Raw genomic sequence first — 72,089 nt, 5'->3', positions numbered from 1 at the left:
GTCCACATCGCAAATGATGTGAGCATTGCTAATTTCGAGGGAACCAGGAGAACGTCGTGACTTCTTGAGATACCTTATCAGAGAAGATAAATCCAAATGTCAGTAATCCTGATAGCTCCTCTGGTAATTTGTGTTCCATCACCATTCCCATTTGAGAGTACAAAGTTCGTACCATGGAACTACAATGCCACAACCCACACAAGTGGAAGCAAAGAAGAAATGGGAGATAGATCCAAAAAGGTTGCATCATGTGAAGAGTCTGAGGGAGAAGACTTTGGGGATTATAATACCAGTTTCGACAAGCATGATGACCTCAACCTCTGGGCGGGTAAAAAGGCCAATCAAACAATGAATCAAGCATGAGAGGGTTTCATCAATACCCCCAATGCTTATAAAATAGGTTTTTGAAACATTACTATAAATAATACATTTCATGACAAATCTTTTACCTCATCCAATTAAAATGGAGGTCAAATGACCCTGAACGCTTCATTTTTTATATAAAAATAAATACATCTTATCTCTCAGTTTTTTAGAAAACCGATAGAAAATGCAGCTCAGGGTTTGACCTTTGATTCCCAGCTCCTACAATTCCAGGATTTATTTAGAACCAAAATGGAGCCCTTAATTTACAAATCATCTTTTCCCTTATTAATATTTTATTTAATTAAATTGAACCCAAATTTTACCTCAGTTGTGTTCACTCAATTTTTTCTAAAAACCCAAATATAAACTCTAAACAGTATTTTATTCTGACATCAGAATGTTAAGTCTTATTTACTTTTCATTATTTCTTATAAACTTTTTGCGCAACGAACGAAATAAACACCATTATTCATCTTCTCCACCTAACAAACTAAAACACCATTCTTCATCTTCTCCAAGGAGGAAGGAAGCTCGAATAAAGAAACTCGAACCTCAAACCAAAACATTTCTATGAACCTCTCATCACATTTTTGGTATTTAAAACTTTCTCCGTGACTGCATTAGTAATGTTGTTGTTGTTGTCGTCGTTGTTGTTGTTATGGTTTTTGAGACTTAGGGTATAATGTCTTGTTGTTTTCAGGTATTTGTAATTGTAGTTGTTTAGTGTTATTTTTGTTTTATTGACATGTAATATTTATTTTTGTTGGTTGTGTATGCTTTTTATTTTATTTTCAAAAGTTGTATGTGATTATGAATCATAGTTGGATAAAAGCCAATAGATTAAGTAAAGAGCATGAAAATGGAGTGATTCAATTTCTTGAATTCACGGAAGTAAAACTCTCCTGGTAATAATGGGATTTCTTTGTCCTTTTAAAAATTGCTGAAATATGTGAAAACATCCAAAGGATGATACATGCAATCGTTTAGGTTGTGATGAAATTATTCAAAATTACAAGAAATGGGTATGGCATGGCGAAGTGACAAAAAAAGAACTGTGTCATATAGAGTTCAAGTTGATGAGTTTATGAATGACACTCTAGAAGATATGATTCATGATATTGGAGTAGATACTTTTAAGAAAGCCCATGTGGAAGATACTTTGCAAAGTGACATAGAAGAGTCGTTATATCCGGGATGCAAAATTTTTACAAGATTGTCAAATATGTTAATACTATTTAATATTACGGAAAAATATGGGTGTACGGATAAAAGTTTCACTTAATTGCTTGAATTATTGAAAAAATGCTTCAAGAAGGAAACATGTTGTCGAACCGTAGTTATGAGGATAAGAAGATATTGTCTTCAATGGTTTTCTAATATGTCAAAATACATGCATGTTATAATAATTGCATATTGTACAAAAAAAGAGTATGAAAACTTGAAGGAGTGCTCGAGGTGTGGGGAGTCACGCTACAAGCAGAAAGACAATGACAATACTACGGAAAACACCTATCATAACAATTGGAAAAGGGATACCACCACACTGAACCAACCGTTATGAGGTAAGGTGTGGTTGTATGTATGATGCTTTCCACCACAGTCATGCGACCGTGATTGCATCTATGTAACGTTCTACCTACCACGACGATTACTTTAAACCACCATCATTATATTGTTTAATGCATAATATATAACAATGATTGTACTAAATAACTGTTGTGATATATACACCTGAGTTTATTATAGATTATGTGGAATTCTTATTTCGCCAATGCTCACTAAACAATCTTATATACATGATCAGAGGTGGTGTAGATCTTGTTAAAAATTTGAATCCCATACACAAGAACTTGGAACCTTGAAAACATGGTTTCAATGTTCTCATCTTCTTTCATTTGGAACAACTCATATTGCTGAACCAGAAGATTTGCTTTAGCTTCTCGAACTTGTTGATTGCCTTCATAGGTAGTATATAAAGATTTAAAAATTGTTTTGGCAGTAGATTTGTTAATGATCTTTATGTACTCAAAATTAGGAAAGGCATCAACAAGAATGCCTCTCACTCTATGATTTTTTCTATAGATCTTTTGCTGATCAGGTGTGAGAGTTTTCCTATCAGCCATCATTCCAACACCGTTGACTTGAATGACAATGCCATCTTTCAAGATATCCCACAACTCATCATCAAGACTTATGATGTGAGTGTACATCTTGCTCTTCCACCATTTAAGTTCAGTAGAGTCTCCACTTAATGTTGAAGGTCTAGCAATATACTTATTCTTATCAGATGTACTTTGATCATGGTTATTATTACCACGAGGAGTACCCCCACTGGGACTACCAGCACTAGTTACTTCAGGACCATTAGGCATGATGGAAGATGTATTTTTCTCAGAATCTTTTATGCATCACTGTTAAATGTTTCAGCACAGACCTTGCTCTGATGCCAATTGAAGGTGAGAAAAACACAAGATGGGGGTTGAATTGTGTTGGATTTTCTTACACTTTTTTAAACTTCATCTTCTGACTGGTTTATATCAGAATCTGAACCTTCAGTTTAGAGTTTGAATCAGAGTTTGAACCTTCAATTTTTAGTTCCTGGCTCTGATTCACTCAAAGGCTGAACTTCATTATTTCTTTATCAGATTCTGAACCAGAATCTGACTCAGATAAAAACAAATGATAGCAGCGGTATATAGTTCATAAGCAAGTAAAGTAAAGGAACAAGAGACACAAACAATTATCTTGGTTCCTCTCACAACTTGAGTGTAGTCCAGTCTCTTTGCACTTCCGAGGATTTTCCTTTATAACCAGATCTGAGTACAAATACTTAAGGTCACCAGAAAGAGACTTTATTTGCTTACACACTCAAGTATAAGACTTCCTTGCTCAAATACACAAGTTTGAGACTTCCTTGCACAAGCCCACAAGCTCAAGACTTCCTTGCTCAAACACACATGTTTGAGACTTCCTTGCTATAGCACACAAGCTAAAGACTTAAAATGCTCAAGCATACAAGCAAGAGACTTTTAAATCTATAACAAACTGTTAAGAGATTTGGGTAATAACTTACACTTGATATACAATCAGAGATGTAAGCAAAATACAACTTAGAAAGACTCTAAGACTTCAGAACTTCTAAAATATATACAAGTGTTTAAAATGTTCTAAGTCTAACAATATTGACATAGTAGCTTCCCTTTGATTGTCAAGTTTCAGAGTCTGTAGCAGATTTGTATAAGCGCTTAGTTATATTCTTCTTTAGCCTTTCTTCTCCTTAAATAGAGAAAAGAGAAAAGAGACGTTGGAGACTTTCACCAAAAGGTTGGTTAACATTTGTACTTGATTAGACACATCAACAAAGCACCTTTATGCAAGAGGAATGATCTGTTGAGGCTCAGGCATCAAGGAAGAGATTTTTTCTTTAAGTCTTCATGTGATTAAAAAGTTCTGAGTCTGTCATAGTTGCCTTAGTTGAAGAGCTTTTGCTTCAGAGGTAGGACTTACTTCAGACTCCACTCTTCATAGGCTCATCACATAAGAGTCCTCTTATTTGGATTCTAAAGCTTCAGAGTCTTGGTCATCAAAGGCTGACTTTCTTCAGAGTTGACTTCTTTAGAGTCTAGATCTTCATTAGAGGCAGAGTCTTCAGAAGTAGTCTTCAGAGCTAGAGTCTGATCTTCAGATTCAGATTCAGATTCAGATTCCTTAAGCATTTATCAAATTTTTCTTTAAATACTTTGTGATCATCAGAACCCAAGGGATATGCTATTAATCAATTTTGTTCCAACAAACAATCTTGTACTGGCATCTAGAGCGTACTTTGGGGTAATTGATGAGATTTTGGAGATTGATCATGTTAGTTTTAAAATGCCTTTATTTAACTGCAAGTGAATTTACAGTAACACTAGTGTAGAAACCGATGAATTAGGATCCACATGGGTTGATCTTCAAAAGGAAACTTATATGAGGAATGTAACACCCCTTTTTCTACCCCAAAATACTTAACATATAATCAGAGTAAATAAGCACGCATATAAACAAAAGGGCGTCACATCGACGTTTTCAAAAACTAAGAGCTTTCAAAAACCAACATCATTCATCATCAATATACAATACACCTGGTCATTTAAAATAACACATTTCAATTATCATGAATATTCAAGCATATGTGTTCGCAGCGGAAAATAACGAATATCCATGCATTTCATCAAATGATCCATGTCCCATACCATGATCATCTCTCAATAATCTCTTCAACCAAACATGTTCACAATTAATAACATAAGACGTATCCAAATCAGATATGAGTTCCATACTACCAATCTACCCAGTGTTACATGACCAGAGCATTGACTCACTACTTAGTCTCTAAACGAAGTACCACAGCTCTCCAGCTAATCTCGAGTGAGCTACCGTCCACTTACTTCAGCGATACTACTCCTGAGTATCTGTGCGATACCCATGTAAAGGTAACATTCAAATTGAAAGGGTGAGAATTCAAATCATTATGAAGAAGTATTAATCAAGCACAATGATTAAATCAATAATTAAAGGAATTCATCACACTTCATATAACCATGTAAATAATATTCATCAACATCTATTTCACATGTTTCAAGCATACATAAAAACGCAAGGAGTACAATATTAAAATCCAATATTATATTCTCAAATATACACATAACTACAATTATCACATAATCACATATTCAATCAAGTTATGTATCCAAACATCATCAAATTCAATTACCATATCTCATACACACATCACAATCACATCAATGCAAACATTTGATTATCACATAACTCTAAACATCATCAAATTCAATTACCATATCTCATACACACATCACAATCACATCAATGCAAACATTCCATTATCACATAACTCTAGTGTGACTCAATGCATGACATGTGACTCTATGCATGTGGTACCATAATGTGAACCCAACGTTTCACCGCTTTTCGATTCAATATCTAGAATCCAAGCCACTATGTCTATTTTCAATTAAGGATCAACGTCTGCTACGCCTATTTCCAATTAAGGATCAACGTCTATTTTCCACGCCTGTTTCCAATTAAGGATCAACGTCTGCTACGCCTATTTCCAATTAAGGATCAACGTCTATTTACCACGCCTGTTTCCAATTAAGGATCAACGTCTGCTACGCCTGTTTCCAATTAAGGATCAACGTCTATTTACCACGTCTATTTCCAATTAAGGATCACCGTTTACTACCTCGCCTATTTCCAATTAAGGATCAACGAGTGCTACATCTACCTTGCCTATTTCCAGTTAAGGATCAATGAGTGCTACATCTACCTCGCCTATTTCCAATTAAGGATCAACGAGTGCTACATCTACCTTGCCTATTTCCAATTAAGGATCAACGAGTGCTACATGTGAACCCACAGTTTCACCATAATTCAACTCTATGAATTATCCACCAATGGTACATATACACATTCATAACAATATATCATTCACAATCCACCAATGGCACATAAACACATTCATAACAATATATCATTCACAATCCACCAATGGTACATATACACATTCATAACAATATATCATTCACAATCCACCAATGGCAAATAAACACATTCATAACAATATATCATTCACAATCCACCAATGGTACATATACACATTCATAACAATATATCATTCACAATCCACCAATGATACATATACACATTCAAAACAATATATCATTCACAATCCACCAATGGTACATATACATATTCATAACAATATATCTTTCACAATCCACCAATGGTACATATACACATTCATAACAAATACACCATTCACATAATATGCAATTAAGATCATCTCTACCATCTTAACATTCATAACAAATACACCATTCACATAATATGCAATTAAGATCATCTCTACCATCTTAACATTCATAACAAATACATCATTCACATAATATCTATTAGAGTCACCTTTAGAATTCTTTAAACCCCAACCCAAAATGATTCACGAGTTAAAAGTTATGAATAAAACCGTGCACGAAAGCGTTACTAAAAAGTTGTTGTTTTCTAAATTTTCCAACATAATTTTCATCTTCTTCAACCCCAAAAATGTCCATGAAATAATCTCCAAAATTATTTTATTCCTGAAACAAAGTTATAGCCTTTTATTTCAGCTATCCAACGCTTCAAACGGCACTCAATTTGGACTTACGGATCAAAAGTTATGACCAAAACGATTTCGACAATAAAACATAAAAAGGGCCGCGATTGTGACGGACAGCATGCAGAATTTTCTGCGGTTTTCATCGTTGGAGGACTTTCGGACCTCCGATTTCGATTCCGTAAAAAACCACACGTTCAGAAAATTATAGCTCACACAATACTCTAAATATATAACAATAATTTATAGTTTTAACACAATCAATCACCACAATCGAGCATACTCATCAAAACCTAACAATTCCAAACAACCATACAAAATTAGGGATTTTAACCTAAACATACATCTACCCATTGACCCAATCATACTAACCCATAATAATAAAGATTCCCCCCTTACCTCTTCAATTTTCTGGAAACCCTAGCTCCTCTCTTGTTCTTCCCTTCTTCTCCTCACTTTTCCTCTTCTCTTTCTCTATTGTTGTCAAATGATCAAGTGAATCCTAATTCTCACTCTCCTCCTCTTATATACTAGTATTCTATTTGGGGTTAAAGAGTGATAACCCTAATTTAATTAATAGGCCCAATAAGACCTAATATTTAAATATCTTTATTTTAATTCAAATAAATTAAACCAACTCAATATACACCAAGTTAATTAATATAATTAATTAATTATATCTCATATCAACTAAATAATTAGTTACCACACCAAATTAATTAATATCATCAATTATTATACTACCTAACAACCAATTAATTAATTACCACTCCAAATAAATAAAATAAAATATAATAATAATAATATAATAATTAAATACTAAAATTGGGTTGTTACAAGCAAACCATTCATCATGGCATCCCATGAAAAAAAGTTTTTTATGTCACTGATCCTTCTAACACTTGATGGTCAATTATTCTACAAGGAAAACATATTCCTGATAGTGATGAAAATCAAGATTTAAATTTTGAGACCCCTTTTTTTGCAATACTTGTATGTCTCTCATCTGAAGGAAATGATTCAGATGATGTGCATGTTATTCGTCATGATCACCTAGAGGGAAATGAGAAAACTAGTAAATAAATATTTTATATCACTGAGTAATATATATTTATTCATTTTACTTTTGTATTCTATTTACTAATATTTATTATTTTTCCAATATGTAGAGATGTTGAAGGATATCATATGTTGCATGATTTTATAAGTAAAAGTCAGAAAATAAAATAAAAACTAAAGTAAGTGTTATATGACGTATGTTGTTGATATTGAAGTTTGAATGTTGTTGAGGTTATTGAGATTGAATTTTGACTATTGTTGTTGTTGTTGTTGAGATCAAAAGTTTAAAGATTTAATGTTGTTGTCGTTGATTATCCTAATTGGTTCCAAATGTTGTTTAAATTATAGGTGATTAACGATCGGTTACAAATCACAGGAGAAATTTTTTGGACAGACTTCAAGAATTTGCATTTTGGTTTTTCTGTTAGTTGGTTAATCATTTATTTTAGTTTTGTTCTAAAATTATAAGGTGTGTACCATTTTAGCTTTGCAATTGGTGTAAACAATTAATATTTTTGGTACAATGTTTATATTTGAGAAATTGGCAAAAGGTAATGGGCAAAAAAGGTTATGTAATACAAGTTAAAACGAAAATATATATAGAAAAATAAAAATAAAAAAATAAAAATGTTTTCCCATCCATTATTATTTTAAACTGAGGTAATAATATTGCTCTATTACCTCAGGTTTTCTTAAAACCAAGAAAAAATATGGGGCGTACTATAATACCCTAACCTCGAAACTTATATAACAAACATTATACGCTCATTAAAGTGTTACCAACTTCAGAACATCTCAACTTTACTCAAATAGCAGTGGGAAATAAAATTAAAATACTCAACAAAATCATGTTTGTCCTCAACTTCAAAATAACATCATAAAACTCCTCAAACATATTAATTTGACTTCAACAATTAAAACAAGTGTCTCAACCTCGATGTTACATGATCAGAGCATAGCCACTAAATAAACAACGAAACTAAACGAAAATAACTTCAAAAGTCATCTTTCACTCATAGCAACAACTTCTAATCCTGACTGTCTGCAAGATATTCATGGTAGACAACATCAAGGAAAAGAGGGTGATAATTCACATCAATAAATTATGTATAGTTAGTTTTAGTATAAATTAATCAACTCAAAGAAATAAAATAAAATAAACTTACTTTGTTGCGAAAGGGAATCTGAATGTCTTATCCTTGACCGGGGCGAGTGACGGTGTTCTCGACCAACCCCAGGCTTCTATCAAAAAGGCGCAAGAATAAAACAAACAAGTATCCTTTTGTGCATTTTTACACAAAGAACTATATAGATGGGACAAAACAATTGAAGTCTAACTATATGTTCATATTTTCTTTATGTTTCTTAACAATGGCCACTACATAGTATTTGACGTATTACCAGTAGTTTCAAGAAATAAAAAATTACCAAATAGAATTATAATATAACACTGAGCTTTAAGTATTTTTTTCATACTCGATTGAATCTTCGGTTAATGTTAAGATTGAATAGTATTGGTTAAGATATTTTAGATTAATACCTTGACCCCTAGATGTGTCTTCACACAAAGGGGCACCCAACAATTCTTTGCATATTCTGTTATCTTGGTTAACTCATTAACAGTATTACCTTCGATAGGTAGACCCAACAACATGTACGCATCCTCTAGTATGACATTGCATTCACCGAACGGAAGGTAAAATGTGTGTGTCTCGGGTCTCCACCTTTTTACCAAAGCAAGGATGAACTTGTAATCGACAGAGTATGAGACTATGTTGAGTAAATGACCAAAACCGTCTTCTCGTAAATATGGTTCTATCAATGGGTCGTGTGCTACATATTCATATACACGATATCAAAATCTCATTGGATCCTAACAAACTCTGGAATATTGTTGATAGTTCCTCGATGTTCATCACTCATGGTTTATAGAGACATTTGTTAGAATGTTTTTAAGTGTTTATTGCTGATAAAGTGGATATATTGAGTGTTTGTTGTTGATAAAGTGGATAGATTGAGTGTGTTTGATGGAAATGCTGAGTAACATAGCCATATTTATAGCATTCATGTTAATGTATGTGCCATACCCAATAGTGTATGAGTTGTTTTTTAAGAGCATTCGTCAGTCAAATGGAGCCTCCTAGGCACATGCATGCAGAGATTTGTTGCAGGGGACACAAGCTATGAAGCTATGACTCATGCATGCAAAGATTCATGGCAGGTGAGTAGGCTACGGTCATGCATGCAAACAAAGGACAAGACACTCACTATGGCGCATGGGTTAAGAAAAAAGAGCATGCGCCATACCCTATGGCGCGTGAGTTTCTTTTTGGTAACTCTATGTGCTCCCTATTTAAGTGCATGCTCTTTCGTTTCAGAACCAACTCACACTATAATATTAAAACCAGTACACTAAAATACATTTCATTTCACATAAATGGCTCCTTCACCATAATACATAATCAATGTTCACATCAATGGTGAGATATTTGAATGTGACTTTTCCGGTTTTAATTTTCGTAATACTGAAGTTACTCGGTTTATAATAAATAGACGATCAAATTTTTCACATTTGAAAGAGAGAATAGAAAAGAAATTGTAGTGTAGTCCGGTGGCACAAATCGTAAAAATCTAGTTTTTTTACCGACAACCAAGTGAAGTTTTATCAGCTAAAGATCTGAGATGAAAAAGATGTTCAAAATATGTTTCTCAGTCATGAACATTCGAGTTCAACGATATTGAGTTATATATTTTACAACAAAAAAATCAGTTGTGTCATATCGTTGATTTGTCACAAGTGTTTTGCGAAACTCACGACGAAGAACAAGTCGAAGTCAATGTTGTTGACGAGGAAGAAGAAGAATATGTGATATTGGTTGATCAAATTGTGAGCGATGACATTGTCGACCCCGAGCAAGAGCCATTATCTACTGGTCATGTGTATTGTCCGCCTCAACGCATAACAAACTTGAACTTGGATGCAGATGAACCATCGTCGAATATATTTTACTATTTGTATATGCAAACAGAAGGATCATTAAAAATGGGAGACAAATTTCACACAAAAGAATATTGTGTCAAAACTATTAAAAAGTATCACATGGAAATATCAGTTGATTATAAGGTTGATCGAACTAATATGACGAAGTACAAGATCTTGTTTCGTAATGAGTTTTGCATGTGCCGGTTGACAGCATCTTATCAGAAGAGAGGTGATTCTTTGGAGATAGGTTTTATGGGTCCAACTCACACTTGCATAATCACCAATCCGATGCAGGATCATCGCAAACTCAACTCTCAGTTAAAATGCGATAAAATTTTGTCTGTTATTAGCGACATTCTGTCGTTGAAGGTGAGTACAATAATCTTGTATATTGTTACACTATACAATTATACTCCCTCGTATAATTGATAATGTCTTAAGAATTGATTATACTTAAAAATAAAATTTATAGCTTTTAAATTTAAAAATAATTTTTATACTAAATTTTTTTGTTCAACTAATTCTTATATAAATATACACAAACATAAGTCAATTATAATAAATTCAACTATGTTAAAATCAATTTTACAAAATTAAATTTGTCTAACTCAATTATATCAACCATCAATTCAAACACCGACAAATTTTTTTTTTGCAGTTTTTGTAAGTGCGAAACCATAGACACATTTCTAAATAAAATGCCAAATATGGTCTCTATTTCTGGCGACATGAATAGGGTCTTGTGACCATTATTGAATGAATCATGAATATAGTCTCTTTTTCTTTGTATGAATGAACCTTCGAGGATAGACAGTGGAATAGTATAAAAACGTGGCACAAAACTGCTCTAATTGCGCTGCTGTCTTTTTAACGTTTTACTTTACATTTTTTGGTGCCTCTTTCATAGTACTGTCCTCTAAATTGACCAAAATTTTAACTTTGGTGACATATAGTACTATGCTTACCAAAGACATGACATAACTAACCAACACTTTCATCCTCGCAATTTCTTTCTTTCTTCCTATGTTTCTTTCAATCCTAACAATTCAATTCAAGTCTTCGTCAACTTCATATCATTTGTTGCAATGTTTTATTTGACAAATTCTTTCTCTTTTCCATGAAATTGCTACGTCTCTTTGTGGGTTTAACGTGATAACTCATAAATTAATTAAAAACAAAAGTAGATAATACAGTATATTACAAAATATAGATTCTTCTCAATTTTTATGCAAAATATATTACACTTTTAATTATTTTTTAAATGATGTTCATATTACATTATCTTCCTCTTTTATATATATATATATATATATATATATATATATATATATATATATATATATATATATATATATATATATATATATATATTTTCTAGTAATATAGTGGTCATAATTTCACCATTTAAAGAAAAATAAGTAGGATATCATGGTTTTAAACTCACTCACATGTAATCAAACTCTAATTAAAAGTGAATATATTAAACACTTACATCCTTTCTTCGACAAAATATATAAGAAAAGATGGATAAATCTAATAAACCCAATAAAACACACTCAAACCAATCCAAAAAATTGAGTTGGGTCCGTTATTGGGTAAACATGATTTTTCAAAATGAAAATTCATTTAAAATAATTGAGTTATGGGTAAAGTCACACCCAACCCACAAAACTCATGGGTTATTGAATAATTATTTTTTGATTTTTTTTTTTAATTTGATGAGTGATAACTTTGATGTCTTTAACCTTAATTGCTTCAATTACAACCTGTTGAACGTATTTTATTTTGTAAGTAATGATTTTAACTTATTTAAGATGTCTCGCTTTGGTTATTTTGATGATAATTCTTGAAAGTTGCAAGTATTTTATGCAATTTTAGGTATTACCGTAATGTAACTTTGATTTTTTTAAATATATTTATGATGAATTTTATCGTGCATTTATACATTTGATGTTTAAAAAATAGCGGTAATATGTTAAATTATTTATTAAGAAAAAATGTGACACATAATTTATAATTATATAAGGAATAAAAAAAGGAGAAAAAATTGGATAACACATTATCCCATCCAACCCACAAATTTGTGGTTTTACCCAAACTGATCCAATGATGTTATGAGTGATTATTTTACTCCATCCAAACCGTTGTACCTTATGTGGATTGGGTCATGGTTTTGCCTAAATTCAACCCAAGCTGACTCATGTACATTCCTATTACATTTTCCCTTCTTCTTAGCGGCTCGTCTTTCCCTTATATGTGAAGCTCACCCAAGTTATTGAAGGTTTAAGGGGGGCCTAATTCCAATATTTTCGGCGAATATGGACCTAAGTTGAAGTCCTTTATCTATACCTGGAAGTCTCGAAGGAAGTTGTCAGTGTTGTTTTGATCAAAGAGCCAGGACCCAGTATACTTCATATTGAAGGCTCTCGTCGGACCAGAAATACGCTACCAGAAGAATGATTAAAAGGTGTTTCCTCTCACACTCCATAATAGTTCAAACACATTTACCCTTCAAACAAGTACTTCACTGAATAGATTTGGTCGGGCGATTGATGAAATGGTCCAACTTCCATAAAAGGAATAGGCCGTGATGAAAAAAAGGGCATGCCTAGAAAATAGAACAAACATCATACAAAATCATCATGCACTAGTAGACCAAACAAAAATGGTGCAACAAAACATCCTTGAATTTACAAAGTAAAGTATAAATACAATTTATATAGTTCTAATTGATCCATATCATTCTTGAAAGCAACGCCTTCCAGACCCTCAGCCGAAAGATATAGTAGTTGTTTATCCAAGTCGGCCAACTTATCTTGGAAAATATTTACTCTACTCTAATGGGCCTATTTTTCCTCCTCAAACTCTGTTTCGGCGACCAAGATAGAAAAAGACGAAGTTTCCAAAGAAAGATCCATCTCTTGGGAAGCTTTATTTTCCTCTTCAAGTGTGGCCTTAAGATCAGCCATCCAACCTCCAAATTCTAAGGAGTTCCATGCAAGCTTACCTAATCCAGAATGAGAGAGATTTGATCTAGCCCCCAACGAAGCTGAGACGATTCTCCTTGGAGGTGAAGAACTTCCAACTTGACAAGGTCGTGCAGTGTGTGTAGAGATTCAACCTTATAAGGAAGAGTACTCTGGGCCAAGAGCTCTCTGCATCCATCTGCGAATAGAATCGTGATGGAGACTACTCGTAGTATCTAGAATACAAACTCTTCCAATAAGCTTGGCTTTCCTGTCTCAGAAAGCTTGCGAACATAAGCATAATCGTCAGTAGACACACACACCTTTATCTCTGAGACAACGCAAGGAATATGATTGTTGAAGACATGAGGAAGCTGAAGAGGATAGTTCTTGTCAATATCATTCAGCTGAATGGAAAAGGTTCGCCTAGAAAGCTTTAATCTTTTAGGTGGGATTCCCCATGGACAAGCTTTTTGCCATGATTCCTCTTAGTCCCAGCTAAAGCGGTGGGCCTATCATTGTTCTTCTTACTTCACTACTCAAAGGACGGATGAGCCACTCCTAAGGACACTAGGGTTCTTGTGTCAACCAATTAAGCTCCACCTTTTTCACAGGCATTGTGGGCATCTTCACCGGCAGGTTGAGATGGAAGCGGGGAACCGTCCTCTCCCCCGCTTTTGATATAATTTGAAGTAAAAGGAGGTTGGGGAGGTAAGTGTAATGTAATTTAACATTATTCAAATAAAATAGAGTCAGATTAGGTACCAAAAAGTTTCTTTGTATCCTCAACGAAACTCGCATTCGTAAAGTCCTGACAACTTATCACACAGTCAAAAAATGAAATTAAAGTCGCCTTCATAGCCTTCTCATCGGTGGTAAGAGATATGTACAAGAAGGAGTAAGAACTAACTTTCTCCTCAAAGTGGTCTGAGAGCGAAAACCTCTAGTCTTTATTCGTGCAAGTAGTAGACCCCAAAGTAGAAGTTGAGAAATCACATAATTTTGAGTGAGCCATGGAGAAATATGAGTCATTAGAAAATAATGAAGCTTGAGGGAAAATCTCACTATAAACTTGAAAAACCTTGTCATCCTTCTAGCAGAGGGAAACTAACCTATGGACATGCCCTTTCTTTGAAGAGTGAGGGTTAAGTGAAAAAAGATTAAACAATATATTTTCGAGGCGGAACCCATTTGCCCTTTTATGTTTATACTAGTATTGGAACACTCTTACAAAAGCTCGGGCAACTGGGTGAAGTTAGAATGGGGAAAAACAAAGGTGACCCAACACCTCATTTTCAAAAGAGACCAGAGGCGACCGAACACCTAGCTTTTGAAAGATGCAATCGTAGAAAGGATAGAAAACCCGTCTAACTTGCTACAAATTTGTTTGTCATTAGGAATGGTGGAAATAGACCAATCAGAAGATGAACCTGCCTCAAAGGTAGTCTTCTTTACGGCGTCCTCCTGAATATAGGAAAAAATTATTCTCATGAAGATAGCAAACCAACGGTCCATATCAAAAGTAGAGAGAAAATATAAGGGTGGTGGATTAAATATTCCTTGGAAATAAAAGTGATTCAGATGCACTCGGGCATACTATGTGGGGAAACCACACCCTAACTTTCCAAACTATAGCAATGCGCCTATGGGGAATGGTGAAACGTCTAAATGATGATAAAGCGTTTAATGCACTTGTTCTCTCATTACTTTTTAAATTTCTCCATAACCTTCTTACTTTTCACTATGATCGGACGAGATAGTCAGATATCGGACACAACTTTAAAAGACTTCTCGGCTAGTAAAAATGTTCGATAAGCTTTTTGGTCAACTATTCCAGGTCTGCCAAAGACCCATTATAAGAGTCTAACCACTCATAGCTCAATCGATATTATCCAACGAATATAGTCAGCACACGTGAGGTTCAAGATTCATTTTTATGATCTCCATTTTTCACTATATTTATCTTAGATTTTATAACTAACTTGAGCGTTGGAGGGTTAACATTGCAGATCCACCTCACGCCACTGTACCAGATGTCAGTATCACTGATTCTAGAGTCTTACATCATTAATCAATATCAATTATAATTTTTGTACGCAACAGGAAAAATGTGTATTTTAACACTGTAAAAAAATATAGTATAATATAAATATCTATAAAAAAAATATAATATATTGTGTATAAGACAGAAAGAAGTGTATATTTTTATAAAAATATATGATAGTATAACATGAGAATCTCTTAGGAGAAGGGTGTAATTTATTCTATAATTTCATACAAATTAAAAAATATGATAATAGAAAGAAAGATTATGCTTATTAACTAGTGTTGTATTTTCATTATAATAAATATCAACATGAAAATAATGATTCATATTGTACTTATTGATTAAATGATACAATTGTTAAAAAAAATACATAGGAAATTATAAGTAACAAATTTACGGATATATTTTCTACAAATATGATAATTATTATTGAAGAGAAATTATTTGGATACTCGTCATATATAATTATACATACAAAAGTGAAATATATTAAATGAAAAGAATGCATATAATATTGATTAAATGAAATATTTTAAAAAAATGAATAATTAAGTTGAAAAATTATATTGGCGGCCTTCAAAGTTTGACACTTATTTCGCATACATTCACTTTTACATTTGAGTTGACAAATTTCTATATATATTATGTTGATCTTTGTAATAATTTGGTCACTTTTATCTTTTCTTTTTGTTTGTTTAAAGCAGTCTCTTATTGAAAACAAATAGTCAATATTTGCTACATAGTAATAATTTAAATGATTTTTTTGTTACAAATTAAATGGCTAGTGACTTAAAGGATTGATTTGTAACAAAAATAATAAAGAGGGTAAAAGTGTTACAAAAGCCAAACATGATGATATGCAAAAGCAGTGTAGCTTCTGCAAACATATAGCGATCGTGGAGTGTGACTCAAAAAATTAACCTAAAAAAATCGTCTAATTTGGTTATGTTATAAACGTAAGGTGTTTGACATGGAACGCGGGCGGTTTGGCATAGAACATCTCACGTTTTTTGTGGGAGGTTTAGCATAGAACACCTCCCGTTTTTTGTGGAAGCACTTTTATTAGAGAATTTCTTAATACATCATGTTGTTTCATGGTTTTAAGAATTAATTATAGAAAAAATTATTGGATCGAGTTGTTTATTAGATCGTCCTCTTTAAGACATTTTTCGATCCTGTTCAAAGTTATGCAAAGCAGTCGAACTCTTGCGTCGCCTCCATGATAAAATAACTCAGTTCTATACTATACGATTATTACTTACACGATAGATAATCAGTCTAGAAATACACCCTCTGATGGTACAAAGAACATTCGAATATGGTATAAATATCACTCGTAGTATCTGATATAACGACCAGTCATAATAATCTCTCAAATCAAGAGAAATTCCAATAATTCTCCAAAAAGAATTCAATAATGGTCATTTGACCACTCAAAATGATTTCTCAAACAAAGAGAAATTCGATAAATTCTCTAAAGAGAATCCAAAAATTATACTTGATAATTTGTCAATTCAAATGAGGAGAAATTAACATAATTCTCTAATAAAATTCAAGAAAATACTCGAAAAATTTAACGAGTAGAAAGAAAAGGGAAGAAGTTGGTGCTTCGACAATTCGAAAGATGCGGAGTTATGAGAGTGAAGAAAGAAAAACTCAAAATAAGTTTTTGTGTGTTTTGGAATGAAATAATGAATTTTCTTATATAATGAAGTGGAAAAGGAAATATATCTCGCCTAAGCAATGTGAGACTAAGAAATATTTTTCAACTAACACACAATGTGGGACTTGACTTAAGGAACTTTTTCATATTCATCTCCCTATATTTGAATATTGACATAATGTTCCAACAATCCCCCACTTGAATTTAAAAAAAAATGTTACATAATTATCGTCAAATGTTTCTAAGATTGTGCATAAACAAAGGTATCTACGACTTGAACCTTTGCGTAGCAAGTAGGATTCTGATTCAACAAGAGTGACACAGTTGTCTTGAACTCTATCTCAGACATCGAATCCGCACACAACTTTTTCTTAAGGTGTATTCTAACATCCATTCTGTTTACTATTAAGTTATAAATAACATCCATTTAAATAAGTACCATAATGGATGCAATTCAACTGTTTGGAGAAAAAGTATCGAAGAAATCTATATTTTCTCTTTGCCTAAAACCTTTGGCTACAAGGCGAGCCTTGTACTTATCAATTGTTCCATCAGGTTTTAGTTTCTTTTTCAAAACACGTTTACAAACGATTGGTTTACAACCATGAGGCAAGTCTACTAAGTGCAAGGTCATGTTAGATTCCAGAGAATCTATCTTATTATAAATAGCTTCTTGCCACAAATCTGTATCCAGAGAAGATAAGGCTTCTTGAAGATTTATTGGATCTTCTTCTACATTATAAGCCTCATAATCGGGTTCATAGTCTTTAAAAACTCTTACTATTTTACTTTGTCAAAGTTCTATTTCTACTTCGTTGTTGCTTTCAGTGCTTCTTATCACGGGAATATGGTTCGATTTAGTGCCCCCATTATTTTCCAATTTGAATAGAATTTTGTATTCATAGAACTCAACACCATTTTATTATATGATCACTTTATAATTTAGGTCATAACACCTATATGCTTTACTGTTTGTTGCATACCTAATGAATAAATATTCATAGTCTCTATTAATGAGTTTGACTCGCTTCGGATCTAGAATTCTGACAGAAGCCAGGCAGTTCCAAGTTCATAAATAAGACAAGGTTGGTTGTCTTTTATTTAACATATCATAATGAAAGATCTTACTTTTTGACTTGGGAACTCTATTCAGGACATAGCAAGCAGTCAATAAAATTTCCCCCCACCAGTGAGATGCAACACCAGAATTCAACATAATAGCAAGAGCTAGTTCAGTAAGAGTTATATTCTTTCTATCTGCTTTACCATTCATTTCAGGAGATTATGATGCATTCGTTTCATGTACAATTCAATGTTGTTTATAAAATTCATTAAATAAACTAAAATAATATCTAGTTCCATATCACTACGAAGTCTCTTAATCTTATTAAATTAAATTCCAATTTCATTCGCAAAAGTCTTAAACATAGTAGTTTTAAAAAAATATAATTTTTAGTGATTGCGTACAAATCTACCCCAATAGACTGACATAACCATGCCTTATTTAGAAGAAAAGCAGAAACAATATTCTTAATAATATCAGGAGTATGCATGAGATCCTTCAAGATTAAAGTCTTTTCAAAGGTGGACTTTGTTCCATTTCTCCAATACCAACAACATCAGTGGTGTGGGTAACTCCCAACAACACTTTCTTATTCGTGTATGTTTTAAACATTGTATGATCATAATAGACATGAAGAGAGGAGGCAATGTTTAACCACCAGCCATAAGAATCATCAATCACGTTGATTTTAGTGATCAAAATAATAAATTGCTCATCAGTCAGATTAACATGTGCATTAGGGGCAACACGAGGTTCAAGCATGATCTTACATTTTTTAATCATATGACCTAGTTTTCTACAATTGAATTAAGAGAAAACATTAGTGTCATTTCGTTATGGTGGTGGTTGTTGCTTATCAATTGGAGTAATTGGGACCCTTGAAGGGTTCTCATTGTTAATTCGGTTCACAACATTGCGGTTCTGATTCTTTAATTATTTGCCAAATAGCTTCGGAACTACACCGAATTTCTTTTTGTTGTTTGAAACAACCAATCCTTTTTCTCTTTGATCATGGTTTTAAGATTCTTATTCAGGCGAAATAATCAGACTCTCAATTAAAAATTCTTTTATTTTGCAACAAAGCATAATTTTAAAAAAAAAATCAAACTATGGGGCAGTTTGTCAATAATAAAGGAAATTTAAAATGGTTCATCTAAACACATACCTTTTGGGATGATATCATAAGCAATCTTTTAAAGTTTGTGACATTGAGTCTCCACGGATCTTTCATCTATACCATCTGATACTTGGGAGAGTGACTACATGCATACTCCTTTGCTCCATCTTCTTCGTGTCACGCTTATTTTTCGGAGCATCCCAAACGTATTTTACAGTATCGTAACTACTGTAATAATCACATATCTCTATGAGTCCATTCAGAATATGATTTTGTAATCATTCTCTTTTCATAAGGTGATTTCTTTTCTGAGCTGTAAATGTTCACTTTAATATGTGTAGCATATTCAACTTCAATACTATTAAGTGTTCCATCTAAATCCACATTTTTGTACCGTTAGTTTATTTCATAGCCATGGTAGTTTGAATCCTCTTAAAATTGTTGTTTCACGGTTTTAAAAATTATCCACGAAAGAAATTATTGGGTCGAGTCGTGTACTAGGTCGCTCTCTTTAAGATGTTTCACGGCACTGTCCAAAGTTATGCAAAGCATTCAAACTACCTGCCGCCTCCAGGATAAAACAACTCAGTTCTATATTGTATGATTACTACTTACACGATAGATGATCAGTCTATAAATACACCCTCTGATGGTACAAAGACCATTTGAATATGGTATAAATATCACTCGTAGTATCTGGTATAACGACCAATCATAATAATCTCTCAAACCAAGAGAAATTCCAATAATTCTCCAAAGAAAATTCAATAATGGTCATTTGACCACTCAAAATGATTTCTCAAACAAAGAGAAATTTGAATAATTCTCTAAAGAGAATCCAAAAATTACACTTGATCATTTATCAACTCAAACAAGGAGAAATTAACATAATTCTTTGAAGAGAATTTAAGAAAATACTCGGAAAATTCAATGAGTAGAAATAAATGGGGAGAGATTAGCGCTTCGACAATTCGAAAGACGCAAAGTTATGAGAGTGAAGAAAGAAAAACTCAAAATAAGTGTTTGGTGTGTTTTAGAATGAAGCAAGGAATTCCTTATATAATAAAGTGAGGAATGAAATATATCTCACCTAAGCAGTGTGGGACTAGAATTTTTTTTTCAACTAACACACAATATGGGACTTGACTTAAGAAACTTTTTCAAATTCATCTCCCTATATTTAATGTTCCAACATATCATAAATGGTGGAAAACACCCTATGAAAATTCTAAAATGTTTTTCAGATTCTAAAAATATATTTTCGAACGCACCTCAAAATACATCAAATAAATGTGTAAGTGAACCACACCTTCATTTTGTAAAAAAAATTAGTTCGGAAATATATTTCTGAAATTCAAAAATAAATTTCTTAAATATGTTGTGTAGAGAATCTGATGATTCAAATGTAGTTTGGTACATCTATTAATAGTGCTTTATTTATTGAGATTAATCGTGGTTGCTTTCTCTAATTTTTTATATTCCAACTTCCATATCTTCAGGAATGGATCATTACAGGCTTGCATGCACAAAGTGTCAGTAGGTGCATCGGAGTGCAGAACAATCTGGCCAGAATAGTGGCCGTTGAGAGTGTGAGTCCCTCAAGCATTATTTGGGACAAGTTCAATTTTGTTTTTGTTGCCCTTTTAGAGGTTCTTTTGCAACCACATCCTTTAGGGTTTATTAATAAAAAGTTCAGATGTTATGGGAATTCTTATCGTGTTATTAAGATTTTTTTGTAATCACTTTTATGGTATTGGCCTTTCATGTCGCCTTGACTGAATAAATTTCTTGTTGTGTGAGTCCCTTAAGAGTTGCTTGAAATACTCTTTGTGAGGATCTTTCAATGAAGGTATAGCATTTGTATTTCCTCTGAGGGCGGCAAGGATCCTTCAGTAAAGATCTATCATCCTTAATTACCCCTGAAGCGCCACAAAAAATACAGAGTCGCCACCGGATTTTATTTATTCCAAAGGAAAGGGAAAATAGCAATAAAACCCCAAACGAGAGAAACGGTCTCGCAACCAAGAGAGGATTCGGAAGTCGGTTATGCAAGAGGAAGGTATTAACACCCCTCACATCCATGGTACTCCATGGGAACCACTTACTCGTATCAAATGCGTATGGATGTTTATTTATCTGTAAGTTGCTTGCTATTGGGAATGAGATGAGAGAATAAGATAGGGGAGAAAATAAGTTTTAAGTTAGTGTGCTCGCCAAGGATTTGGGCCCTCGTGCCTACGTATCCCCATACGTGCAATAGGGCAGTCAGAGCTTCGTAGTTCGGCTCAAAAATGGAGTATTTGTTTGGTTATTTTTATTGAACAATATTGATGTTCGCGTGCTACTGTTCACTTGCTTGTATACTCTGTCATGGGAGCGGAAAGTATTTGCTTGTTTGCGGTAAAGTGGATACGCTTGGTTCGCACTCTAGCAGTTAAACATTACTTGCTCGCACATGGAGGCTTAAGCTTCGTTCATGGTAGAACGGAAGTAACATGTCCTTATTGAAAGGTTTTGAAGAGAGTGTGCTAAGGCAAAAGATGATTTGATTTGTTAGGGTCGATTTTATGCACGGAGACAAGCATTAGACCCTTGGCTAGATACAGTCAACGGTCCAATAAATCGGGAGTTGAGGGGACAATATTGTCCTAACCACTCTTTTTCGTCAATAAAGAGATTTGAATTGTGAAAGAATTTGGCAAGTTTAATCGTTGGAACTTAGAGGGAGACAAGTCTCTAACCCTTGAATAAGTACGGTCAACAATCAAAGTACTCGGGAATTGAGAGAATAATGAAGTCCTAACTATTCTTTTTCTTCCTCATAGCACCTAGATCTAACTTGTTTTGAATCATTAGATGTTTTAAGGGGGAAAGTCAAGTGTCGGGTCCTCAGGCTAGGTACGGCCGACAACCCAATTACTTGAATGTTGTGTACAAACACGTACACCCCAATTGCATTCCAATTTGTTATGAAAATGGTTTTGAAAAAGGAACTTGACGTTGAATCAAGTGTTTGAATTTATTATGAAAATAGTGAGTGAAGAATGGAGGTGAGATAGAATAAGGTTGAGAAGATAATGGAAAATAGATGATAGAATGGATCATGGAGTGGATGGAGAATACTCGATGTTGGATCAAGCATTTACGTTGCAATGGTGTGAGTTTTATTCGGAAAACAACTTGACGTTGAATCAAGTACCTTTTGTTTCTTTGGAAATGCTTTGTTTATCGTTTTGTATTTTATCTTGGTTATTAACATGCATAGTAAACTAGCTAGAAAGCAATAAATCTAAGCTATTACATGACTAGGGGGGATATTTAACCCACAATGGGGGGATGGATCCACACAATACCATGGAAAGGGAATGAAAGGAAAATACAATTTATAAACTACTAAACTATGTACCATGCCTAAGGCATACAAGTGACATGGTACTTCAAACAATACAAAGCTATTGAATGAGAATAAAGTGGTTAAGAGCATGGCTAGTTAGGAGTAAGCTTGCATCTCCAAGTCGACACGTGGACATAAAACAACAAACGAGTTAGCGTGAGATAAAATCGAATGAATGAAAATGATGCAAGAATGCTCAATGGTTAGAATCGATTCGAAAGGTAATGGATTAATCAATGAAAAAACAATCAAAGATCTATCCTATGATCATGGCATATGAAATTGGACATACAATGTATTCATCACCTAAATTGAAATGGTATTTTCAATTTATAATGCGATCACAAACCAACAAATCGATCAAATGGACAATTAAAGTGATTATTAATTCTAAGGTTAATATCTACCTAAACATGAATTGAGATCCAACTAACATGGAAAATTCACAATCCAAATCAAAAGTTCATCTAATGAACATGGCCATGACAATCACCATACAAAAGTCTAATTGAGTGAAAGTTAACCTAATTCTAATCATGATAAAATCAACATCGAACCATATTAATCTAATCATGAATTAAATCAACAAAAAAAGATTAACCAAAAGCTAATGGTCAATTATCCTAATCATGGTATGATCAAACTACTAATGAATTAAGTCTAAGAATTCTAAAATCAAGATTAACCTAATATCTAACCAAATTATCTTAATTCCTAATTAAACCTAAGTCATCAAAACTATGCTAATCCTAATTAATTCCTAATATTTCTAAAAACTAAGAATAATCCTAATCTACATCAAGATCCACTAAACGACACTGAGATTAACAAAATTATTCAGAATAAATTAATTAAAGATTAAGCAGATTAATGGGGGTTTAAGAAGTAAACGTGAACATGGGCCATAGGTGAGATGTTTGAATGGGGGGGGGGGGGGGGGGGGGTAACGAAACGTACTTGGGCCTTCCCAAGGCCCAAGCTTCTTGGTTGAGTTCAACACCAAGCCGGATTCAGCCCTGAATCGTTGCCCCATCTAAAGAGGATTCTTAGGTCGAACATCGACAACGCCAGAGAAATCCTCCCTCAACGGCGCGTAACCCTCGCACGCACAACCCAGAAAAACTCACTGAAACAAGACAAGAAATAGGTTTCTTCCACGACGGAGAGGTCGAGAATGACGATGGGTTCATAAGGTATCTCAACACCGAAACTGAAATTGCGCACGAAATAGAGAAGATTGAAAGGGGAAGAACCTTGGATTTGCGTTGTTGATGTTTTTGATTCGTGATGGAGATCGTGTGATGAACGGTGAAGTGTTTTATTTCGAGTTCGTTGAAGTCGATTTGTCATTGATGATGGAGAGTGAAGCATGGTCCGTGCGCTATTGATTGAAGTTGAAGATGAAGACTTGCTCAAGCTTGTGTGTCGCGATGAATCGGTATGCGTCGTCGGCTTCTCGTCGAAGGTGAGGTAACCAACAAGCTTCCGTTTCTTTCAATTTTCTACTCCGATTTCTGTTACGTGTTTCTTCCACCTCTTCTATCTTATTCGTTTTTTCTGATCTTTTTTGTGGTTCTTCGAAGGTTGGTTAAGAAGTTGTGTGTGGTGAAGAAATTGGTTCGAGATTGGTGTCTGTTAGGAGTGAGGTTGAAGTTTTTGTTCTGGAAAATTCATAGTTGAATGGTGGTTAAGGTTAGTTGGTGAAGTTTTGTAGGTGATGTTGGTTGAAGGTGAGGTTGAAGAGTTATGATTTGAGGGTCCTGCTTCAATGAGGGTAAAAAAGAGGGTGATTAGAGGAGGGTTGGTTGAAGGATAGAATGAGGGAGATTCCTTGTGAGTTCTTATGTTATGAGGAGGCTTTGGTCCTCTTTTTGGGAGTGATTCTGTTGAGGTTGGTTTGTCGTGTGTTCAAGATGATGGAGTGTGAATGGCCTCTGTTCAATCTGGTATTGGGGTTGGTTAATCGTTGAAGCTAGACGAAGATTTTGAAGGTCAAGTGAAGGATAAAAAGTTCAATTCGGTTCTGTTATGGGAAGAGGTAGAGTTTTGGTTAGAATTTCAGTTAGAGGGTGTTCAGAATCGGATGGAGAAGTTATGGTTAGAATCTTGATTTCATTCTCTCCTCTTTTCAGTTTCTATAAATGGCTTTTATAACTGAATTCTGGACGTTTTTGTGATGTGTTGTTAGGTTTGAAAAGTTTGTTAAAAGGGGTTCTGTTTGAAAAAACAGTTGGTAGTTGGAAATTGGTTATGCCAGTTGGAGGTTGTTAAGTCGGTTAGATTTTCGTTTGGAGGTTGTTGCGAATCGGGTGAAGGCTTGTGGTAGAAGTTGGATTAAGTTTGGTCTTCTGTTATATGGAGAGAGGCTGGAGGATAGAATGAAGTTTTTTCGGTTATTCCGTAAGTGGAAGGAATTCAGTTGGGAGGTTTTGAATTTAGTTTTTGAAATTCTAAATTGATTCCATTATGCTGGTTTTTATGCAGGTGTTGGTTTTTGTGCAGTTCATTGGCTGAACCGATTACGTTCGGAGTGTGTGGAGGGTTCAACTATATGGTTTGGGGAGAAGCCGTTTCAGGTAACTCTCAATCCTTCTGTGAGATTCTTGTTGGTGTAAGCCCTAGAGGCCAATACTTTTGGTACTTGTATCGAATTATTTATTAATAATAAAAGGCATTTTCTTTATTATGGTTGATTAATAAAGTCCCTAGAATAGATAGTCCGTTTAATGTATTAAGTGTGACTTAATCATGAGAACACATTAAACATAAGGGCATTGTTCTTAAAGTATCCGTAGTCGAGCTTTAATGTGAAGTGGGATAACATTAAAGCATTAAGACTATTATGTTTGTAGACTGATGATCACATCTCATGGATCATGGATAAAGAGTTATCAAGTCTTAAACATAGGTATGAATATTAGGAGTAATATTTATACCGGATTGACCCGCTATGAGAATACTATATAGAAAGTTATGCAAAGTGTCATAAGTTATTCTCATGGTGATAATAGTGTATACCACTCTTCGACCTGAAACCACTATGGATCCTAGATGTAGAGTCGAGTGCTTTATTGTTGATCCAACGTTGTCCGTAACTGGATAACCATAAAGACAGTTGATGGGTACTCCACGAAGCATGCTGAGGGACATGAGTGTCCTAGATGGAATTTGCCAATCCTGCGTAACAGGATAAATGTCTATGGGCCCAATATTGAACTGGACAAGGGTGACACGGTCTATACCTTGTGTTCAATATAGACATAAGGGCAAAGGGGTAATTATACACATAATTATTATCACAGGAGGTTTTTTGTCAGATCACATGACATTTTCGTGACTTGGGTAGCAGTGATGTGTTGCTAGATACCGCTCACTGTTTATTATGTTAAATGCGTGATTTAATATAATTGCCAACGCCGCGAAAACCTATAGGGTCACACACAAAGGACGGATTGATGAGAGATAGAATAATTAAGGAACATCGTAAGGTACGGTGTACTTAAGTAGAATACGAAATATGGTAAGGTACCAAATACTTAAGTGATTTTGGCATTTTATGAGATATGAGCCAAAATGCACTTAAGTGGGCTTTTTGGCTTGAAGCCCACACAAGTGGTTCTATAAATAGAACCTCTTGGGTAGAAGCATTGTAACTCACTAAGACAGAAAACACAACTGAAGAGTTGGAATTTCGTATCTCTCTCTCACTCAAAGCCTTCATTCATAACAGCTAGCACTGCGATTTAAGGAATCCGTTCGTGTGGACTGAGTAGAGACATTGTCATCGTTCAACGTTCGTGATCGCCCCGTGGATCTGTATCAAGGGTTTTGATCATTATCAGAAATCTGCACCAAAGGTTTGAATCGCCACAAGAGGTAACGATTCTATCATTGATCATGCCCATTCGTAAGGATCACTAAATGGAGAAAATTTTAAATTCCGCTGCGCCTTGGATGGCAATTCTCCTTCAGTGGTATCAGAGTCACTTACGAAACCATGAATCTGATATTTGTTTTTGTTCTGTAATAATATGATTAAAGACAGAATGAATCAAAGGTTAAATTGAGATCGATCAAGTTACATATATGTGATATATGTAATCCTGATGCAAAATACATTATATATGATATAGTGTTCTCATTTCTTTCATTCAAACCCTCAATGATTGTTTTCCTTTGAGCGATCAATGGTCGTTTGCTTCTTGATCCGACATTAGTATGGTGAAGCAATGACGTGCTGATCAATCATACTGAATTAACAATCGAGATGTGTTTGACGGTCTGAAATTGGTGCATCAGGGTTAGTGACGGCACAAGGGTTGTGTTGTCAGAGAGTTATGCGATTGGGGCTTGACTGCACAAGAGTTGTGCGTTCTAAACACTTTTCCGAACAGTGTTAATCGTTTAACGCGTATGGTTAACCAGTTAACACAATACAAAATAATTTTTTTTTAATTTTCAAACAGTGTTAACCGGTTAACGCATTTGGTTAACCGGTTAACGCAAGGCGGAAAACAGTTTTCCAAGAAATTTTTCAACAGTGTTAACCGGTTAACGCAAGGCAGAAAAGAATTTTCTAAAAGTTTTCAAACAGTGTTAACCGGTTAACGCATATGGTTAACCGGTTAACGCAAGAAAAAATTCACCCGTTCGGCTAGAAAAAGTGCTTTGAAGTATCAAGTGTTGATACGAAAAACGACGTCAATTTTAAATGAATTGTTCATTAAAATTTTCGAGCAGGGGCGCTGCCCCTTCGACCCCGCAAGGGGCGCTGCCCCCTTGACCCCTGTCCGCTGAACGGGGCAGCGGAACACCCGTTCCCACTGTCCGGGCAGCGGACCCCCGGCTAACTCTGTGTAGTGTGATCGGTCGTCGAAATTTAATTTGATTTTAATTAATTAAAGGAATTAATAATAATAATAATAATAATAATAATAAAGTGTTTATTATTGTCTTGTGGTGATCGGTTATGGCCTTAGTTTTCCTTTGTTTTGTTTTAGGTTTTTAAAATACGACCTGCGTGTCGTGCCTCTCTCTTAATCTCCCAAATGTAACTTCTTTTCTCATCTCACTCCCTCGTATGTAAAACGAGTTTCTTTCATGTAATGTAATGATATGAAGAAAGCAAAGAAGTCAGTGCCAAAGGAGGAATACCTTGAAGATCTTGCTTGAAGAAGCTTAGATCGTTGTAGGTTAGCTTAGGTTCTCTCATTGACTTGGGAGAACAATTGCGCTAGGGGCCATAACTGTTTCATTATGTATGTATGTATGTTGATGCATGTGAATGTATGTTGATGCATGTGAGAGACGGTTTATATGATAAACAAGCCGGTGAGATCAGAAAAATTGCAATTCCCTCAAATTAAATATTAAGTTTATGCTTTCCAAGTTTTAACACTCATCAAGACTAGAATGGATAATGTAGGTTTTGCCTACGCGAGGTGCATGATCTATATATTAGTAAGGTGCGATGGGATAATTGTAATATCCAACTGTTAAAACAATGGGTCAAACTTAACTAAACAAATTATGAGAATATTATATATGTTTGCTTTCCAAGTTTTAGCACTCATCAAGACTGGTATCGAATAATGTAGGTTTCGCCTACGCGAGGTGCATGTTTTGTATTAGTTAAGGTGCGATGGGATAATTGTAATATCCAACTGCTAAAACGATGAGTCAAACTTGATTATAATTTTCTTATATATGTTTAGAAGCAAGAGTTGGGAATAATCCATATGATGGATTGGAATAAGGAGTTATTCACCCAATTGAAATTTTCGAGAGTTGTATGAGATACAATTGGAAGGAGTTCCTACCTAAATAACCTAGTTTTGTGTAATCCGCCTACGCGGACTTAGAACGAAGTGAAATATGGATCTCGACCCACTAGAAAATCTTCCAACGGGATTTTCCGAATCAAATGATGAGGGTCATTTGTTTTGAATAAAATAGTGGGAGCATATTTAATTAAAGGCCTAATTAAATATGTCAATGATACTTATATTTTCATTAATCCTTATGTAGATTACCATGACAGCAAACACCTCTAACAACATCCTGCGATCAATCCTTGATAAGAAAAATTGTCTGGGACAAATTTTCTGGATTGGCACCGAAACCTGAGGATTGTCCTCAAACATGATAAAAAGTTGTATGTCTTGGAGACACCTGTTCCTGAAGAGGAACCTCCTAGTTCTGCACCTAAGGCAGAAAGAGATGCTTATAAGAAGCATGTCGATGATGCCAATGAAACTGCTTGTCTCATGCCGGCTACCATGAACTCAGAATTGCAAAAGCAACATGAGAACATGTCAGCATTGGATATGATCGAACACCTGAAGTTGCTCTATCAAGAGCAAGCAAGGCATGAGAGGTTTGAAGTTTTAAAAGCCCTTTTTCAAAGCAAGTTAGCTGAGGGAGCCCCTGTAGGTCCCCATGTACTCAAGATGATTGGGTATGTGGAAAACCTTGAGAGATTGGGTTTTCCCCTCGAAAAGGAACTTGCAACTGATTTGATCTTGCAATTGTTGCCAGATAGTTTCAGTCAATTTGTCCTAAATTTCAATATGATTGATATGGACAAATCTCTTCCTGAACTGCTCGCCATGTTAAGAACTGCCGAGCAGAATCTGAAGTCAAAAGGGAAGTCCATTTTGATGATCGGAAATGGAAAGAGACAGAACAAAAGGCCCACTAAGCAGAGTGATAAGGGGAAAGGCAAGGAAGTTGCCAATCCCAGACCCACTGCTGCTTTGAAGCCTAGTGGAGGCATAGCAAAAGAAGGCACATGCTTCCATTGCGGTAAGACCGGACACTGGAAGAGGAACTGCCCAAAGTACCTGGAAGATAAGAAGAATGGAGTAGAGACTTCAACTTCAGGTATTTTTGTTATTAATTTATCTACTTCTGCATCATGGGTATTAGATACTGGATGCATTTCTCACATTTGTACAAATGTGCAGGAACTAAAAAGGAGTAGAGATTTGGCAAAAGGTGAAGTCGACCTACGAGTTGGCTATGGAGCAAAGGTTGCTGCTTTAGCCGTATGAACTTTTGTATTGACTTTACCTAGTGGTTTAATAATTCAGTTAGAGAACTGTTATTATGTACCTGCAATTAGCATGAATATTATTTCCATTGCTTGTTTGGACAAGTTTGATTTTTCATTTATAATAAAGAACAATTGTTTCTCAATTTATTTGAATGATATATTCTATGCTACTGCACAAATGAACAATGGACTATATGTCCTTGATCTTGAAATGCCTATTAATAACATTAATACAAAAGGGTGAAACCTAACGAGTTAAAACCAACTAGGTAAGAATATTAAAACTCTTCGATCAGATCGAAGTGATGAGTATTTAATCCTAGAGTTTGATGACCATCTGAAAGAGTGTGGGATCCTATCCCAACTTACTCCTCCTGGAACATCCCAATGGAAGGGTGTATCTGAGAGAAGAAATCGAACCCTGTTGGACATGGTCCGATCCATGATGAGTCACACCAATCTTCCAAACTCCTTTTGAGGACATACACCATTGACATCAGCTTACACACTTAACCGTGTTCCATCCAAAAGGTTGAAAAGACACCATATGAGATATGGAGTGGTAAGAGACCACATATGTCTTACATGAAGATTTGGGGTTGCGAAGTTTATGTGAAACGACAAATTTCAACTAAGCTTGAGCCCAAATCTGACAAATGCTTATTTGTGGGGTATCCTAAAGAAACAAGAGGATATTATTTCTACAATCCTTCTGAGGGAAAAATGTTTGTCGCTCGAACTTGAGTTTTCCTAAAAAGGGATTTTATTTCCAAAGGAATCAGTGGGAGGAAAGTAGAACTTGAAGAAATTCAAGAATCACAAAGTATCGATACACCTATGGAGGAATTAGAGCAGGAAACACAAGTAGTTGTGTAAGAGCAACCTACTCAAGTAGAACAAGACCAGCGTAGGTCAGGCAGGATACGTCACCTACCTGAGATATATGGATATCTGATCAAGGTGATGTATTACTCATGGATCAAGATGAGCCTATGACCTACTCATGGAATCTTCGTTCTGATGAAACAGTAAAACTGTATGGATTCATCAAGAACGAAGATGAGCCTTATATCTACAAGAAGGTTAGTGGGAGCATGATCGTATTCCTGGTATTATATGTAGATGACATATTACTCATTGGAATCGATATCCCTACCCTGCAACAAGTAAAGTCTTGGTTGGGGAAATGCTTTTCTATGAAGGACCTAGGTGAAGCAGCCTATATATTAGGAATCAGAATCTATAGAGATAGATCACAAAACTGCTTAAGTCAGAGTACATACATAGACAAAGTGTTGAGACGCTTTAATATGAATGATTTCAAGCTGGTTATGTGTTTTGCTTAAATGGTGGCACTGTGAGCTTGAAAAGTTCAACGCAAGATGCAGTTGCTGATTCTACAACTGAGGCCGAGTATATTGCTGCCTTAAGTGCAGCAAAGGAAGCTGTTTGGATCAATAAACTTGGCATAGTCCCTAGCATTGTGGATCCCATTGGTCTCTATTATGATAACAATGGTGTTATCGCACAAGCTAAGGAGCCTAGATCTCACCAACGATCCAAACACATACTTAGGCGTTGTGCGAAAATATGTAAAGTACCTACACTTGACAATATAGTTGACCCACTGACAAAGCCTCTTGCGCAGCAGAAGCATGATGGCCATACTCGATCAATGGGCATACAAGTTATGCCTGATTGGCTCTAGTGCTAGTGGGAGATTGTTGGTGTAAGCCCTAGAGGCCAATACTTTTGGTACTTGTATCGAATTATTTATTAATAATAAAAGGCATTTTCTTTATTATGGTTGATTAATAAAGTCCCTAGATTAGATAGTCTGTTTAATGTATTAAGTGTGACTTAATCATGAGAACACATTAAACATAAGGGCACTGTTCTTAAAGTATCCGTAGTCGAGCTTTAATGTGAAGTGGGATAACATTAAAGCATTAAGACTATTATGTTTGTAGACTGATGATCACATCTCATGGATCATGGATAAAGAGTTATCAAGTCTTAAACATAGGTATGAATATTAGGAGTAATATTTATACTGGATTGACCCGCTATGAGAATACTATATAGAAAGTTATGCAAAGTGTCATAAGTTATTCTCATGGTGATAATAGTGTATACCACTCTTCGACCTAAACCACTATGGATCCTAGATGCAGAGTCGAGTGCTTTATTGCTGATCCAACGTTGTCCGTAACTGGATAACCATAAAGATAGTTGATGGGTACTCCACGAAGCATGCTGAGGGACATGAGTGTCCTAGATGGAATTTGCCAATCCTGCGTAACAGGATAAATGTCTATGGGCCCAATATTGAACTGGACAAGGGTGACACGGTCTATACCTTGTGTTCAATATATACATAAGGGCAAAGGGGTAATTATACACATAATTATTATCACAGGAGGTTTTTTGTCAGATCACATGACATTTTCGTGACTTGGGTAGCAGTGATGTGTTGCTAGATACCGCTCACTGTTTATTATGTTAAATGTGTGATTTAATATAATTGCCAACGCCGCGAAAACCTATAGGGTCACACACAAAGGACGGATTGATGAGAGATAGAATAATTAAGGAACATCGTAAGGTACGGTGTACTTAAGTAGAATACGAAATATGGTAAGGTACCAAATACTTAAGTGATTTTGGCATTTTATGAGATATGGGCCAAAATGCACTTAAGTGGGCTTTTTGGCTTAAAGCCCACACAAGTGGTTCTATAAATAGAACCCCTTGGGTAGAAGCATTGTAACTCACTGAGACAGAAAACACAACTGAAGAGTTGGAATTTCGTATCTCTCTCTCACTCAAAGCCTTCATTCATAACAGCTAGCACTGCGATTGAAGGAATCCGTTCGTGTGGACTGAGTAGAGATGTTGTCATCGTTCAACGTTCGTGATCGCCCCGTGGACCTGTATCAAAGGTTTTGATCATTATCAGAAATCTGCACCAAAGGTTTGAATCGCCACAAGAGGTAACGATTCTATCACTGATCATGCCCATTCGTAAGGATCACTAAATGGAGAAAATTTTAAATTCCGCTGCGCCTTGGATGGCAATTCTCCTTCAGTGGTATCAGAGCCACTTACGAAACCATGAATCTGATATTTGTTTTTGTTCTGTAATAATATGATTAAAGACAGAATGAATCAAAGGTTAAATTGAGATCGATCAAGTTACATATATGTGATATATGTAATCCTGATGCAAAATACATTATATATGATATAGTGTTCTCGTTTCGTTCATTCAAACCCTCAATGATTGTTTTCCTTTGAGCGATCAATGGTCGTTTGCTTCTTGATCCGACATTAGTATGGTGAAGCAATGACGTGTTGATCAATCATACTGAATTAACAATCGAGATGTGTTTGACGGTCTGAAATTGGTGCATCAGGGTTAGTGACGGCACAAGGGTTGTGTTGTCAGAGAGTTATGCGATTGGGGCTTGACTGCACAAGAGTTGTGCATTCTAAACACTTTTCCGAACAGTGTTAATCGGTTAACGCGTATGGTTAACCGGTTAACACAATACAAGATGTCATACCCGGCTAAACACTTTTCTAAACACTTTTCAAGATGTCATACCCGATGTCATGACATCTGATATTATGTGCCTGCTGGTTATTTAAAATGGAATTATGCAGGATTGTTCCAGGATGCCAGACTCGATGTCCTGACATCTGTACACAGAACATTCAGTATGAATGTTATGTGTTATGTGATTGCGCTTTTAATGGAAATCTATGTATGATTGAAGATCTGATTTACAAACACATTCAATCATTAATTACAACCAGATTTACTTATTTTCCAAAGAGATCTAATCAGCTGTCATGAGAAGATTTGAATGGAAAATAGTTTTATGGTTTTATGATGTTCAAGCCCAGCTGAATGCTTCTATAAAAAGGGACATGGAAAACCTGTTTTGATACACAAGAAATACAAAACGAAATATTGAGAGAGAATAAGGGTTTGTGTCTTGTGTGGTCGTGTGACTTGTAAGCCATTCAATTCATCCATAGATGATTGAATTGGTATGATTTTTGAGTTGTAATTTGTCACTCAACGCTTTTAAGCATGAGTGTGTGTCTACTTGATTGAAGCTGCTAAGTAAGATCAAGTGTGTGTCTACTTGATTGAAGCTGCTAAGTAAAATCAAGTGTGTGTCTTTGAAGAGTGTCTTCTTTTCATAGTAATTCTTGTTTAATATCACTGGTGTGATTGAGGGGGAGTGAGTGGGATCTCATATCTAAGAGTTCTTAGGTAGAAGTCATACGGGTAGAGATTAGGTGAAAAAGACTGTAACTGGTGGAGTTTACTGAGTCTTTGAACTGATTCTATTTAGTGGATTTCCTTCCTGGCTTGGTAGCCCCCAGACGTAGGTGAGTTGCACCGAACTGGGTTAACAATTGCTTGTGTTTCTTGCATTACTATTCTTTATCTTTATCATGTTTGTGTTATTCAGATATTAGTGTCGTGACATTACCTTCGACATCTCATATCTGATACCAGAATTTCAATTGGTATCAGAGCAGGCATCCTGCTCTGGTTCTGGGTGAGATCTAGGGATAATACTTTTTGGTACTATGGAGAGAGATGGAGGATTTGTTCACAGGCCACCAATTTTGGATGGATCCAACTATGAATATTGGAAACCTCGAATGGTAGCTTTCCTAAAATCTCTTGATAATAAGGCTTGGAAGGCTGTGTTAACAGGGTGGGAACATCCAGTATTTACTAAGGAAGGAGAAGCCACAACTAATAAGAAGCCTGAAGAACAATGGTCCAAGGAGGAGGATGATCTAGCCCTTGGAAATTCTAAAGCATTGAATGCCATATTCAATGGATTAGACAAGAATATCTTCAGATTGGTAAACAACTGTGAGGTGGCTAAAGAGGCTTGGGACATTCTCAAAACCACTCATGAAGGCACCTCTAGAGTGAAGAGGTCTAGACTACAGCTGCTCACCACCAAGTTTGAAAATTTAAGGATGAAAGAAGATGAAAATATTAATGAATTCCATATGAGTATCCTTGAAATTGCTAATGCCTCAGGAGCCCTGGGAGAGAAGATGTCAGATGAAAAATTAGTAAGAAAAATACTCAGGTCACTCCCTAAGAGATTTGATATGAAGGTGACAACCATAGAAGAGTCTCAAGACATCTCCAACATGAGAGTTGATGAGCTAATTGGTTCCTTCCAAACATTTGAGATGGGAATGTGTGATGGATCTGAAAAGAAAACCAAAAGCATAGCCTTCATGTCAAACACAGAGGAGGAAAGTGGTCAGAAGGTTGATGAAGATCTGGAAAATGATGTAGCAATGTTGGGAAGACAGTTCAACAGACTGTTGAAAAAGATGGATGTAAGATATAAGGTTAATGTCAAGAACATCTCATCTGACATCAGTAAATCCAACAATGTTGGAATAAGAACAAGGTCAGATGATAAGCCCAAAGAAGGAAAGGGAGTACAGTGCCATAAATGTGATGGGTATGGACACATTAGAACTGAATGTGGAACCTACCTCAAGAAACAGAAGATGAGTCTTGCTGCCACTTGGTCTGATGAGAGTGAAATAGAAGAGTCTGCAAATCTGGTGAATGCCTTGACTGGAAGATGGGGTTCTGATGAAAACTCAAGTGATGATGAAGTAACCTTTGAAGAGTTGGCCACTACCTACAGAAAGTTGTGTCACAAAAGTGCAGAGGTGTGTAAACAGGTTGAAAGCCAGAAGAAGGTAATAACTCAAGTTGAGAATGAGAAGGTAGAACACTTGGAAACCATCTCCAAATTAAAAACAGAAGCAGTGGTTCTGAATGCCAAGCTAGATGAAAGTCAACAAGTTGAAAGCCAGAAGAAAGTGATAGTACAGCTGGAGAATGTGAAGGCAAAACATGTGGAAACCATCTCCAAGTTAAAAACTGAAGTTGTGTTCTTGAATTCTAAACTGGAAGAGATGACCAAGTATGTAAGAATGTTAAACAACGGATCTGACTCCTTAGACAAGATTCTCCAGACTGGACAAATAACAGGAGACAAATCTGGCATTGGGTTTAATGAATCTAAGCTTGAGTGCAGTTACACTAGTGGCAAACCTAAATCCAAACTTAAGTACAACCATATTAAAAGTAAACCTGAGGTGTTACATCATATGTCACAACATCAAAAGGGAAGACAACAGAAAGGGAAACACCAAAGATGGAGATGCCATTACTGTGGAAAATTTGGCCACCTGAAGCCCTTCTGCTATAAGTTGTATGGTTATCCTAGCCCTGTTCATTATCAGACTCACTATCAACCTAGACCCAAACATCACAGACCTGTCAACAAAAAGCAATGGGTTCCCAATACTAATGTCACAAGTCTAATAGCTCACACTTCCTTCAGAGTTTCAGCCAAAGAAGATTGGTATTTTGACAGTGGGTGCTCCAGACACATGACTGGAAACAAAAACCTGCTAACTGGCCTTCATCCTCATGCCACAAGTTATGTAACCTTTGGTGATGGAGCAAAGGGTAAAATCAAGGGGATTGGTAAGCTTGATTGCCCTGGAGTTCCTGACCTTGACAATGTCCTACTGGTTAATGGATTAACTGCTAATCCAATAAGCATCAGTCAACTGTGTGACCAAGGTCTAAATGTTAACTTCACTAAAACTGAATGTCTGATTACTAACAAAGAAAGTGAAGTGATCATGAAAGGAGTCAGGACCAAGGACAGTTGTTACATGTGGAGTTCTCAAATTGTCGATTCTTTAAAGGGTACCTTAGTCAAAGAAGAAGGAGTGAAGACATGGCACCAAAGATTGAGCCATCTGCAAGGTATGAAGATGATTATATCTGCTGAAGCTATTAGAGGAACTCCCAAATTGAAGATTGATGAAAGTAAAGTATGTGGGAAATGTCAGACAAGGATGTCACACCAGAAACTCAGACATGACATCACTTCCAAAGGTTTGAAACTCCTCCATATGAATTTGATGGGACCCATGCAGGTGGAAAGCCTTGGTGGAAAGAAGTATGCAGTGGTGGATGACTTCTCCAGATACACCTGGACCATTAACAAATATGATGTGGTTGAAATCTTCAAAGATTTTTGTCTGAAACCTCAAGGAGAAAAGCTCATGGTGGCTCAAATAGATGTGGATAATATTGGGTTTGGTAGGAGGTCAGATCAGATGGTAGAACATGTTGCTAGACAAATGCACTCTGAAGTTAGGAAGAGCTTTGTTGGACTTGGGATATAAGTCAAGCAGATAGAATAGTCTATTTTTCTATCTCAAAGAAAATGTGACAAGAACAAGGTTAAGAAGATTGACATGGAGAGTGCAAGGACTCCTTCTCCTACACATTCGGAAGTATTTAAAGATGAAAGTGGTGTTTGTGCTATATATCAAGCTGAATACATAGCAGTTGGAAGTAGCTGTTCTTAACAAGGCTGGTTGAAACTAATGTTGACTGAGTACAATGTCACACACGATGTCATGACATTGTACTATGACAACCTGAGTGCTATAACTATTTCCAAAAATATTATTCAGCACAGCAGGACTAAGCACATTGATATTTGTCAGCACTTCATTAGAGAATTTGTGGAAGAAAAAATCATAGCACTAAAGCATGAAATGCAATTAGCTGACAAATTTGCAAGGACTCTGAATGCTAATCAGTTTGAATATTTAAGAGGGAATTGGGGATTTGTATTCATGAGAAGTTATAGCAATTAAAGTGGAGTGGAAAAGGTAATAAAAATATTATCTGCCTGCTTAAAAGAAAGTGTCACATTTATGGTAAATCATTACCTAGTATTGGAACTAGTATCTATGTCATTTCCACACGCTACCTCAACACAACCATTTCCATCTTCATCCAACTTCTCAGACAACCTCTGCTAGCGCAAAAAGATTTCTTTTAAAAGTCTAACAAAATGTCACAACATCCCTCATCATCTGGATCAAAACCCACTCACAAAGCAAGGACTCCCTCCATGGAGTTTCTGGATGAAGATATTTTGGAGGTCATTCCTCTCTCTGTTATTCCAGGCGACGCCTCTGGCCCTTCTTTCACGACTGGAAACAATCAAGGTAACATTCTTGATAACCCTCCTCCTAAGGATGACATGCACTATACAGATCGTGTCATTAGGAACCTGGTAACTAGGATTCTTAACGAAGGGCATGCAATCAAGGGTGTTTCAACCCCTCTGTCTAGAAGGGACCCCTCTTCTGAGGTGGAACCTCAAACTGAGAAAGATGATGATTCATCTAGATCAGAAAAAGACATTGTTGTTGAGGGACTATGCTCTCTAAGAAAAAACATGTCTAGCAAAGATCCTATAGATGCTTCTCATTCTAAGAAGGCTGACACTGCTGAGAGAGTAATTAATTTGGAGGAAGAGAGTTCAGAAGAAGATGATGACACCTTGGTTCATCATTTGAAACCAAGTGTTGCAAGGAAAATGAAGACCAGGAAAGGAAAGATTGTGGATGAGATGTTGACAACCAGAACTAGGAAGAAGACTGTTGGTGTAGAACCCTCTAAATTATGGAGTAAAGTAGAGGTCAAGAAGAGGAAGATTAGAGAAAACTCTGATTTTGAAGATGATGTCGAAGACGATGTCCCAAACATCTCTCCTGCTAAAAGGCAGACTATTAAAAAGTCTCCAGCTAAGGTTGCAACTGTACATTTGGACAACATTTCCTTCCATCTAGGAGATGGTGCTGCCAAGTGGAAGTTTGTTATGCAAAGGAGAGTTGCAATTGAGAGGGAGCTAGGGAAGGAGGCTGTAGAAGTGAAGGAAGTTATGGAATTGATTAAGACTACTGGTATGATGAAAACTGTTGTTGCTTTTCCCCAATGCTTTGAAGGGTTAGTGAAAGAGTTTGTTGTGAATATCCCAGAGGATATTTCTGACAAGAGTAGCAAGGAATTCTGCAAGGTCTTTGTGAGAGGTAGATGTGTATGGTTCTCTCCAACCATAATCAATAAGTTCCTAGGAAGAGGAACTGAGGGAGGTGTGGAGTTAGAGGCTACAGACAATGAAGTCTGTAGGACTATTACTGCTGGCCAAGTCAAGGAATGGCCTAGCAAGAAGCATCTATCAACTGGCAAATTAACTGTTAAATATGTCATCTTGCATAAGATTAGTTCAGCCAACTGGGTGCCAACAAATCATATCTCAACTATCTCTAATGGTCTTGGAAGAATCATTTATGCTATTGGAACCAGGCTCAACTTTGATTTTGGAAGGTTCATGTTTGAACAAATTGTTAGACATGCCTCCACTAATGCAGTAAAGCTGCCTATTGCCTTTCCATCTATCATTTGTGGAATTATTCTAAGCCAGCAACCTGGCATTCTCAACACAAGTGATATTCCCAAAAGAGGGAAGCCTCCATTGTCCATTCACTACAAGTTATTTGAAGGGAGCCATGTCAATGATGTTGTCATGACATCTGCAAGGAAGGAGCCAGCCTCTCAAGGTGGCTTGATTGCTCAATTGAAGGAAACTTGTAAGGAGTTGGATACTGGTATTAGGGTTGCCAAGGCTAGGAATGAGGCTTTAGAGGTTCTCATTAGTAGCTTGGAGCAGGAAGAGATGGATAAGGTTGGTATAGCCAAGGAGTCAGATGCCCATACCTCAAGTGAGAGGTCCAATTCTCAATCTAGTGGCAGTTCTGAATCTGAAGGTGAAGAAGATGTTACTTCCTCAGACTAAGTTGTGATTATCCCCCTGTTATGAAGACTATATGTTCTGGATGCTGTTCTGGATGTTGTTCTGGATGTTTTGGAAGCTTGGATGTTTTGTTGTTTTTGTTGAAATGTTTGTAATTTTTTGCAGTCCTTACTGATGCCTTGATGTAATATTTGGGCTCTTTATGAGTTCCATGGATTTCTAATTATCTCAGCTATTGCAGCTGTGTATAATTATGGTTTGTATCTCCTAGCATTTATGTTTTAACATTTTATATGTTATAACATCTCTTATGACATTCTCTGCTAGGCTAATTGACATTTATTTTGTTTAATTGGTCACCTTTGGTCTATTTTGACTAAAAAGGGGGAGAAGTGAATATAGAGAGTTGCAGTTAAATATGTGGAGCTGTGTGGAGATGTATATATGTGCTGGTGTAGTTGAACAAATAAACAACTAATATTGAAGGAGATGTTTGATGTAAGACAGAATGTTGTTCTGTTTACAGATGTTGGAGGAGATGTCTGATGTGGTGCACAAGTGATGTTGAAGCAGATGTCAGAGGGTGACTCTGATTGTTATAGGTGATGTTATTACAGGTGTTGTTATTGTTAAAGGAGATGTCTGTGTTGTACAGACTTAGAGGGAGAAGAAGTACCCTCATGTGCATTTGTGTGTTTTACTAGTTGTTATTATAGCTAGTAATTCCGTTTGCCTCTGCTGCTGCTTAAACACTGTTATGCTGTTTAACTGCTAATGTGTTTTTCTTGTGAACAAAATGGACAGATATATGTTTTAGCCAAAATTTGCCAAAGGGGGAGTTTGTTGTTTCTAAGTGTTGGCAGCAATTTTGGTAAAACAAAGAGTGTTCACAAGATGTTGCATGTGATGTCTTAACATAAGATATCTTGTACCTGCTGGATGTTGAAAATATAATTATGCAGGATTGTTTCAGGATGTCATACCCGATGTCATGACATCTGATATTATGTACCTGTTGGTTATTTAAAATGGAATTATGCAGGATTGTTCCAGGATGTCAGACCCGATGTCATGACATCTGTACACAGAATATTCAGTGTGAATGTTATGTCTTATGTGATTGCGCTTTTAATGGCAATCTATGTACGATTGAAGATCTGATTTACAAATGCATTCAATCATTAATTACAACCAGATTTACTTATTTTCCAAAGAGATCTAATCAGCTGTCATGAGAAGATTTGAATGGAAAATAGTTTTAGGGTTTTATGATGTTCAAGCCCAGCTGAATGCTTCTATAAAAAGGGACATGGAAAACCTGTTTTGATACACAATAAATATAAAACGAAATATTGAGAGAGAATAAGGGTTTGTGTCTTGTGTGGTCGTGTGACTTGTAAGCCATTCAATTCATCCGTAGATGATTGAATTAGTCTGATTTTTGAGTTGTAATTTGTCACTCAAAGCTTTTAAGCATGAGTTTGTGTCTACTTGATTGAAGCTGCTAAGTAAGATAAAGTGTGTGTCTACTTGATTGAAGCTGCTAAGTAAAATCAAGTGTGTGTCTTTGAAGAGTGTCTTCTTTTCATAGTAATTCTTGTTTAATATCACTGGTGTGATTGAGGGGGAGTGAGTGGGATCTCATATCTAAGAGTTCTTAGGTAGAAGTCATACGGGTAGAGATTAGGTGAAAAAGATTGTAACTGGTGGAGTTTACTGGGAGTCTTTGAACTGATTCTATTTAGTGGATTTTCTTCCTGGCTTGGTAGCCCCCATACGTAGGTGAGTTGCACCGAACTAGGTTAACAATTGCTTGTGTTTCTTGCATTACTATTCTTTGTCTTTATCCTGTTTGTGTTATTCAAATATTAGTGTTGTGACATTACCTTCGACATCTCATATCTGATACCAGAATTTCATACCTTATGCTTTTTTTTAAATTAGATACAGCAACCTGTTGTCGCCTCTTCCAAGCTGGGACTTTACCAGGAAAAACCCACCTCAACAGTCTCTCCCCTGAGTAGCATATGAAAAACATTAGAAAGCCCAAATCAATAGTTCATTCCTCAAACCCAGTGGCAATGGCACCTACTTCAACCAGTCATCTAAATCCCCGAAGAGATCAGATCTTATCACAGTAAGAAAAGAACAACAACAACAACGAGGGCATAACGGAAAGGCCTATTTTCAAAAATACTTTGGTTGAAGGGCTGACCATGGAGTTTACGGCAAAATATGGCCACCTGGCACATCATGCTCACCATGTAGGAAACGGTATTGACCAGGTTGGAGTGAAAACTAGCATCGGGTTCGATACATTCTCCTGGCATGTATTTTTTAGCTTCTTTGATAACTGTATTTTGAATTCTTTTATAAATGCTCAATTAACCATTTTGAAAATGCAGTTTCCAGTTTTAGCTTGGGCATTATGGAATTTAACATTTACGATAGTCTCATCTTCCTCATCCTCGTCTATTTTGAACATTTTGTCTTTACATAGCGCAATCCTCATCTTTCACGAGCTTCACCATCGGGTATTGGATCACCTATGAATGAAGAAATGTCATGTATGATTTATTCAAACTAAGCTTGGATTTTTTCATGGAGCCACTTGGAGTGCATCGAACTATTTGAACCATGGGCCATGAGGCATATGACTTTGGATATGAAATTAAATTGTAATTTTGTTGTAATCAATTTATGTTTTGGAATTGGATTTTGGTTGAGATGCAATGTGTATGTAATTGGTCATAATGGTTGAATTGAAATGCAATTATTAAATTTGAATGGAATTTGGGATTGTATTGTAATTGGTTTATTCTATAATTTATGGACTGTTTTTGGATCATGTTGTAAGCTTGAAAGATTGTAATAGTTGTAACATGATTTTGTGGTTTACGGAAAGGTATGTGGAGAATGTTGTAACTTTGGAATTGGAGATTGTATGTTGGTTTATGTTATGAATTTGAAATGGAATTTTGAATTTGTTATAGTTTTGTATGTAATATGATGATTAGATAAATGCATTTCGGGAATTGAATAAATGGAAGTTGGAAATTGTAAAGATTTGGTATGTTATTTTGAATGTTCCATGGAATTGGATTGAATTGTTTATAGGAACTTAATGGAATAAAAAATGCAAGAAATGGAGAATGGTTTGGAAATGGCAAATGGTGCCTAGTTAAAATCGGTTAATATGAACATGATTTAAAAGGTGAAAGATGACTTTGGTTTAAAGGGCTTTAGGAAAATGGTCAAGAATGGTTTAACATATGAAGATGATTAGAAATGGATTAAAAAATATGAAAATGATTAAGAAATGATTTTTTGGTTAGAAGGTTGACTTTGGTCAACTAGTTGACCAAAAGTCAAGTTATGTAAAACGTGCATTTTTGGATGGTAAATGAAAATGAACCATGATGACAATGTAACGCATGGATGAACTGGGACTATTGTGAACCGATTATCAAACATAAACCAAGGTCTTGACCAGTTAAATGACACTTAATCAAGCAATAAGTCGTAACACCTTGAATGAGTTCTAACTAATGAACCAGGACCATGAATCCTAAGCAAACAACTGAATCATTTATAATAAACCCAACGAATCAGATGCAAACTCCTTGAATTGGGGGTTCCACTATGCTCCCTGGTGAATACCCTTGAACCCATGATTTTTATATTTTTCAAATGCAAGTGGAATGTATTACGATACAATGGATATGTGGATGAGATGAATGTAAATTAGGATATGCAAATGCTTAGGGTCGGTGACCTAGATGAACTTGTGAATGGGGGGTGACTTTTGGGGTATGACAGCCCCTAAGGGTGGAAAGGATCCTTCAGTGAAGGTTCAACATCTTCCATATCTTTGTAGGAGGCAAGGATCATTTAGTAAAGGTCTTGCATCTTCAATAGTCTCATGGGCGGAAAGGATCCTTCAATGAACCTCCAGTATCTTTAATATCCTTGTGGACGACAAGGATTCCTCGATGATGATCCAAAATTGATATTGCCTCTAAGGGTGGAAATGACTCCTTAATAAGGGTCTATCATCTTCAATAACCTCATTGGAGGCAAGGATTCTTCGATGGGGAACCAACATTTATATTTGCTTTAAGGGTGACAAGGATTCCTTAATAAGGATCCAACATCTTCAATAGCCTCATGAGCGCAAAGGATTCCTCGATGAGGATCTAACATTTACATTGCCTATGAGGGCGACAAGGATTCCTCAATGAGGATCCAACATATTCAATAGCCTCGCGAGCAATAAGGAATCCTCGATGAGGATCTAGCATATTCAATAGCCTCGCAGGAAGCAAGGAATCCTCAATAAGGATCCAACATCTTCAATTGCATAAGGATTCCTCCAGCATTTAACCTACATCTTTCATAATACAGACAACTAAATAAGAGAGGGGTGCCTCACTAAAAAAACCTTGTATATGCAAGGCAAAAGAGTTACACCCCATTATTTAAAGCAAAACTTAAAGAATCCTTAAAGAAATTATACAAGCGGAAGAGACAATTCAATCAACCCTTAAAATAACTAACTAAAATATAGTTTTTTATTTGCCAAACCTTTATGACGATCTCTCTTGATAAATCTATGCTTCCAAGATTTACGAGGATGCTCATCTCGTATTTTAATACTCGTGATGCAGTTTGACACATTTCGTTTCTCTATGGGTCACATGTTGTCTTTTGACTTAGTGCAAGACAACTTAATAAAATCATTTCGGTACAAGTTCAAAATGGGATATCAAAATAAAATATGCATACATCAATTTTAGATTATGAAAGGTGCATATACGAGCAATTTTGCATCAACAAAAGTGTGTGAAGACATTTAAAGGTGATGTCTTAATGTCATTATCTTGTGCCTCAAAGATAAAGTTCTAAGGAAAGTCACAAGAGAGAAGATTGTGACGGAGATATGGTTCAAATTTGAATAATTGTATATGATCAAGTCATTGGCTCATAGGTTATGTTTGAAACAACAACTCTATTCATTTTGGATGGTGGAGGACAAATTCATTGTGGAGCAATTGACGAAATTTTACAAAATTATTAATGAGGTGCAAAATATTAAGGTGAAACTTAATTACGAGGACACTGTTTTTTTATTGTTGAACTCATCACCTAGACCATTTGAGTTTATTGAGGTGGAATTTGATGATGAAGATAACTAAGAGCATCTCCAACCGTGAACCCATTTTTGGGTTCTTTGTGGGACCTATTAAGTCACGTCAGCTTGAAGCAACTCAACTACTTTTTCACTCCAATGGTGCAACTCTGAAGAACTCAGATTGGATCTCACAACTTTATTTTATATATTAATATTTTATTCATATTAAATTTTATATTAATTAAAATAATAATTTTAGTGTTTTAAATTAAATTTGATATATAAAAAAATTAAATTAAACTTATAATTTAAAATGATAATTAAACTTAATCTCAAATACATGATATATAATTAAAAACAATAAATATAAATAACATCACATAATTAATCAAACTTAAATTTCATCATCTTCATGTCCAAAACGTTCCCAAATATATTCGACTAGATCTCCTTGAAGTTTACGATGAACTTGTTTTTCTTGAATACTTGCTCTTCTTTGTAGTCTTGTTGCAAGATTCAGATGAGCACCGCTAAATGTTTCAGTTATTGAGTTATTGATATCCACATTATCATAAGAGTAATCAAAATTACCTCCATATGTATGTCGTTTATCTTCCACAATCATGTTGTGCAATATGATGCAGGCATATATGGTATGCTTGAGAGTGTCCATGTGCCAGACACGCGCTGGGCCACGTATAATTGCAAATCGAGATTGAAGCACTCCAAATGCTCGCTCCACATCTTTTCTAGCCGATTCTTGATGTTGAGCAAATAATTTTTTCTTTTCTCCCTGTGACATTGAAATAGTCTTGACAAATGTAGCCCACTCGGGATATATACCATCTGCTAAATAATACCCCATATTATATGGTGTACCATTGATTGTATATTGCACATTGGGAGCACGTCCTTCCAAAATATCGTTAAACACGTTGGATTGGTTTAGCACATTAATGTCATTGTTTGAACCTGCAATACCAAAAAAAGCATGCCAAATCCATAAGTCTTGTGATGCCACTGCTTCAAGCATGATTGTGGGCTTACCATGATCACCTCGACAAAATTGTCCTTTCCATGCAACAGGACAATTTTTCCATACCCAATGCATACAATCGATGGAACCCAACATACCTGGAAAGCCACGTGACTCTCCCATTTGTAAAAGATGTTCAACATCAGTGTTGTTAGGCTTTCTCAAATACTCAGCGCCAAATACAACATTGACACCCTTAACAAATCTTTCTAAGCACTCAATTGAAGTGCTTTCACCGATTCGAACATATTCGTCTACAAGGTCAGCAGGAGACCCATACGCCAGCATACGAATAATAGATGTACATTTCTGCAATGGTGAAAGACCCATTTTACCAGTTGCATCGACCCTCATTTGTAAATATTCATCATGATTTCCAAGGGCATCTACAATTCGAAGAAATACGTGCCTATGCATTCTGAACCTTCTTCGGAATTGAACATCTGTGTATACTGGGTTTTCCGAGAAGTAGTCATTGAATAATCGATTGTGCCCTTCTTCACGACCTCGATCTACCGTTGTTCTTATCTTTGGCCTAGAGGAACTTCTAGATCGACGTTCATTCTGAAGTTGTTGTTCTTCATCACTGTCGTCCATAAATTCTTCTTCAACCAACTCCCAAAATTCTTGATCGTAATTATCTGAATTGTCTGAATCCATTTAGTGAGTAAAGAATGAGATAAAAATGAGAAGAATAAGATGAGAATGAGAGAACAATGACATAAGTGGTAGTATATATAATGGTTTGAATAACGGCTAGTTTGAATAACGACTAGTTTAAATTAAAGTGGTAGTTTGAATAACGGCTAGTTTAAATTAAAGTGGTACTAATGACCATTTTACATAGGTGTTGATAAATTAAAGTGGTACTAATGACCATTTTACATAAGCGATACTAACTACATTCCATATTTTTTTTTCATCTTATTATAATATTTTTCATGAATATCTCGTTGACTATCGTTCATAGTAGAAGTGTCTTTCATCATCATTTGCACTACCCTTAATTCTAGCTTGTCCTCCTTAGCTTGTGCAAGTTTGTCCATTGTTATTGCTCTTTTATTCTTTGCATCTTGCGTTGCATTTGGAATTTCTGATGCCTTACCCTTCCTTTTTGCTGTTTTTTGTCCCATTGGACGCTCCATTGGTGATGATGAGTTAAACTCATAACTTGAAGTTGTATATGGGTTCTCCGATGATGCCCCACTAGCATAAGTCTTTGTTATTTTTGCAGAACTTCCAATCGATTCTTCGACGATGCGCCATTTAGCTTCATCTTTTAACAATCGCCATGCATACTCAAGATTGAATGTTGTACCTTGATCCTGAGCAAAAATAGCATGTGCATCTGCCATGACATCGGTCTCGGATGTCCCACTTTTCTTTCCTTTAAGAGCAATTTTGTAACACCCAACAAATTTTTGAACCATACCATTTATTCTATGCCATCGACATTTTAACTGTCCCCCTAACTTTTCCCGTAATTGCCCACGATATTTATTATAACTAGCAGCAATTCTTAACCAAAAACTCTCAGCCTTTTGATCAACTCCCACAATTGGATCCTTTGAAACATTGAGTCATGATTGGATAAGTAGTATATCCTCTTCCCTTGTAAATTGCTCTCGAGATCTTTTTTTAACGACAACCCTTTCTTCTTTTTCAGTACCAACTTGAGTAGAAAATGGTGGGACTTGAGTAGAAAATGGTGGAACTTGAGTAGAGAATTCCATACTATTAGAATTCATTTGAGGTATAGGATACATATTTGGATTGTTTGGTGACGGAAGAAATATGGCGGGGTTTGTTGGCACCGGTGGAATTTGAGAATTTTGAGGATTAGGATTTTGATAATTTTGCATGTAATTGAAAAAAGCTTGTTGATAATGAAAATGATTAGGATCCATTTGGCCTAAACAATTGTAATTTGAAGTAAAAAGATGAAATTTTGAGTTAAATATTTTGTAAAAAAAATGCTAATGAGAAAAAATTGTTGAAAAAAAATTAAAAGTATAGGAATAAAATGATGAAATTGTGAGAGAGAAATTTCAAATTGAAGAGAAAATAAAAGTGAGAGAAATTTGTGTTGGTAAATTTTTGGAAACCAAAATTATATTTATAATAAAAAACATATTAAAAAAAATAAATAAAAAAATAAGTAGCCGTTGAAGGGTTACTTTCTAAATAAAAAAATAGAAGAAAAGAAAGTAACCGTTGCCTGAAGCAATAGCAGACTACTTTCTAAATAAAAAAATAGAAAAAAAGAAAGTAACCGTTGCATGCTGAAGCTATAGCATTGCCATGTTGGCGAACTCCAACCATTGAACCGTGAAAGAACTGCCCTCATTGTTGTTCCACTCTGGCAAACTGGGTTGAAAAACTACCGCCGGAGATACTCTAAGGAGGTTTGGAGTGGGAAACTAATAAACTATTTTTGTGGGCCGCAACTCTTTTATATATATATCTTCTCTGCACCACTTTCCTTTCTAACTTTTGAATAAGTGTCATTAAGAGAATGGAGCATGAAAATGAAAATGAAGAGGATCTACATTTTTTCATTTTTGATTTTTCTGCTCTACTGTGGAGTATAACATGAGAAACACGGTTTAAATGGTAAACAAACCATCGATTGTTTTTTTACCGAGATAACCCACTTTTTCGAAGAAATTCCCAAAATACCCCACTTTTCAGCAAAATTCCCAAAATACCCCATTTTTAGGAGGAGGCGCCAATTGGATTGGCGACCCCTCTTAAAAATTGCAAGGAGGTGCCAATTGGATTGGCTAGGGAAGGTGCCCTAGCCAATCCAATTGGCGCCTATGTGTTATTTTTAAGAGGAGGCGCCAATTCAATTGGCGACTCCCTTAAAAAAGCCTCAAATGAAAAAACCTCCAACATGAAAGTTGTAGATCTTTTCAAGAAAATGAATTTGGATATAAATTTTGCATCATTTGGATTTTTTATGAGAAAGTTATGGGCAGTTGAAGTTGGACTTCTGAGTTTTTGAACTGTTATCTGACCTATAATGTTTTGTATTATTGCATGTGTTTCTTTTAGGAATATGAATTTTTGTCCAACATAACATTTGAAGTAGGCATCTTAAATTTTCCAATGCACTTGGTCCCACTTCAAAATAATTAAAAATGAGTGAGTTAGGTCTTTGCGAACTTGACCCAAAATTAGGGTTTATGTCAAAACAAGTGTATGTGAATTTTGCCAAAAGGGACCAACTTCAAGCCCTTCTGTTTGAATGATAAAAGCCTCAAATGACAAAACCTTCAACATAAAAGTTGTATATCTTTTCAAGATAATGAATTTGGACTAAAGTTTTGCATCATTTGCAATTTTTATGAGAAAGGTATGGGCACCTGAACTTGGACTCTTTGACATTTTAACTGTTATCTGACCTATAATGTTTTGTATTATTGCATGTGTTTGTGTTAGAGTTATGAATTTTTGTCCAACATAACAAGTGAAGTAGACATCTTAAATTTTCCAATTCACTTGGTCCCACCTCAAAATAATTAAAAATGAGTGAGTTAGGTCCTTGCGAACTTGACCCAAAATTAGGGTTTCTGTCAAAACATGTGTATGTGAATTTTGCCAAAAGGGACCAAATTCAAGCCCTTCAACATAACAATAACAAGCCCTTGAATTAGGGTTTCTGACCTATAATGTTTTGTATTATGATATGTGTTTATTTTAGAATGCCTTTATTTTGTCCAACATAACAATTTAAGTAGACATCTCAATGGAGTTTCAGTCAAAACATGTATATGTGAATTTTGCCAAAATGGAGTTTAGACAAAGAAACCTAATGTTTGGAGTTTACACAAAGATAAATTTGACATAATATGAATTGATATTAATAAAATTTGGATTTTACACAAAGAATCCTAATGGTGATGACCGGGATCACCTAACCGACCTCCGGTCCCACATCCCCTAGCTACCCTAACCCTTGGCCCTAACCCACGTTGACGATTCTGCACCGGGGTTTGTTCATCTGATGGTCCAGGAGCGTCATTACCTCCTACAGGAGAAGATCCATTGAGGTATTCAGCCAACTCAGCATAGTCTTCAGTATTCAATGATGGTGTACCGGCGTAGCTGAGCTCATGGCCCATGCCAGAGAAGTTGGGGTGTGGTTGACTCATGGATGGGCGACCGGGACGGTTGAAGGGAGACATGGGTGTGAATGATGGGTCTAGGAATGGTTGGAAAGGTTGTTGGGGTGTTTGGAAAGGGTATGGTTGTGGGATGTTTTGGTATTGTGATGTTTGGGGTTCTTGGCTACGGTAGGAGGAGGGGCGGTTAGTGTTTTGGCTAAGGCGACTTTGGTAGGGTGATGGTGTGGGTGCGAAGCGATGTTCGGTCGAAGGTTGATGGTCCATTTGTTGGTGGTGGTATGGGGGATGTTCTTGGTATTGGGGTTGGGTGAATGGCATGTTTTGGTTGTATGTTTGTGTGTTTGTGGAACGAAAAGTTTGACGGATAGGTGGTTGTGAGTAACCGGGCTGAGAATGTTGTTGGGGGTTAGATGTTGATCCTTCTTGTGTGTAACTTGTCTGGCGTGGGTCGTAGAGGTACATATTATCGACGATGAATTGAAATCCAACCGATCTATACCAAGCCATATAAGTACGACTTGGTTTTACCTCATTTGGCATGACTGCGTCAGTTAAGACATGGTCATGACGGTGCTTCCACTTGCGACACTCTGATCTTGCGAAGGTTTGCCAAGGGTTGTAGTTCCATTGGTCGTTCACTTTACGCATATGCCATTCTCCTAGGCTAGCTGGAGGGTCTGGGATATTCTGGACCATACCGAACTGCAGCTTCACACGATCGGTGTTGTGCATCTTCACTGTTGTGAACCGTATTATCGGTGTGCATGTTGTCCATACGGCTGCGTCTTCAGGGTTGATCTGATGCTCATGATCCATATTAAGGTATGGACGCCAAATGAACTGAAATGTTAAAGACGATAGGATTTAAATGAATGTAGGAAAAGTCAACATAATATGACGAATTAATGAAGTTATTTTGCTTACGTCTGTCGGTCGAAGGTGATCCAACAGGTTGCGATACTGAGTAATATAGTGTCTCGGACATCTGCTGTAATTCATACCACGTGCCGACCATCTACACCAAAAAGTTAAAATAAATTAGTTATGGGTACTAAACTGTAAGGAAGGAAGTAAAGATATAGCAATTTAAACAACTTACTTTTTTGCATATGGAAAAGTGAAGGGGTTGTTATTGACCGGTGCTAGAGACGGTAGTCTTGACCATCCCCATGCTTGTAGCAAAACAGCACATCCAGAAAATGTAGAAGTGTCTTTGTGGGAGTTTTTGCACAACGAACTATAGAGATAGGTTAGACATGCGGATCCCCAACTATAACTACATATTCTATCTATATGTCTAAGTAAAGGTAAGTACATAATATGCATGCTAGAACCACTACCTTCGGGAAATAAAAAGGATCCTAGTAACAACATAATGTAACACCTAGTTTTGATGATTCGAGCATCTTCGGTAGAATGCTCATCTAAATAAAAACTATTATAATATGACTTTAGGCGTGAGAGTAGTATACCTTGACCTCTAGCATTATCATCTAACAAATCAGTGTTTAAAAGCTCCATGCAAATTGAATTTGCATAGTTGGTCTTACCATTAACAGCTTTGCCTTCAATTCGTAGTCCTAAAAGCATGTAGACGTCTTCTAACGTCACGGTACACTCACCGGTTGGAAACCAAAATGTGTGTGTCTCTGGCCTCCATCTTTTGCATAAGGCTAGAATGAACTTGTTATCTATAGACCAAGACATAATCTTGCTAATGTGACCAAAACCGGCGAGTTCAACATAAGGTTGAATCATCGGGTCCATTGGGACAAATTCGTGGACTCGAGTTCGAAACCTTGATACATCCTATAATAGAAATAATGTAACACTTGACTAAGTTGGTATTTCAAAATAAAATAGGGTTGGTGGAGATGAAACATAAAAAATTAGTATAAGAAAAAACTTACGTATGTTGCGATGTTTGCAACTGTTCCTCTGTGTGCTTCGCCCATTGTGAGTAAAGACATATTGTTGGGGAGTTGGTGTAGATGAAATTGGAAGATTTTGTTGAAGATGAAATTGTAAAAGAAGTAATGTAGATGAAGTAGTGAGAATGTTGGTGTGGAAGAATTGTTGAAGGAGTGGATGAATTTATAGGCAAATGGAGGAGAGCATAAAAAATTGTGTTTGCATGGTGTCTCCACCTCATTTGGCGACCATGTACAATAATAAAGAGGGGGCACCATTCAAATTAGCGACACCATAGGGTACATGCATGCAAGGCTAGTTCTGAATGCTTGGTTTCGAGGACTGACTCCATGGGGGCGCCATTCAAATTGGCGACCATGTACAAGCCTTAAGTGTAGGCGCCAAACCAATTGGCGCCACCTTCTGCATGTCTGACATGTGGCATTGTTGTCTCCTGCATACTGAACAACTCACTTATGGATGGCTTGCATGATTGACACATCATCTCTGACCATCTTAGGTGTCTGACACGTGTCTGTCTTGTCTCCTGCATGCTGATGACTAACTTCTTGATAGCTTGCCTGGTTGACACATCAACTCACATTGTCTTGCAGGATTGACACATCATCTCAGACACGTGGCTCTCTAGTATCCTGCATGCTGAAGACTCACTTCTGTCTTGACTAGCTAGCATGCTTGACACATCAACTCACACTGTCTTGCATGACAGACACATCAACTCATGACTAGCTAGCATGCTTGACACATCAACTCACACTGTATTGCATGACAGACACCTCATCTCAGAACTGACTTGCATGCTTGACACATTATCTCAGAGTAGCTTCAATGTCCGACACATCATCTCAGAACTAGCTAGCATGTGAGACACTGATACCATCTATTTAAGTGTCTTACTATCAACATCCAAGACACTTCACTCACATTCATCTGCACTTGCAAAATAGTTTTCATCTCCAAAATGTCATCTTCATCATTATACAGTATCAACGTTCACTGCAACGGTGAAACTTTTGAGTCTGAGCTTCATGGTTTTTGTTTTAGAAACACTGATACCATTAGAGTCACGATGAAGAGAAATGCAACCTTTTTGCATTTCAAAAAAAGAATACAATCCTTTATAGCATCAGGTATTGTGTCAAAGATGACATATCAAAATCCTATATTTTTTGAGAATGGTCAATGCAAGTTTTTCCCCCTTAAGATACGAGACGATGAAGATGTTGAAAACATGTTTCTTAGTCATGAACATTCAGGCATGGATTGTATCGAGTTGTACATTACTCTACAACCATGTATACCGTCTCAACAGTCTCAACTAACCGATCAGGATCCAGCTGGTGAAGATGCTGCAGATGATGCACAATGGTCAGATGAACTCAACCCAGAAGAAGAAGTAGAGGTCGACGTTGTTGATGAAGAAGAAGAGGAGACTGAGATACAGGTTGATCACATCCTGAACAACGACGATGAAGATGAGGCTCAACCACCACCAATACCTCCTAGTCATGCCTATAATCCTCCTCAACATATGACAAATATGGATCTTCACGACGATGAAACATCCGACAGTGTCTTCTATAATCCGTATCCGAGACCAGTAGGCGAATTAAAGGTGGGAGACATGTTTCGTGCCAAAGAAGAATATGTCTTGGCAATCAAAAAATACCACATGAACAACTTTGCTGACTTTACAGTGAAACGCACTGACTCTAGAAGGTATGTTATCGAATGTCGTAACATGCTTTGTAAGTTTCGTTTGGCTGCATCTTACAAGAAGAAAAATGACTCTTGGGAGATCGCTTCAATAGACCCACCACACAGTTGCGTTGCAACTAACGTTGAACAAGATCACCGTAAACTGAGCACAACTTTGATATGTCAAGACATTCTGCCATTGGTAAATAAAGACCCATCAGTGAAGGTGAGTATAATTATATCCCATATCCGAACAACATATAATTATACTTCATCTTACAAGAAAGCATGGATTGCAAGGACAAAGGCTGTTGAACAGGTTTTCGGCAACTGGGAGGACTCATTCAAGGAATTACCACGGTTTTTATGGGCACTAAAAACTTATGTCCCAGGAACTGTGGCAATTCTGGAGACAGTGCCAGCAATGATGCCAGACGGAACCTGTGCTACAGGTAATAGAATATTTCACCGTCTCTTTTGGGCATTTGACCCGTGCATCAAAGGTTTCGCTTTCTGCAAACCTCTCCTGCAAATTGATGGCACTTGGTTATACGGAAAATACAAGGGTACTTTGCTCATGGCAGTTGCACAAGACGGTAACAACAATGTATTTCCCATTGCCTTTGCTCTTGTTGAAGGTGAAACGGCTGCTGGATGGGGTTTCTTTCTTCGACATCTCAGAACGCATGTCGCTCCACAAGCCAATCTATGTTTGATTTCTGATAGACATGCTGCCATCGAAAGTGCCTACAACAACCATGACAACGGATGGCATGATCCTCCTTCTACACATGTCTACTGTATCAGACACATTGCACAAAACTTCATGCGTGCTATAAAAGATAAGAATCTTCGCAAGAAGGTGGTGAATGCTGGGTATGCTTTAACTCAACCGTCTTTTCAATATTATCGTGATGAGATTCGACTGTCTAATGAAGACGCGGGGAGATGGATAAATAACATTCCAGTAGAGCAGTGGACAAGAGTATTTGATGGTGGTTGTCGATGGGGCCACATGACAACAAACATTGTGGAATGCATGAACGGGGTTTTCAAAGGAATTCGAAACCTGCCGATAACCGCCTTGGTAAGATCAACCTATTATAGGTTGGCTTCTATGTTCGCAACCAGAGGTGAAAGATGGAGTGCAGTGTTAATGTCCGGACAAGTATTCAGTGAGTGTTGCATGAAGGTCATGAAAGAGGAGAGCATCAAAGCTACGACACACGCTGTAACAGTGTTTGACCGTCATAGACAAAATTTCAGCGTCCAGGAAACAATGGGCAACAGCGAGGGGAGACCAAATTTAGCCTACGCGGTTAAACTACACAGAAGTTGGTGCGATTGTGGAAAATTTCAGGCCTTTCGCATACCTTGCTCCCATGTCATTGCAGCATGCGCTTATACTCGTCAAGACGCTTACACCCATTTATCTGATGTGTACAAGGCCAACACCATCATGAATGTATATAGTCAAAGCTTTTCAGTACTACCAATGGAGGATTACTGGCCTCCATATGAAGGAGATATTGTTTGGCACAATGAAGAGATGCGTAGAAAGAAGAAAGGAATGCCAAACAGCACACGTATCAGAACAGAGATGGATTCCACAGATAAAATGATAAGATTATGTAATATCTGTCGTCAACCTGGACACAACAAAAACAACTGTCCCAATCAAGGAGCATCATCTAGATCTTAAGCTTTTTGTAACATGATATCTAGATCTTAAGTTATTTGTAACATTGTATTTTTGTAACAATCAATCATTATATATCATTAAGTTCTTGTTACAACAAGTTTCATAACCAACATCAATACGAAACATCTGAAAACATAAATTATTCTAACTTATTACAACAATCAAATTAATGTCGTCTCGACCGAACATCATTTCCCTAGCATCCTTATCAGTCTTCATTCGCACCCAACCAAAGATACTGTCAAGTCTCTCAATACTTCTGATTTTTTCCCCTTCTGGTATTTTCCCGTCTAGCCATCGAACCAGCTCCCTCTTCAGTTGATCTAACGTGGTGATGTTCCAAAACAGCATCAGCAATTGAGGTTTGTCTCTCGCATAAATCACCTTACCGTATCGGCGACGAACATCAAACATGATAGCCAAATGATTATATGAGTTGTGAAACAATAGGTCACACAACGCATCTATTTATAAGACAAAAAAGGCATTTTATGAGGGAGTCGCCAATTGAGTTGGCGCCTCCTCTTAAAACCTACACATAGGCGCCAATTGGATTGGCTACGGCACCTGCCCTAGCCAATCCAATTGGCGCCTTCATTCAAGTTTTAACAACAGTCGCCATATGAACAACTTTCATGTTCATCAAAAATCCATTTGAAACTTGGAAGCTCATCATTCATTTCAAAACATTATAGGTCATTTTGACAGAAACCCTAATTTTGGGTCACGTTCGCTGGGACCTAACTCACTCATTCTTAATTATTTTGAGGTGGGACCAAGTGCATTGGAAAATTTCAGATGTCTACTTCAAATGTTATGTTGGACAAAATTTCATAACTCTAAAAGAAACACATGCAATAATGCAAGACATTATAGGTCAGATAACAGTTCAAAAACTCAGAAGTCCAACTTCAACTGCCCATAACTTTCTCATAAAAAATCCAAATGATGCAAAATTTATGTCCAAATTCATTGTCTTGAAAAGATCTACAACTTTAATGTTGGAGGTTTTTTCATTTGAGGCTTTTTTAAGGGAGTCGCCAATTGAATTGGCGCCTCCTCTTAAAAATAACACATAGGCGCCAATTGGATTGGCGCCTCCTTGCAATTTTTAAGAGGGGTCGCCAATCCAATTGGCGCCTCCTCCTAAAAGTGGGGTAGATTGGGATTTTTTTTAAAAAGTGGGGTATTTTAGGAATTTCTTCGAAAAAGTGGGTTATCTCGGTAAAAAAACCCCATCGATTTTGTCTAATTTCTTTGTTTATATTTCAGTTTTATTTCATGTCAATTTTTAGGACTATTTTGGTTGGCCGATCCAATCCTGTTTTAACTACCATGATAGTAACTTTTACCAACAAAGAACTGCTTTTTAACATTATTAATTAAATAATACTAGTTATTATTATAAAAAAGTTATTATCATTATTAAAATAGGCAAGTTTTACACGAGTACAATTCTAAATAAAAATATTTAGACACACTTACAAATAAATAAATATTAAATCATTTGATTTTATTATTAGTGTCAGGATATTCAAATATCTTTTATTTAAAATCGTAATTGTTCGTAGTGCAGTTTGACCTGTTTTTATACTAAAAGTCATCAGAATCATAAGAGAAAAAAAGTATAATTTGATTTTGATTCTATTGACTTTTAAAAATAAAACTGAACAAAATCAAACTAAATTAAAGTTTGGTTTGGTTCAATTGATTCGATTTTTTAAAATATTTTTATTAAACCATTCATACACATATTAAGATATAATTTTGTGTTTAGTAAGGCATATGCTACCATAAAATAAATTTATAATTGTCAAAATAAATTTATAATTTAATTATAAATATGTATTACAATTTTATCTTATATCTAAAGAAACATATAAAACTCCATTCTTATATAAATTTAAAATATTACTAATATTTTAAATATAAAGAGATAAATAAATTTTAAAAAAATTGATGTTATCTTTTATCAATGTTAATAAATTAAAAGTAAAACAAAAATAAATATATAATAATTTCATAAATAAATAATATTTATATATAAATAATATTTTATTTTTTATTGATATGTAAATTAAAATAAATATATAAAATACAATAAAATATAGTACTTGAGTTTTTTAAAGAATTAAAAAGATATAATAGTTTGTAAGATTTTGTAACTGGTTAATTTTGTTCGATTTAATTTAATTTACAAAATAAAAATCGTAAATCGGATTGTACGGTTTTGTTAGAAAATTATTTTGTTTGATTTGATTTAATTTACAAAATACAAATCATAAGTCGATTGTACGGTTTTGTTAGAAAATTACTCAAACACATTTAAAGTAAATGTGATTTTTATGATTTTCAATTTATTTCCATTCAATTAACGATTTTCTATTAGACTCTGAATACGAATTGTATTAAATATTTCTATGTTTTCAAAGTGTACTGTTATTGGATGAAAATGTGTACTAGACACAAATAATAAAGTTTGAATACAGTGAGGCAACAATTTTCCTACCCACCCCAAAAGATATGATATAATATCTAGCAATCAATTGCTTAATGTCAATATATTTTATTATATTTAATTAATCATTTATTAAATACTTTACATGTGAGATATTTTGAATGAATTTTACACATACTAACTGTATTCAACTTTTTGTTGAATAAATAAATATTCTCCATTTGATAAAGAGCAATAAGTGTTTGTTAGACTAAGGAGCCAAGTGGTCTATTTAGATTTTTTTCTAACCAACTAAACCAATGGCACCACCGATCTATGAGACAGCAATAGTAATACTAATGGTGCAAGTTGATAACTAAATACAGCCTGCATTTCAAATATGCTAGAGAAGTTGAAATTTTAATTTAATAAATAAAAAAAGAAAAAGAAAAAACTTTACATCGATAATACTAAGGAGTATATTAGTAACTTATACTATACAGTTAAGTATTTCAGAATCTGAAAACAATTTGTTGAGTTCAAGCATTTCATCATCTGTCCAATCACCTTTCCAAGCTTCATATTCAGATGGAGAGAGTTCCATGGATTGTTCATCTGGGGCTTCAAACTTGCTGTAAAGTTTTAGAGATGGATTGTTTCTAAATAAAAAGTGCAAGCATCTTAAGACCGTTTCTCGTACACGGAAAGTTGATTGCCGTTCTAGGAATGAAACAAGGAACTCCACCTGATTCCAAGCAATTCGAAAATTATTATACAGAGAAAGCATGTGATTAGTTATGATGATACAACTGCAAAAATGAAGCCTAAATCATAGTATAATAAAAAATGCACGTACAAGATTGGAGGTAAGAAGTGTAGAAATGGATGCCAACTTTGAAATTGAGAATAGCATGATAACAAGAATATCTTCATTTGAAGAATTTGATATTAGCTCCAAACCTATCTGCATCAAATAAGTCATCACATAAGAAATAAGAAAACAAAAATATGTGATAGTTCCAAGAAAGAAACAGACAGGAAGTAAAAATAAAGTAGGCAACGACCTTATATGCTTTCTTTGCAACTGAATATGAGCACTTGAATTTTGCAAATATTCTTGCTGCAGCCAATTTTATAGGCAAGGATGCTGCGGGTGAATTCATAATGTTAAACAGCATCTCCAATGTAATACATGCAAAATCATCGGATATTTCACAAAAGCATCCGGCAGCAAACAATGATGCCTTTACCTGTAAAAACCCAATATAATATATCATATGTATTGATGCAGATAATCAATCAAAAATAGCATCTGCAAAGAAGTTTGGCTAAAACACATGTAGGCTATTTAAAGTGACATAATAATGTGTGAATGTAAATGAGAGATGTTAAAAAAAAATTATTTAGACATAGGCATCTATAACAACAGCAACACTTCAAGACACTAATCTTACCTCACAATCATGAGGAGAAACAAGGCTGGAAAGTATCAAGTATCGTATCTGAGCATTGTCATTGGCAAAATCAGCCCAGCAACCAAACAGAACTAGAGCCAGTGTCTTGGACTCTGAATCTCCACTGTTGAAAACAGATTTTACCCGCTTTAACAACTCCAAGTGGTTAGCTACTCTGGCCATTGACAGCAACCCCTTACACTGCTTGTGCTTCCTGTTATCATGGTGCTTTTGCTCGATCAAGAAAACTCTGACAACAGCAAGCCTGATTTCTGTGTTGCCTCCCCTAAAGGCATCAGCAAGACGTAAGAGGATAGCATTAGCAAATAGCTCACCTTCACCTGGAACAAGGTCAAACATTCCATTGGGAACAATACCAGACTCAAGCTCTTTACTCCAACGCTGAAGGTGGGGCCCCATTTGCAAGATGGCTTTGACAGGTACACCTGATAAAGAATGAGAATCGGTGAAGAACCAAACACAAAACACGGATACAAGACACAAACATGTAAGGTACCACACACACACAACACACACTCTTTAACATACATGTTCCAACACACTCTCACTGATTAAAATTTATATTTTGATCCCACCAAATCATATGGGTTTGACATAAATTTGGTGGGAGCCGGATGAATTTTAACAAATACACGGGTGTTGAAAAGTGTGTTAATAAGCGTATTCCTAGCATTATTATATATTCTAATAAGAAGAAATAATAGAGTTAAATATATTTTTAGTCTCTAAAAAATTTATCAATTTTTAGTCCCGACCTTTCATAAAAACAGGTGCTGTGAATTCTTAACTTTTATAAAAATCAGAGTTTTAAGTCGCTCTTTAAGGACTAAAAGTACCTCCTTTTTTTAAAATATAATTACTAAAAATGGTCAAAAAATTTAAAGGATCTATCTAAACTTGAAAAATCTGTATTTTATAGATACTAAAAATATATTTAATATGAGTGCAATTTATAAGAGATAATAAGTGGTGAAATTAGATAATCACATAATTGAAGTTAGAAGCAAAATCCAACCAATAAAAAACACATTGGAAAAAATTGTAGATATCCCGAACAACAAACTACTGCAACAAGCCTTCAAAAAATGCACAGTATATCATTAAATATCAAAAGTGTTGGACTTTCCGCCTTAATTGCGGTCCGTCCCTAGTCACCTTAATTGGGGCACTTTGGCTTGCCTCATTGCAGCCCCTAACACCTTCATTGTGTTAGCTTTGAAGGGGTGGATTTAGTCCCACATTGTTTAGAGATATGGCATGTGTTGTGTTTATAAATGGGGGCAATCCTCACCTTACAAGCCGGTTTTGTAGGAATGAGTTAAGCTCAATCCAAATTCTGATATGGTACCAGAGCCTATCCAAGATACATTGTTGGGCTTCCCGCATCGTCCACGCTTCGGGCTCATTGAGGCCCAAGCGTGAAGGGGTGTGTTGGACTTTTCACTTTAATTGCGGTCTGCCCCTAGTCGCCTTAATTGCGGCATTTGACTTGCCTCATTGAAGGGATGAGTTAGGCCAACCCAAATTCTAGGATAGTATCAGAGCCTATCCTAGGTCCATTGTTGGGCTTCCCGCATCGTCCACGCTTTGGGCTCATTGAGGCCCAAGCGTGAGGGGTGTGTTGGACTTTCCGCCTTAATTGCGGTCCGCCCCTAGTCGTCTTAATTGCGGCACTTTGCCTTGCCTCCTTGCAGTCCCTAACACCTTCATTGTGTTAGCTTTGAAGGGGTGGGTTTCGTCCCACATTGTTTAGAGATATGACATGTGTTGTGTTTATAAATGGGGGCAATCCTCCCCTTACAAGCCGGTTTTGTAGGGATGAGTTAGGCCCAATCTAAATTCTAAGAAAAAGAGTGTCACATTCTTGCAGAAGCCGTGTCGGGATTAAAAAAAACTTTCGGTTGAACCCCAAATGAAGGGTTTCACACGTGTCATACACATGTTAGACAGAGTACACACCCTAGACCAACGATTTTCATCCTTCATTGCTGAAAGGTATGAGAAATGAACAAAAAAGACAACATAAGACAGAAATGGTTTTCACCTGGTTTACGAGAACGAAGACCCTTCTCAAGTTGGATGCTCCATTCCATGGCACAAGCAGCACAAGTTGGTTCCATGGTAGATTCTCTTGTAAATAAAACTGCAAGGAAGAGGCGAGTGAAGTCAATGATTTTCTCCAACATGCAGTTTCAATTAATGTAAATTTTAAAAGTAATCCCAATCCTTAACCCTCTCCCCTCTTTATTTTGTTTCAAATCATCAATTAATAACATTACAACATATTTTCTCCTTTACTACATCTGTTATTTTCTCCTTTACTAATATTTACAACTGTTAAATATGTTTAGTCCCAACAAATTTGGTTTGTTTTTTATCCCCATCAAACAAAAGATGGCACTTTTGTAGACTAAACATATTTAACAAGCACCCTACATTTTAAGAAAATCTACTTAGAAACAAAATTAAAACAAAAAGAGTAATATTTTTTTTTCCTTTGGAAAAAATTCCATAGACAAAGATTGTAGCTGATCCAAAGTGTCACTGAGAAAAGCTACTAAATTTGTCTAAAGTAAAATAAATGGAGATGCATATTTCACAACTTGCAACATAGTACATTTATCTATCAATAACCTAATGTATAGTGGTCAGTGTTATCAAATTGCCCCGCCATGGCCGCTGTGGCGGATTTACATGGCGGTTTTTGGGCTCGCCGCAATGGTAAATATCGACCGTTATTGCGGGGTTTTCCGCCATAATCCGCAATGGTAAATATCGGCCGGTATGGCGGGATTTTGCCTCTCCGCCATGGACCGCCATCCGCCATCGACAACACTGATAGTGGTAGAAATTAAAAATATAGTTTTATAGTGAAATCAAGGAACTCCAATGCCCAACATACGACCATGTATTCTTCTTTACCCGTTTTTCTATCTCTCAAGTACATCCGAGTTTGAATCCAAATACCCAAAATTTGAAATGAACAACCAACCCCACTAGTTGTCAAAACCTATTCAAAGATCAGCAATGATTGTTTTGGGATTGGGAAGGTTTGTTTCAGGCAATACATTTGGTAATGAAAGGGGAGCAGTTTTATTAAATGGCGGCGACATAGCCGCTATGGCGGATATACATGGTGGTTTTTGGTTCGCCGCAATGGTAAATATCGGCTGATATTGTGGGGTTTTCCGCCATAATCTGCTATAACGGCGCCGCAAAGCAGCCGGTATGGCGGGATTTTGGTTCATCCGCCATTGATAACACCGGAGGGGAGTTGGATAGAGCTTGAAATGTTTGCTGTAGTGAGGTTTCAAGCACACATAAGGAAAGTACTTTTCATTATCTTTATAAAACTAAGAGAAGAATGCATATCAACGTCATAAATCTTTCCACATAATAACACAAACAATAAAGTAGATGACCCTTCAAGCTTCTATAAGCTTGCTTAATAGTCTAACGTCTTCTGAGTCCACTATGGGATTGCGGCACATGCTGAGTCCTTGAGTGTTATCGTCGAAAATGTTACCCATGAACTTTTTTTAACATAATTGTCTGATTTGTCTCTTCCAAATTTAATTTTTATATTACATTCACTAAGGTATGTTGTACGAAAAAAGGGCTTGTAGTATATTTGATAAATATCACAGCTGGAATGTGATAAACGCACACATTGTACACACCGCTATATTAAACATCACAACACAAAATACTTCATACAACAACGACATAAAAGTGCACTATGTCAACATATTTACAGGCATAGCATATAGACATCACACAATTTATATCTAAATACTTATCGAATACATTACTCACATTATATATCAAAGTCATACATTCCTATTACAACCACACAATGATAACTACTACACATGAGTCAATATTTGAAGTGCTGACATACAATCCAAAAGAAGTCGTTCTTTCAAAGATGAGATATTATGATAATTCAGAATTTTGAAAAATAGTAGCTAGAGCTTTTTTGTTATGTATTTTTGGTATGGGTGGTAAACTCTGATGAATGTTCCTGGTTTATAAGAAAAAACAGAAAATGGTATTTGAAGGAAATTTGCATAACAATTAATTAATTGAAGGATGACCATCTTTTCAACACTCAGAAAGTTGAGTAACATTGAGAACAAAAACTTTTGAATTTAAATCGCTAAGGATGTTCTTTACAGTGCTCATAGTAGGTAAATCATAACCACTTCCTCAACACTCAACAGCGCTCAAAATCAATAGGGTTCTTCTCACCGTAAAACTAATGACTTTGTGGATAGTTGGTGGTGGCAGGAACCTTTAAAGCTATATATCAAGCAAGGTTTGTGAATGAAATGAATAATTAAACTTGTGAAGGAATATGAAAAATTATGATATAGTGATTAGAAATTTGTGGGAGTCATAGTACACACTGCACGGTAGTGACATGACACTACCTTAAAAACATACAACACTGATGCAAAGAGGAGTACGATAACTTTGAACTTTTCTTAGACTCTTTTTTGCGAGTGACAACTCTAATATCTATCCGATTTAGGCACTTTTGAACTTAGCTTAGACTCTTTTAAAATTCTGCTATGCAATTGAAGTGTCATAGGAGGCACTACTTTAATAGAGTGACAACTCTAATATCTATCCGATTTAGCCACTTTTCAACTTTGACTCTTTCAATATTCTACTATGCAATTGAACTGTCATAGGAGGCATGTGTGATTTCCAGGCTACTAATTGACATGCCTGGGTGATTTCTTGGCTACTTGACAACATTTGCACTAAATAGTTCTATAAATCATTCAATAAAAGAAATCATAGAACTGATCTGCATACTACCTACAAGTTTGATTCTTAAGTTGCAAATATATCATCCAACATAAATATAGAAAGCTTACCTTGAAATGTTTGACAATACGCTCTAACAACTGCTCTAGCCAAGATGCTGCCACCAATCACAAATTAAGTTGGCAAGAATCTATGCAGCCTGTATAAACAGTTGATATTTAGCAAGAAATTAATAGGAAAATTTTCAGAAAAAAACATTTTGAAATAAGCATTATGTTCAGCTAAATTGATAAAGAGAAGTTTTGATAAATTGATTCTCGAACTCTAAAAGCTCCAAAGAGTCAAAGTAGCCCTTAAGACTAAAGAAGTATTTATAGATAGAATTCTCACATAAACAATGAGCACACTAACAGTATTTAGCCTAAATGTCAAAAGCATGCAATTAGCACACAAACAGTGTTGATCTATTCTATTTGGTTCCACAGTGAAACCAACATATGCCAAACAAACACTACCAACACATGTCACAACCAATCCTCTTAGAAATCCATAGAAGTGATTAAATATCATAACTTTATTCCTAAACTAAAAACACAAAATCAAGTAGCAACAAAAATAGATAGTTTATCTCAAACAAATCACACCTAAAGGAGCACAAGGATGCACCTATTAATTCCCAAACAAATAAAACATTTAATGACATGATAGTTTATTTTCCTTTTATTTAGACATTTCATCAAACATATAATGAGCATCAAAAACAAAGAAACTTCGTAACTAACATGACCACCTGTATATTTTTTCAGCGGAACACACAAAATAGAAAACCACAGTAACTAACCTAAGGCAAAAAACACAGAACCGTAATCACAACTAACTGAATTGCAAAATGAAAACTAACTAATTAACCATCATCTAACAGATGTTTAACGGCTAACTGATCCAAGCCTCTGAGATTTAACAGAGTTTTCACTCTGTTAAATCAAGGATTGTATATAAACACACTTCACTGCAATTTTCGAAAGGCTCATTCATTCTTCAAATTTATAATTCTCTCCTCAAACTCTCATATCCACTCTTCACCTCACAAATTTGTAGAGAAGAAGAATTCGTAGAGAAGAAGAAAGAGTGAATCGAAGCAGTTGCAGAGGAAAAAAGAGAAAGAATTCGATACCTGCAATTTGCCAGAGAGCCACCGCGTTGGAGCTCCGATTCGGTAAGTTTTTCTTCTATCTCTTGCTTCAATTATAGGTGCAACTCCATAGAACACGTCGACGCTTCATTTCATCCCCAATTCTCTCTGATGCTGTGCGCAAAACATAATTACGACTTGGCTTAGGTAGATTCGATTCAGTGAAGATGATGATGAATGTGAATTGAAATAAGATTGTGGTGATGGTGATGGAGCTTCGACTTCATATTTGCTCGTGATTCTTTTTTTTCCCGTTTAACATTGAACATAAAAGAGAGGAAGAACGCGAGGTAAACGATGGTGAAATGAATTTGTCCATTATTCATATGATGTTGTTTGTGTTTAGCTTGAATCCATTATTTACCTGGACCTGAACCCGTGCTTGACTTGGGCTGTTTATGTTTGGGCTTGAGGCCCAAGCATTTCTATTCACACCTCCTTCAATATGCATACCCCTGCGTCCATGTTTAGTTTAATTTCATTTCAATTATTTTTAATTGATTGTTCATAGTTTAATGTATGATTTATCAATATGTGAACTAATATAAATTGTTAGAATTAGATTAATCTAGGTTAGCTTTATTTTTTATCATGTAAAATCATATTAGGTGTAATTAGGATTAATTAGTTTTAATTAATTTTAATTAAATCTTGATTGTTGGAAATTAATGTCATATTAATCAATTTTTAGATATTGACCTTATTACCCCTAGGGTCTAGGAAATTCCTAATATGCATGTTCCCTTAACTTAGGGTTTGTGTAGATGCAATTGGTATAATTTGACTGATCAATTCATTAGGTTTATTGTGTACATAATTCAACTGATCTTTCTTATTCCCATTGATTGTGTTGATCAAAGTTTACTTTGATCAATCAAATCCTTTGCACCGTGCTCAATTCCCCAAGTCTGTTCAATTGATCAAAGGATCTTTGATCACTTGATAGGGCAAGTTCCTTGTGTTCAAGATGTATTGGATCTGAGGAGCTAAAGACCTCATAATTCAAATTCAAGTTCAAGACTTCAAGTCAGTACAAGGCAGACAGAGTGGACTACAGTTCAAGCATAAAACAAGGTGTATCAACACTTGTCAATCATGATTCAAGTTGTGTACCATGAGCCTTAAGAAATAGAGAAGGTGTGAGATGGAGCTTTCATATCCTCATTCTGAATATCTTTAGGAGCATTCCATTCGTAAATAAAATCATGTAACCCGTCACTTGAAAATATTTCCCAATACATGTATATAAATCATCTAACTAAAAAATAAAATAAAATTTTCTCTCACACTAAAATCCATGTCACCCATCAAATCAAATTTCTCTTTTTTTAGTTTCGTGCGACAAATTAGTTTCTTTTGCCCCCGTGCGATAAAACTCTTTTTTTCATAAATTAAAGTCAACCAACCAACAAAACTACAAACTACGATGAATCTGAATTTTCTCATCACTCGATAAGAAATACGTAGGCACAAGGTTGCGAAATTAAAGCGAGTTCCCTAACCTAAAACTAACATTTTCCCTCTTTAATTCCTTTTTTCTAAATATCAAGTAAATAAAAGGAAGAAATAAATAATTAGGCAAGCATCCCTTAGACAAAACCACTAAACCCTTATAACTATAGGAGGTTCCCGTTGAGTATAATGGAGGTGAGGGGTGTCTAACACCTTCCCCTCACTCAATTGACTCCCGAACACATATTCGATTCCGATGAGCATCTTATCCTTTCCTATAGAGTTTTATCATTATTTTCCCTATTTCTTAGGAATGAATAAAATATGGTGGCGACTCTGTGATTTTTCTTACTGCGATAGCTGACGACTCTGTTGTGGACATATTCCCTAAAGAGAGTTAAGCCTACCCTTTAGTTCTAGGGTTGTTTGTTTATTTTTTTTATTCTTATTTTTATTCTTTGACTTGTTGTTATTTATTCATTCTTTCTTGCATTATTTTTTATATTTATTGTTATTTTCTTTATTATATTATATCTTGTCATTAACATGTAAGGGTTTCATTTCTGTTTGAGAGCCAACTCTATACCTGAGCTTAAGGAAAGACATAACTTAAGTAAGGGGTCGTCATGTTTTGGCTGTTGTGGGTTCTTATCCCATGAGGTCTTTAATGACGACTTCGTATAGAGTAGATCAATTTAAAGAGTTTGTCATGAGTTGGCTAGTACTTCTTTATGATGAAACTTTAAGCTTGATCCATGACTCTAGGGACCTCTTCTAGAACCCGAACGCGAGACTTCATTTATATGAAGGCTCCCTAAGGGAGACCCTGTTGAAATTTTATCATGGGAGGGCTATGCCATATCATGGTGAAGTTTTGCCTAAGGTCCATGAACTTGGGTTTGTTCTAAAAACAACCAAATGAAATCCTAGAACTTACCATGTTAGGGGAATGGATAGAAAAACCTAGGACATTTTGTAGGAGCCCTCCATTAGGTTGTTATGTTAACAACCCGTTTGTCATACCCCAAAATTTAACCTACCCTTCACAATGTTCACCTAGGTCCATAACCCTAATTCATATGCATATCTTCATGTTCAATCATTTCACTTACATTGGAATTGTTCAAGATAAGAGGACAAATATCTTGGATTCAAGGTATAGTTGTGTGTACCTAGTGAAATATGGGGTTTCCTAGCAACTTGAGGTTGCTCAACCAAGCCAAAACTTGGTGTGTTTGCATCTTTGGTTCTTTGTGTGTGCACCTTGTTTTGAGGATCCATTTATATCTTCTTGTCCAAACTAAACCCTAATTATAACTATCATTCATTGTGTGTGCCTCTAACCCTAATTTCATCTAATCCACTATCATCCAATGTGCATTTTCATTTGCTTGGTCAAGATTCATTCAAGTCCCACTTGTTCTTGTTCCATTATGAGGCTTCATTGGTTGAATTGAGTTTCATTTCAAGGCTTTACATGTTCATCTTGGTCTGTTTGCTTTCATTGGTCCAAGCATATTCTCATGGCACCACAACTTCCATTTGTTCCATTCATGGTCATTTCATCTGGTCACTTCTAGTGCGTGGTTTGTTCATGGTGTGTCCATTAGTTCATACAAGTCTCATTTTCCATTGGTCCATACTAGGGTCCTTAATTCATTGATCATTTTTGCATTAATGGATTGTTCATTCAAGTCCACTTCCATTTCCATTCATTTCATTTTCAATGCCATTGTGGATTATAGATTAGTGTTTGATTCATCCAAGTCTTGCCATTCATTCGGTCATTCACACCATACATTTAAGTTGTTAGGGTTTTAGGTTTGAGTGCATGTATCATTGGATTTCCATTAGTTCATTTTAAATACAATTCATTGGATTTTCATTCAATTCATTTCACCATGCAATTCCATTTCACTTCATAAACCAAGTACCATTTCATTTATACATTGTTCATTCAAAATCCCATACATGTACAAAATTACAAAAGTGACCATTTTTACAACAGTTGAATTTTTGGTCAACTGACCCCCTTTGACTGTCCTAAGGCCTAACCTAATCCCATTTTCCATATTTCATCATCAAAATCCATGTTTACTTCTTTACATCATGTTTTCTTCAATTGCAAGTTACCCCTGGCCAAACTATGTCTATCTTGCCATGGTTGATCCTACAAGTAACCAATACATTAACACAATGACATGACATTCAAACAAAAGCTAGTCATGATAAACCAAGGCAACAATGCAAACAAGGTCACGATAATAACTACATAAACCTAACAAAGAATCAAACGAAGAGCTTACTGTTGGTTGTAATTTTAAGTGTCGGGTTTTTGTTATCGTCTCCACAGGGATTGTGAGATATCACCGCCTTTCGACAGTTGTTTTAATTCTTAGCTTAAGGTAACAATGGGGTTTTGGTATTTGTCACGGTATCTTGCATAAAAGTGTAATAAAATGCGGTAAAAGTTTTGGTTTGAATATTTGAGAAATATTGCCAAAGTTAGGATTCGACGATCACTTTGCATGTATATGTTCGATCAACAAAATTTATAAACTCCTTTATATGATAAACTATTTCACAAAGTCCTCCCAATGTGTTTATCTCTAACACACATTGTGAGTTTTCCCATTTTGATCCATTATTTATCTCTAACACAATCTATCAAAATGACAACTTTTTGGTTCAACCTTATGGTGAACAAAATCATTCATTACTATCTCTAGCTAACAAACAAGATTGGATGAAAACCTAGGTTAAGAGTTGGTAAACATCTCTCGATCATAAACCAACACAAAGAGTTTTCAATAAGAACAAAGTTTTCACAATATATTCACCATTAAAGAGTTTACAAATGAAGATCCTTACATTTACACACAAAGCTAATGATCATCTACATCTAACCTTGACAAAATGAAGGACTTAGCTACTCATTTTCATGGTAGCTTGTTCAACAAGTTTCAGAAGAAGGTTGATCAACATCCGAGTCGAATAATCGAGATTGGATGGGAATCCACCTTCTTTTTGTGAAAGATTGTTAAGAGATAAAGAGAAATGGTTTCTAGGTCACAAAAGATCCTTAGAGCAATGCTGGAAAATATCTAAAAAAGTACAAAAGTATGGAAAAGTAAGGTATGGCTCCAAAAAGTAGCCCTTGCTACTTATAGAGCTGCTACTGAGCTGTCATGCTCGCTAGGCGAGCAGACTGCTTTGCCTAGCGAGCCCCTAAATGAGGCACCTGCGCCCAGAGAAACAACCATTGCCAGACTGTCATGTTCGCTGAGCGAACAAAACCTTCGCCTAGCGAAGGTCACGCTTCAACCTTCGCTCCAGCGAGCTTGAGAGGTTTTGCTACTGGAATGCTCGCTGGGAGCTCGCTAAAGGCTCGCCTAGCGAGTGAGTGCTGGCTGCGCTTTTCACCAAGTCTGGACGTGTTCGCCACACACCTCGCTGGAAGCTCACCTAGCGAGTGTGGTGATGTTTGCCACTATAAAATACTGGAGCTTTTCGCTGGGCTCTCGTTGGACGCTCGCCTAGCGAGTCCTTTGCCACAGCCCTCGCCTAGCGAGCAAGCTGATGAATGCTTGTTTTATTTGATCCCTTTGCCAAATTTCTTGTGTCTTTATTTTCTATTATTTCATGCCTACTTCCTGCATAATAACACACAAATCAAAGGTACCAAGATCGTTTATCATTGTATTGCATTTCATCTAAAACAAAGGTGGTTTCGAACACTTTAGCAAGGAAATGAAGTGAAAGATACCCATATTTGATAGCTCAAATAAGCACTTTTGGGTATCTAACAACTCTCCCCAACTAGATTCTTGCTTGTCCTCAAGCAAAGTATGCCTTTTGAAGGACAAGAGGATTTGCTTTAAGAGAAAGGTTTCTCCGAAGTTGGATAAAACGGCTCAAACACAAGCGAATCAGCAGATACAATTTTCCAACGGTTCGAATAAAATAATACACAAGAACTAAGACTTAGTAGCAATGCGAAATATGTATCTATCTACAACAATATTATCTTGAATGAATCACCCTATCTCTCCTCTTCGAATAAGGATTGAAGAAATTACTTGTTTGCAATCGCGGGGATAATCTCACTCTCTAACAAACAATGAAGAAATCAATTCAATTCATACAATGTCTAACAATTATAAATGGTAATGTGGAAGCACGAAGATCACTAAGGGCTTTTCGGTTGAAACTTGGTTAGGTTAACAAACAAGGGTCATTTCTAAGGCCATTGAAAACGAAATTGCCGATGCAAAAGAGACATTCATTGTACATTATTCACACATCTCAACTTCGTTCCATTTATTTCTCATTTGAAACCTTCACAACTCTTATTTCACAACTCAATTTTTGTTTTTCACTATTTTTCTTCCAAGCAAGCATTCATTTTTATTTTCTCTATATTATTATTATTTTTTTTATTTCACATCATATTTACAAAACAGATGTTTCTCTTTTCTATATTTTATATATATATATATATTTTTATGCTTGCTCGGTTTTTCAAGAGTTGTGGCACTTACCGATTCTCATTTTCGTTCTCCCCAACTTATTTCTTACTCATCCTAAGTGAATGCTCTTGACTTTTTACGGCAAAAGAACAATTATCAAAATTTTCCAGGTTTCAAGAAAAAGATTTTTGAAATCTCGCTTTATTTCAAGCTAAGATTCAACTGTTTAAGCTCAAAGGGGTTAACGAATACTCTCTCTGCTCACAGGTAAGTTGTATTTGGAACTGGTTGTGCTCGATAGAAAACAAGTGCCTTGATCATTTCTAATTGCTTCCACATATTCACAATAATAAAAGACAAAGCATGAATCAAATGAATCAACAAAGCTTATTAGAATCCAGCATTTAAGTGTAAAATGGAGGTTTCCTCACAATTTGTGGTTTTAAGTCCTAGATGAAACATTCATTCAATTATGTTGCAAAAAGACAATACTCAATTACAAAAAAGAGTAAAGTTCTTAGTGCATTCTAAAATTCTAGCCGGAGGTAACCATGTACCTTAGCCTTGTTCACTTGTTTATTTTTATCATTGTCATCCAAGCTCGGATGCACCTTCATTGGATACTTCTTTGAGGAGCAACCAATCTAGAAGGTTTGCCACTCAACCAACCAAAAATTTATTAAAACAAACAAAATTTAAAACATAAATAATAACATTAACTTCAAAATTTAAAATTATTCATGGGGGACAAAACACCCCAAAAGTACATAGCCAAAATCAAAATACATAATTCTGAAAATACAATAGAAATAAAACATAACATGAAAAATAAAATAACTTAGCCCTCCACGGATTCATAACCCTCATCACTACCGGCTTCAGAACCGGTAGCCTCATCATCATCATCATCATCTCCATCAGCAGCACCAGAAGACGCACCAGCACCCTCCCCCTCTCCAAACACAGGCCTGTCCACAGGCCAGTTAGCGTTAAGCAGAAACTGCTCACGCGTCATCAATGAGTGATCACCGGTGGGGTCACGTCCCTGCAGTTGTAATAGCTGCATAGAATCGTGCATATCGAGCATGGCACGTT

General features: G+C 35.8%; 3 protein-coding genes across 3 annotated transcripts; all 3 read right to left on the bottom strand.

Moving 5' to 3' along the window:
• Nucleotides 1-45,089: 45,089 nt before the first annotated feature.
• LOC127103292 (uncharacterized) lies at nt 45,090-46,391 on the bottom strand. The gene has a single exon (XM_051040562.1). The coding sequence runs from the start codon at nt 46,389-46,391 to the stop codon at nt 45,090-45,092; it is 1,302 nt and encodes a 433-aa protein (XP_050896519.1).
• A 239-nt stretch (nt 46,392-46,630) lies between these two features.
• On the bottom strand, nt 46,631-47,638 carry LOC127103291 (glutathione S-transferase T3). Its single transcript, XM_051040561.1, has 2 exons — nt 47,405-47,638; nt 46,631-47,296 (listed from the first exon to the last, which is right to left on the bottom strand). Exons 1-2 carry the CDS (start codon nt 47,636-47,638, stop codon nt 46,631-46,633), a joined length of 900 nt encoding a protein of 299 aa, XP_050896518.1.
• Nucleotides 47,639-57,833: 10,195 nt separating this feature from the next.
• On the bottom strand, nt 57,834-65,397 carry LOC127105743 (uncharacterized). The gene is made up of 7 exons (XM_051042945.1): nt 65,056-65,397; nt 63,992-64,080; nt 61,150-61,248; nt 59,085-59,530; nt 58,695-58,880; nt 58,487-58,594; nt 57,834-58,375 (listed from the first exon to the last, which is right to left on the bottom strand). The coding sequence occupies exons 3-7, from the start codon at nt 61,223-61,225 to the stop codon at nt 58,121-58,123; spliced, it is 1,071 nt and encodes a 356-aa protein (XP_050898902.1). The 5' UTR covers nt 61,226-61,248; nt 63,992-64,080; nt 65,056-65,397; the 3' UTR covers nt 57,834-58,120.
• Between the last annotated feature and the right edge of the window lie 6,692 nt (nt 65,398-72,089).

The sequence above is a fragment of the Lathyrus oleraceus genome, chromosome 7, assembly GCF_024323335.1.
Source record: "Lathyrus oleraceus cultivar Zhongwan6 chromosome 7, CAAS_Psat_ZW6_1.0, whole genome shotgun sequence".
NCBI classification, from domain to species: Eukaryota; Viridiplantae; Streptophyta; class Magnoliopsida; order Fabales; family Fabaceae; genus Lathyrus; species Lathyrus oleraceus.
Note: the sequence above shows the minus strand (reverse complement) of the source record. Positions and strands in the feature narration are given on the sequence as shown.

What these genes read in the sequence shown, in the direction of transcription:
- LOC127103292 (XM_051040562.1), bottom strand. Translation starts at nt 46,391, where the DNA reads ATGGATTCAGACAATTCAGATAATTACGATCAAGAATTTTGGGAGTTG.
- LOC127103291 (XM_051040561.1), bottom strand. Translation starts at nt 47,638, where the DNA reads ATGGATCCTAATCATTTTCATTATCAACAAGCTTTTTTCAATTACATG. An exon ending in TCCCACCATTTTCTACTCAA is followed by an intron (nt 47,297 to 47,404) that starts GTTGGTACTGAA and finishes AATGTTTCAAAG; the next exon opens with GATCCAATTGTGGGAGTTGA.
- LOC127105743 (XM_051042945.1), bottom strand. Translation starts at nt 61,225, where the DNA reads ATGGAACCAACTTGTGCTGCTTGTGCCATGGAATGGAGCATCCAACTT. An exon ending in TCTTCGTTCTCGTAAACCAG is followed by an intron (nt 59,531 to 61,149) that starts GTGAAAACCATT and finishes ATTCTTTATCAG; the next exon opens with GTGTACCTGTCAAAGCCATC. An exon ending in TTTCTCCTCATGATTGTGAG is followed by an intron (nt 58,881 to 59,084) that starts GTAAGATTAGTG and finishes GGGTTTTTACAG; the next exon opens with GTAAAGGCATCATTGTTTGC.